Here is a 72,089-nt window from a genome sequence, read left to right on the forward strand (position 1 = left end):
AGATGAATGATGCATTTGATTTTGAATTGAGAGTTTACAGGAGGCAGCCTGAGAGGCGACATTTCCTCTACTGTGTTTTCAGCTCTGAAATTCAAAAACAGAAATAATTACATCCTTTTACCCTTTAAAAAGATTACTGTGAAAAAAAAATGACAAATAAACATCTTTACCTAGTAACAAATACACCCTGATTTCAACACAAACAAAAGTAGCAATACACAGAACATTCTTGTTATTTTAAAATAAAAGCACAAATAATATCTTTACATCAGAAAAGTTCAAATTATACAGAAAGAGAGTGAAAAGTAAAAATCACCTTTCCCACTTCTCTCATAACGCCAGTTCCATGTCTTCCTCCAGAGGCACCTACTTAGTGCCTTTAAATTTCGTATGCTTTATTCTTCCAGGTTTGTTCTATGCAATGACTATGTGTTTGCGTTGTGTTAGTTTTCAACCCACAGAATTCATTTTTGAGAGAACAAATATGCTATAACAGACTCTATCAAGGGACTTACTTGTTAGTCATATGCTTTCTTTTTTGTTTAGTTCACATTTAGAAGCTTTCTCCTCTAGGACCAAGACTGAGCCACCAACTGCTTCTCTCCTTTGATGTGAGCCAACTACATCAGAAGAAGAGCTTCTGAAATATGGACTATCTTTCCCACAAAGCAGTTTTAGATTGCTTTGATTTTAAGCATTTTCATTCCATAAATACTTATTTTTATGTTTCAACTATTTCCCGTAGTCTTCAATTAAGGGGAAAAAAATGATGATGGAAGGTAAAGCTCTGATGTTGACAGTCATCAATAACTTTCTGGTAACAAGGATTGTGGGAGTTTCCCAGCTGGCCCAGTGGTAAAGAACCCATCTGCCAAGGCAGGAAACGAGGGTCCAGTCCCTGGGTTGGGAAGATCCCCTAGAGAAGGAAACGGCAACCCACTCCAGTGTTCCTGTCTGGAAGTCTCATGGACGAGGAGCCTGGTCAGACTACAGTCCGTGGGGTTGCAAAGAGTCAGATGTGACTTAGCGACTAAACAGCCACAGCAACAACGATTGTGAGAGCAGGATGAGCCCTTACTGCCTCAAAGTCATAACACTTGTCTCAAGCTTGGATAAACAGACAGATAGACAGAGAGGCACGAGACAAATAGAAAGACTTGAGAATGCAGAGAGAATTTTCTCCATAGAGATCTCTTGCACTTGAGTGTTCTTGAATAATGTAGGTTCTCAGATTCTTGAGTCAACAGTGGAAAAGCTAATTACTCTCCACAGAGATATTTCTGGGGTCAAAATTGCCAGGCTTCTTGAATGTCAGGCATTGATAGTGGATTCTTTACCATTCAGCCAACAGAGAAGCCCTAAGTAAAACTTACCTTGAATCTTATAAAATTTCACAAATGTATGCAAAATGCCACTCAAAACATATATAATTAAATATCAAAATAAAGTTAATATATGCAAACTGCCTCTGTATGCTGAAAGAAACATATTTCCTCTATAATGGAAAAGCTAAAATGTGTTTGTTCACTAATGGCAAAAACTGTACTAATACAGATAACATTAACTGTAATTACTTTCATCATATCACAGAATTTAGTAACTACTCATTATAGTCACTGAATTGTATTTTTATCTGGCAAACAAAGATGTATCAACCATAACCAAGCCTATTAAATATGCTATCAAAATAAAATATAATTGGAGGATGAATACAATGTCTAAAGGCATTTCCAAGGCATGCAAGAAAAGGTGATTCTCTTTTGACTCAATAACTCCAGACAGACTCCTTCATTAGTAACAGAATAGGGTTAGGACATCTTTGCATCTGGCGTCAACAGAAAACATGTCTCCATTTGTGAGAAAACTCCATGGAGTCGATTATGCTTTAGCCTCTGGCAATAATCTAGTTGAGACAGAAAACTTCTATTTCACTTCATAAGAAAAATACACTTGGCCCCGTGCTTCTTCAACACTTAGGATATGTCCCTTTGAGGATGTGACTGCGTCAGGAAGACAGTAGACAATAGTAGCAGGGACGGACTGCATCTCACAAAGGTGGCCCAGATGATGTCTGCTGAGTCACACATTCCCCTCACAAGGCAACTCCCTCCATTAAAAAAGGGAAATCTGTGCTCCCTCCCCTTGAAGCTGGCTGGACTTCTATGAGCCCAGTGCAGTGGAAGCGACCTTGCATGGCTTCTGGGCTCCAGAATAAAAGACTCCTTTGTGTCCCCTGGCTATCGAGCCCTGGGCCTCTTTGCATGCAAGCTAACTTCCGTGAAGCAGACATGCGGTGAGGAGACCCAAATCGCCCACACGCAAGAACAGACGGGGAAATGCAGAGACCTCTTGAAGAGAGGCGTCCAGTCAGCTCTCAGCTACTCCAGGCCCCCACACTCTCAGCTACGGCCCCTCCAACCAGAACCAATCACAGAAGCCCTACCTGGATTCCTGGCCCACAGAGACTGTGAGAGAGAATAAGATGGTGGTTCTGACCCTGAAGGTGAAGGTAAGGTTCTTGCCTCGTGGGAAAACTATTCTGAGACGAAGCGATAGCTAAGAAACAGATTTGTTTAGAGAGAAACACACTCCATAGGCCGAGTGTGGGCATCCCAGAAGGCGAGAGGCCCTGAAATATGATGTGGTTAGTTTTCATGGGCTGGGTAATTTCATAGGCTAATGATGAGGAGAATAATTACAATTATTTTGGGGAAGGGGTGGAGATGTCGAGAAACTGGGCCATCGCCCAGTTGGTGGCCTTTTCCCGCTACCCTCAGAACTCTCATGCTGCCTGTGGGTGTGCCGTGTAGGTACTGATGTATTACAGGGCGCGTGTGATGAGGCTCAAGTTCTCCCAGAGGTTGCATCTTCCACCACCTTGGACCTTCCTTTACACGCATGCCCTGCCTCTTTCCCTCCTGTCTCAGTTTTGTTCTCTTTTACTGTTTCCCAGGGTCTTTTTACATAACAATGAACAACCAGAATAATAGCTGATATACACTGAGCCGGAACTGTGTGCCAGGCAGTGTTTCTAAAAAATTACATGTATTAATTCATTTGATTATTTTGAAAACTCTGAGATACGTATTCTATTTCAAAATACTAAGCAAAGAGTGATTTTGTAACTTCCTTAAGATCACAGTAGTATGCAGCAAATATAGGGCTTAACCCTGAGAGTTTAGCTCCTGACCTAACGCTTCTATTTTAGTATTTTATTTTATTATAGACATAAAGTATATGTAACATCAATAACATAATTGAACAAAAACATCAACCACTGTCAAAAATATATACACATATCAATCACAATTATATTATTGGATGAATAAAATATTCAAAGCTTTTTAAGATAACACTCAAAACTTCAGAGAAATATCTGTTTGAAGCTGTTCATCTAGACTCTTTGGAAAGCAAGCCTTTTGGAAAGCACTTCCTGAAAACATGTTTTCATTTTCTTCTGCTTTATTATCATGAACTTGAACTTTCTTCGAGGGTCATTCTAAGAAAACGTGATATGAAAATTGTTTCCACATAACTTATAAAGAAGCAATGTCATAGTCAGGCCTCTCCACCATTCCTGTGAGTAAAGACCTGTGAAAATTTCATATAAGGTTGTTGTACCTTTTTGAGGTACTTTTCTGACATGAACTTAATTATCTGGTTTCTCTTACTTTACGATTTGAATTATTAACTTTAATAAGCAGGTAGGATCCAAAAATAAAATATAAGAATACCTGTACTTATCTTGGGAATTCATATAAGAAAAAAAAACCACTGAGAAGTGTTTGTCATGTTGAGGACAAAAGAGAGTTTAACATACCGATTATTCATAACAAATTCTAAAGAATATGCATCAGGATCCAAATCTTCAGTTTCTCGTTGCTACAGGCTTGGTGGTAAATCTCACCCTGTGGCCAGAAGAGTGACCTGGAGGAGGCCGCGTCCGAGTCCTCTTCAGTGGCTTTTCCTCCAGCAGGCCTCCCTCTGCCTTTTGTGGAGCTCCAGGCAAGAGCATAAACAGAAGCCTGAGTACCACATGTATAAACATGTAAAAGCTATAACCTATACTGCACCCACAGACTGGCTTGCATTTCCATCCAAGGGCCCTAGAGCCACTTATGAGATGTCACCATGGGGACCCAGAGGCTAAAGGAGCTGCCCTCAGCATCAGAAGCCAGGCAGAGCAAGATGGCTATTTGCCTATTGATCACACTTGTTCACCAAACTTAAGGAAATTCCCTTTTGTTAGGCAATATATGTTGGGTTTATGCATGCTTCATTTTGGAAGTCACTGCAGACTCTAGAAAAAAAAAAAGGTACAAATGAACTTATTTACAAAACAGAAATAGAGTCATAGATGTAGAAAACAAACACAGTTCCTAGCAGGGAAAGGGGGGGAGGGGAAAGCTGGGAGATTGGGATTGATACATACATACTACCATGTATAAAACAGGTAACTAACAAGGCCGTACTGTGCAGCACAGAGAACTCTACTCAACACTCTGTAATGATCTATATGGGAGAACAATCAAAACAGGGTGGATACAGATATAACTGAATCACTTTGCTGTACACCTGAAATTAACACAGCATTGTAAACAACTACATTCCAATAAAAGTTTTTAAAGAAAAGAAAAAACATACAGATGACTAACAAACACATGAAAAGATGCTCTCTCATTATCAGAGAAATGCGAATCAAAACCACAATGAGGTACCACCTCACGCCAGGCCGAATGGATGCCATCAAAAAGTCTACAAACAATAAATGCTGGAGAGGGTGTGGAGAAAAGAGAACCCTCTTACACTGTTGGTGGGAATGCAAACTAGTACAGCCACTATGGAGTACAGTGTGAAGATTCCTTAAAAAACTGGAAATAGAACTGCCATACGACCCAGCAATCCCACTGCTGGGCATACACACCAAGGAAACCAGAATTGAAAGAGACACATATACCCCAACGTTCATCACAGCACTGTTTATAATAGCCAGGAGACATGGAAGCAACCTAGATGTTCGCAGCAGATGAATGGATAAGAAAGTTGTAGTACATATACACAATGGAATATTACTAAGCTATTAAAAAGAGTGCATTTGAATCAGTTCTAATGAGGTGGATGAAACTGGAGCCTATTATACAGAGTGAAGTAAGTCAGAAAGAAAAACACCAGCACAGTATATTAACACATATATATGGAATTTAGAAAGATAGTAATGACCCTATATGTGAGACAGCAAAAGAGACACAGATGTATAGAACAGAATTTTGGACTCTGTGGGAGAAGGTGAGGGTGGGATGATTTGAGAGAATAACATTGAAACATGTATATTATATGTGAAACAGATCTCCAGTCCAGGTTTGATGCATGAGACAGGGTGCTCAGGGCTGATGCACTGGGATGACCCAAAGGGATGGGGAGGGAGGAGGGAGGGGGGTTCAGGGTGGGGGACACACGTACGCCTGTGGCTGATTTATGTCAATGTATGGCGAAAACCACCACAATATTGTAAAGTAATTAGCCTCCAATTAAAATAAATAAATTTAAATTAAATAAAATAAAATGAATTAATTAATTTTAAAAAGAACAATGCTGTGTGTTCCCTGGTAGCATACAGATGGATTCATCTTCTGGATTTGACTTCTCACTGAACTGAGTGCCTGGGGAGGCAAAAACGTTCCCCCTAACACCCCATACAGCTCAACTCCAGCTACACCATCAGAAGGCTCTGCAGCCTAAGGAATTACTCAAAAATAGAGTCTGACTTAAAATGGTGACTTTTCCAGGAGCAAAATTTCAGGGATATTCTTTTATTTTTTAATTTTCTTTTAATGTTCTCTCAATGGTTTCAGAAGATGAACTGCAAGAGGTATCATGTATTTAAGACTTCAATTACCAAACAAACACAGTCAGAGATGATATCAAACCTCTGCGGTTCTCAATCACATAGCTTACAAAGAAGCACAAAACAGTTGTCGCGTACTGCATAATTTGGCATCCTTGCCATCAAAGGCAGTTTTAAACACAAGATTCAAATGCCCACTGACAGCAGGACTCTTGCTGGGTATTAATCTGCCAGGATGGACCTGGAAAAACAGCAATGTTGCTCAATTAGAAGCACAAACTTCAATAATGAGAAATAAAATCATGGTGGCGTGAACAGGACACAGGTGGGTAATTGACAAGCTTGCATAATGTGGGAAAAAATCATAGGTTAGAGGAAAAGTCATAGCAATAACATGAAGCTCTGGGCTTGCCCAGCTGCTTTGGGCTCACCCAAAAGAGATCAAAACCCTCTCAGGCATTATCTCCTTCACCCCTACCGCCCCTCCTGCTGCAGGGCAGGGGCAGGGGCAGAGCAGATACACGTCAGGGTGGTTTCCGGGCCCTCAGCACCCTGTGCGGCTGCCTTCTCTGAACTTCTCTTTTCTGTAACAAAGGGTGAGATGAGGTTCCTAATCACAGATGGAGATCTAACGCAGAATCAGTTCTTCAGCCAATTTGTCCCTTTCCCCAACTTGTCACACTACACAGAAAACTAAAACATCTCCATCTATAGGTACATTATTAATGGGCTGTAACTGTGTCTCTGAAAGAGAGTTCAAAGACATCAAAAACATCTGTAATGACTAATTAAAGGCGTGCTTAACTACATGAGATTATTTCAGAAGGCAGGTTGGCTCTGGGATTCATTTGCTGCTCAACATCCCAGATGTGTCAGATCCTGGATTTTTCAGCCAGTCTCCTCCAACCTCCTACTGGAAAGATCATATACATGCTCTAGTGCGTGTATGAGTAGATTCATGAAAAACAAGGGAAATTTTAAAAAAAATCTTTTGCTGCCATGCATACTAACTTTTCTGAAAGTCAGATTACCATAATCTTATTTCACATCTCTTTATTCATTGTATTTCAGGAAAAAGTAAACCTCTATGAAATATAACTACGTTTCAAATGCTACTCATTCATATGATATCAATCAAAATTGTCAAACTACTGCTCATCTTCCTTGAGGGAGGAAAAAATGGCACTGGCTCAGAACGCTGTTTCCATGATCTACAAACCTTTATATATGCTAATAATCTTACTCTGTTAGAAGATTCTATTGCGTGACTGTTTCTTTGATGATCCATCCAAGAATTATACCTGCCATGTCAAATTGTCTTGGAAAATAAAATGTCAAAACCACATCTGCATTAAAATTTTAAATCGGTGACATCACTTTCAGAATATAATTAGTTAGGAAGAAGTACAACCATTTTTTTTAATTGCTGGGAAACACACACCTTGATTCTGGAAAATACAGCTAAAGAAGAATTACATGCAAATTCTCAGTTTGTATCGGCAAGGAGCCACTGCCTTGAATTTTTATATGAAATAAAATAATCAGTATTCATAATTGAGTGAGCTATAACAACGCCCAAATTTTCAGAAGAAATATCATTGTTAGAAGTGTGTCCCTTACAAGAAAGTTCAAGAGTCACTTAGGGACTAAGTTCAAGTACTTGCTGATTTGAATAATTTGGCCCTATGTACCGATTTTGCATTTCCATTGAAATTCAACTGCTTGTGTGAAAGACTGAGTTAAGGCTGCCATGTGTGGCTGCCAGGATCTGCTACTAGCTACTGACAATCTTGCTACTCTAAGAGTGGCCCTAGGCATCAGCTCAGATTCACTAGAAACATGGACTCGTAGGTCCCACTAAACTAAGGCCTCAGTCTACTGAGTCAGAATCTGCATTTTAACATGATCTAAAGAAGACTGTTTCGCACATAAAAACTGGGGAAGCACTGAGTTAAAACACTCTCAGAAAACTAAAACACAAAATGAAAGAAACTGTCTCAACAAAACTAAAGGTAGCATATTTGGTCCAATCCATCTTTTATCCACCATATCATCAACACTATACCTCTCCCCCATTTTCAAAATATGCCTTGGTTTGTTGCATGCGTGCTAAGTCACTTCAGTCATGTCTAACTCTGCAACGCTATGGACTGTAGCCTGCTAGGTTCCTCTGTCCATGGGATTCTCCAGGATTGCCAGGCCCTTCTCCACAGGATCTTCCTGATGTAAGGATAGAATCCACGTCTCTTATGTCACCTGCACTGGCAGGCAGGTTCTTTACCACTAGGGCCACCCCCACAAGAAGCCCACCTTGGGCTTGAAAGGTTGTTGTTGAATCACGTGAAGACACCGGGATTCTTGGCCCCCAGAAGAATTCAATCCGGGGCCAGAGACGAGGCTTGATCACTCAGAGCTTTTGTGTAATAAAGTTTTATTAAAGTATAAAGGAGATAGAGAAAGCTTCTGACATAGGCATCAGAAGGGGGCAGAAAGAATACCCGCATGCTAGTGTTAACAATGAAGTTATATAATCCAAAGAATGTCTGGAGGTTGTAAAGACCTCATCAGACCTACTCCCATAATTTACATTTTAAGATAACACTGTCCTCAGGCAAGATACATCTTTGTAAAGACCAGGTATACTCCCATAATTAACATTTTAAGATAACAGAAGGTTTAATCCAAAGACTGTCCTTAGGCAGGATACATTATTGTTATATAATCCTAAGGAATGTGGAGAAAGAAAAAAAGTTTGTCCTTTCTTCCTCCTTGAGAATGCCAGACCCCTCTCTCCTTGGGGACCCCTAGACTCCCTATCAACCTGCCTAGGAAATGACTCTCTCAGGCTATTAGATAAATTAAAAAAAGAAAAAAATACAGCCAAAAGGTCTATTGTTGGTCTCTTGGATTTTCAGCAATGATATTTTCTGCCTCAATATCTGAGAAGGAAGACTTTATGTCACCCCAGGGATGAAAGGAAACAAGAGAAGAGCTTCGGGGTCCCAAGAGGAATCTACAGTTTTGCTTTGTTTCAGAGGCTGTCTAATTTTTGCTCTTCTTGATTCTAATTAATCAGTTCACCATTCTCCCTTGTGACATATGGGTGTCATCAATGGAAACAAAGTACATTTGAACTTTTTCTGCTTCTGTAATATTTTATTGCCCTCATGTCATATCACTATGAAAATGTCACTGAACTCTTCTAAATATTAAATTCTAAGCAGAAGCTATAAATAAAGGCAGTGCCATTTCTCTGGATGTGAACAAATTCGTAGAGAAATTTGATAGACTACTCCTACTGACATTGAAACATGGAGTCAATAACAAACTGGAAATTTCCACGACAGTAAGAAGAGGCCTCAAAGGTACCCCAAACCACCCACGCAGAATTGTGCCTTCTAAAACCTCAGATCATGGGATGTTAAATGTTGAGCTTTCTCACCAAAGGTCTTTTGGAATCAAACTCTATTTCCAGGGAATGTTTAGTGTTAACAGTCAACATTTTGAAATATTTGGAATATGGCTCAGGTCATGCAGGTTACAGTGAACTCACAAAAGGCTAACCACTAGCCCTATTTTTCCCATGGGTGCCAGATATCATTAGCAGTTTTCAGGGGAGCAGTTTCCAGAATTCCACAGGTCCTTTATTTCAGCCTGAAAAACTCCAATATAACCTCTATAATTTTGTTTTGGTCATACACTGCATCTTAACTAATGCACCCCAAAAGTCAACATAACTTTTAAAAAACCCACCAAGTTTATGATCCTTACAGATTCTATGAGTCTGGTGGATTCAGACAGGGTGGAGCAGGCACGGGATGTCTCTGGGCTCTGGTGTTTGGGGCCTCAGCTGAGAACTGCACAGCTGGGAGTGACTCAAGTGGATGGGGGGTGGGATCCCAGAGCCGGGACCAGGATTGCTGGCGGAGACCGTGAACCAGCATCTCTACAGCGACCCCTGCAGGTGGCCTGGGCCTCCACACAGCGTGGTGGCCTCAGGGTAGTTGAACTTCTTACCCCTTCGTGGTCACAGCCTCTAAAGCAAGTGTCCCAGAGCAGATGGCGGAAGCTGCATGGGCTTTATGACTCTGCCTCAGCAGTCGCCTAGGGTCTCTTCCACCATATTTTGATGGCAAAGCTATCACAAGCCTGCTCAAACTCAAGGGAAGAGGACACAGACCCTAACCTCAGTGAAAATACTGTCAAAGAACCTGAGGCAATATGTTAAAACTGCCACCTTTCCAATCAGTTTAAGGGCAGTATTTCCACTTGGGAAACGGTTCCAAAGTTACATGAAAAAATCAAAGGAGAAAAAAAAGCACTGATCAAATCCAACCCTGCTGTTTTGCAGATGAAGAAAGTGGTCTTAGCTGAAGGAAAATCATACACAACATATTTCTTTTCCTCTCATCTTTTGAACTGGGTGGCATGCATTTCTCTCAAATTTAATCTCAATATGCTTAACACTTTAAGGAAGAGGACTTCCCTTGTTAATGATGAGAATAACTCATTCTATATACCACCTGGAAGCTCCACAAAAGGTATAAAGTCACACCACCTTTAACAATATTTACCTACCAAGGTCACTGTGCATGCCCTGAAAGGTTAATCTTCGGAATAAAATAGTTTATCTCTGTCCATTTAAAATGTTCTTTACCCAGACATAGTAAGACAGGTTCTCTCCACACCCTGTGTCTGTTAGAGTCCCCAGTCACTCTTACAGAGTGAGATAGACTTGAAATGTATTCAACCAGGTAGAGAGAGCATGGAAACGATGGGAGTCTAGAAACCATACAGGAAGCCAGTGACGTTTCTCAAAGTCAAAGGAGAAAAGGAGTTTCTTCCGTAAGAGAGAGAGGGATTTCACTGCTATAAAGAACCATAATAAAAATGACATGGGAGGGAACTTCCTGGTGGTCCAGGGGTTAAGAATCCACACTCCCTGGTTGGGGAGCTAGATCCCACGTGCCTCAACTGAGAGTTTGCAGCTAAGACTCAGGACAACCGAATAAATAAATAAATAATATTTTTTTAAAATACATGGGAAAGTAGTAAATCGTTCCAAGACTGACAGAATACAGTAAAAAGAACTAAAATAAAAAGTGGAAGCATTAACTGAGAAGATGGGGGAGGGGCTATAGGGGCTGGATGCTCCTACTCTTCTCCCAGTCCTGGGGGGCACACAGGGTAGAGTGGGGGCAGCTGCACCAGTCAGGGAGCCTGTGAAATAGGGTGTTCCTCGTTTATCACAAACATAGACGTCTTAACCACTGGACCACCTTTCATAGTGTGTGTGTGTGTGTGTGTGTGTGTGTGTAAGAGGTAATAAGTTATTTACTTATTTTTAAATGAATGTCTTAGAAAATGTCTTTTTAAAATTACACTATTCCATCAGTTGTTAAAATAATACCAGCATTTCATGGTCCGTTATCTCTGATTAGGCTTCAGGCCCCATCATCAGAAGCTATGATAGGCAGAATAAGAATATTCCAGGAGACATTTATTCCAAGAGAAAATTTTCCAATTAAAAAATCAAGAAACTTTGATGAAACTAGAATTGAAGTGAGGTAGCTAATGAACCATAATTAAACTAGTTTCCATAGAAATCAAAGCAAAAAAACAGACTTTAATTTTCAAAATTTTCTTCTAAAGGCTCAAACAACACAGAATCTGAGTCCATAAAGGCTGAATTCATTACATAGTCATTGATCAGGTCCATTAAAGACAAACCAAGATTTTTTTTCACAGAAAAAGAAAAACCACACATTAGTTTCATAGCTTTGCTTTACATACTTTCTTGAAGTCTCCCTTGCCTAGAATAATCGATCTACAATGAGTAAAGAAAGCGAGTTAATCATCAAGGGTACAGCACGGGGCGGGAGGGGGGGGTGGCCATCTGTTCCACGGCAACACCTGCTGATAGCAGGCTGACGTGTTGAATGGTGAAAAGCAGCAGAAGGAATGTCTTGATGATAAACAATTAGGTCAAATGATTAAATCAACCACTTATTTAAATCCCAAGTGAACCAGCTTTAAAAATGAAAATCCTTTGAGGGCCAGCATACTGAAATAAGAACTAGGAAATGGCAACCCACTCCAGTACTCTTCCCTGGAGAATCCCATGGGCAGAAGAACCTAGGGTTCTTACATAGGATTGCAAAGACTCAGACGCAACCGAAGAGACTTAGCACACACGCATACTGAAATAATCTTGTCAAATTGTTCACTCGTTAGCCATCACATTTTTTAATAACCATCTTGTAAAACTTTATAACAAATGAATCATTTTTTCCTGGTACAAATCTCGCATCGTGCTCTGCTACACACAGGGTCTCCACTGCGGTCAGAGCCACTGGGGTCAAAGATATGAACTGGATCCCAAGGGGGACAACATGCCACAGAGCCTGCCTCATGGCTCAGAGGAAGACTAGACTATTAAGTCCACGAGCTTGGAGGGTAAATTGTTACTTTTTAAATTTGTGTTTATTGTTTTTGCCAATATGTGAAGGGAAAAATGGAAGTAAAACCTTAATAATCAAAGGCTAGGACTTGACTCCATTCTCTGCTTGTGACTTTTCCAGTCACATGGGTATTCCAATCCCCACAACAGTCGACTACACTCAATACCCATCACCATCCATCTGAAGGAGCTAGGAACATGGGTTGATGGCAAGTAACTGGCTCTTCTGAGGATTCCAGGCCACAGCTATGTCAGCTCAGCTTCTGATCCCAAATTCTTAATGACCTTCAACTCACTCATGACTGCAAGACAAATACTTTTTTTGCAAGAAAGACAAAAACTTTCTTATTTTACACTCACTTCTGGAACCTTGACTCTTTCAGTCCTTCCGGTCACCAGCCTTTCATCCCTTCCCTTTCATTTGTAGTCTGTGTTGGTCTCAAGATTAACCAACTGAACTAATCCCTAATCAGCATGCTTTGTCCTCCTGCCCCAATACCTTCTAGAACCTGACCGGGTAAGGTTCCAACACCTGCATGATGCTAAATTCCCATTCCACAGCCTCCAGTGGAACGGAAGAACCAGCAGCCAGTCCTGTCACACATCCTCAGTCGGTTTCTTTCCTACCCTCTAACGGTTCTTCCATTCCACTGGAGGTTGTGGAATGGGAATTTAGCAAGGTGCTCTTTGACATGAGATCATGAATGTCTATTCCACCACTGCCTCCACTGGAGTTGGGGGTGTTTAGCATCGTGGCTGCAGCCACCATCTGCAGTGATTTTGGAGCCCAAGAAAATAAAATCTGTCACTGTTTCCATTTTCCCCATCAATTTGCCATGAAGTGATGGGACCAGATGCTATAGTCTTAGTTTTTTGAATGTTGAGGTTTAAGCCAGCTTTTTCACTCTCCTCTTTCACCTTCATCAAGAAGCTCTTTAGTTCCTCTTCACTTTCTGCCATTACGGTGGTATCACCTGTATATGTGAGGTTGTAGAGTGAGTAACTCCAAATCCTCCCTCCAAAAGGCAATGATTAAACTGGATGAAACTGTCAAAACCCCAAAATTTCAGGACTCTAGAAACAGTAGAAAGGCATAAAATAAACTGGGATATATCTACACAAGACTAGACTGTGTAGTGGTAGTGGTGGTTTATTCAACATGTGTGTGAAGGCAGTTCAGGTCGGGATTTCACCGTGGTGTTGTATCCTGGGCTTGCTATGATCCCAAGCTTGCCACTCACCCCATCTCTGCCTTTGTGGTTAGCTATGTTCTGGGTTGGTGTAAGCCATGAAAACCAGATTCTGAGCCAGCAGGGCTAAGAGCTAACTTGATAGTCATCAGAACATGGAGGAATTCCCACATGCCTGGGCGTTGTCAGAAACAGTAGCAATTTTAGTGACAAATTAGAAAGGCCAATGTCAGTTAGGCTGAGGTTGTGGCAGTCAGACTAGGCATAAATTTAGCAGGAATGAGACAGCCAGAGGAGGCCTTAATAGGCCCCCATGTAGCCCTGGGTCCCAAAGGCAGTGTGCATGTGCAAAGCTGCACATGTTCTTAGCAGAGACTAGAAAAGGCAGCTCTCTATTTGTCCCTGGATGGATGTGAGGCTTGTGCTAGCAGAAGGTAGAAGCCAGGAAAAACTGTCAGATGAGCTGTCTGAAATTTACATGTGTCTCCCAACTCACACACAGATCCGTGAACATGGGGAGATGCTTAATATAACATATTAAGGTATAATATCTTATATATATATATGATACATAATATATATATGAAATATATATGTGAGATATCATAGCTCAAGGTAGATGAGAGCAACCTCTAATTTTTTAGTTATCACTAAACAATTCTGACATGGGAGCATCCCCTATGAAATTAGGCTTGAAAATAAAAGTAATAATGAAAAAGAAAGCCTTAGAAGAGACATCAGAGGTCACAAACTGTGGGGAAGGATAGACTTCACAGAATTAGTCCAAACAAATCATTAACAACAAACAGAACAATATCAAAGAAGAATCACATTCACACTTTCTATGATTCATATTAGGAGCTTCCCAGGTTGCTCAGTGGTAAAGAATCCACCTGCCCATGCATTGAATGTGGGTTCAATCCCTGGGTCAGGAAGATATCCTGGAGTAGGAAATGGAAACCCACTCCAGTATTCTTGCCTGGAAATTCCCATGGACAGAGGAGCCTGACGGGCTATATATTCCATGGGATTGCAAAGAGTCAGGCATGATTGAGCAACTGAACATGAGCATACATATTTCTTAAAATGTCCAGTTTTCAAAAAAAACAATACTATACAAAGAAACACAGAAATGTTACCTGTACACAAGGAAAAAAGCAGTTTTAAAAAATTGTCTACTAAGGGACCTAGATGTCCCATTTAGCACAAAAAGACAGTTATCACAAATGGATTCAAGAAACAAATGAAAATCACTTCTATAAATTAAAGAGAAATATGATAAAATGGCTCATCAAATAGAGACTACCAATAAATAAATAAATACTGTTTATAAAAAAGGAAATTCTGGAGTTCAAAAGTATAATAATAATAAATGGCACTTCCAGTTCTCATTACAACATGTGAAGAGATTAGAAGTTGTAAGTCCCATCTTCATAATGAGAAGAAAGTTGAAAAACTAAAAATCAACAACTGTCCTTAGATTCATCAAAGAATTGAGGTCACAAAGAAAACTACTGCCCTGAAAAGTGTGTCAGTCGTGTCTGAGTCTTTGTGACCCCATGGACTGTAGCCCAGCAGGCTCCTCCATCCGTGGAATTTTCTAGGCAAGAGTGCTGGAGTGGGTTTCCATTTCCTTCTCCAGGGGACTGCCCTGAAAACTGGAGGGAAATAACACGGAGAATCACAGCTTATCAAGAGCAGAAGGTTCTGGAGCCAGAAACTGGTGGGAACACAAAAACTGTAACCGACACATTTCTGGAGGATGAGTGTTGACTAGCTGTAGACTTAAAACTCCTGAGGACCCAGTCTTCAGGAAGCCTCTATACATTCATAAGTTTTACCTCCAAGAACCCCACCAAATTCCCACTTGTGAAAACCAGGAAGAAAGCGCCCATATGCTTTGCAGAAGATGAAAGAAACAAAGGAACCGTCTGAAATACAACTCTCCAAAACAAAGACCTGATTTTAAGGAAAACGACTTCACTGGAATATGATCTCTAGAAGGGCAGTGAGCTGACTCTGCTCCCCATAGCCAATTTCTCCTGGAGGTCATAGTCCAGGAATTCTGATCCACTTTTTAAATAGAGAGTAAATCATGAGAGTATGGAATGTTTGCCTTCTCCAGTATGTTACTACCACATTAACAGGGATGGAGAATAATAACAATAAATTACAACTGAGTTAACTTCAAGAAACAGACTATGTAAGAAGGAGTTTCTAGGGAAACTCAAGAACAACAGAGGAGACAAAAACAAGGATACCAGAGTAAATAGAAGCATCTTACACTATTGCTGCTGTTCTTCAGTTGCTAAGTCATGTCCAGCTCTTTGCAACCCCATGGACTGTAGCTCACCAGGCTGTTCTGTCCAAGGGATTTCCCACACAAGAATACTAGAATGGGTTGCCATTTCCTTCTCCAGAGGATCTTCCCAGATGATTGAACTCATATCTCCTACAACAGCAGGCAGATTGTTTTCCACTGAGCCACAGGGAAGCCTGCCTCTTACACTATAGTTACAACAAACAAACACAGCCTAACTGCTAGTCATATAAATACAGAACATCATCCAAAGACCTATTCACCTCGTTTTCTAATACATAATGTTTGAATTTCAATAAAAAATTGCAAGGCATATTAAAAGGCAAGGAAAAATCAGACTGAAGACACACACCAAGCATCAGGAAACTAACTCAGCTAGCACAGAGAAATTTTAATTATTAGACCAAGAATTTAAAATAACTACAATTAAAATGTTAAGGACTCTAATGGAAAAAGTGGACAATATCTAAGAAAAGATAGGTAATGTAACCAGAAAGATAAAAATTCTAAGAAAGAATCCAAAGAAAATGCTAGAAAATGAAAACTGCCTGGTAAATGAAGACTGTCTTTCATGGACTCCTCAAAGGTTGAACATGAATGAAACACAGCTGAGGAAAGAATCAGTGACTTTGAAAGTAAGTTTGTAGAAACTTCTAAAACTGAAATTCCAAAAAAGAAAGAAAAAACAAGACAAGCAAAAGCATAATGAAACAAAATACCCAAGGACAATTAGACAATTAGAAAAACTGTACTTAATGTGTAATGGAAACACCAGATGGACAAGAAAGACAGAATTTAAATGAGAACTGAGAACTTTCTAAAATAAATGACAGACATAAAACCACAGATTTCAGAAGCTCAAAGAATATCCAGCAGGACAAATACTGGAGGAAAAAATAAAACTATACCTATGCATATCATGTCAAAAAGCAGAAAACAAAAAAGAAAATTTTGGAAGAAGTAGATGCCAAAGGGAAAAGAACACATTATCAACAGAAGAAAAAAGATATGAATTACATTGAATGGCTTTTCAGAAACTATGCTAGCAAAGAGAGCGAACTGAAATATTTAACATATTGGAAGAAATAAAATCACAAACTTACAATTCTGTATCTAGCCAAAGTATCATTCAAAAGTGAAGAAGAATTAAAGACTTCCTCAGACAAACAAAAATGGAGGGAATTTATCTCCAGTAGACCTGCGTCTGGAGAAAGCAATGGCACCCCACTCCAGTACTCTTGCCTGGAAAATCCCATGGAGGGAGGAGCCTGGTAGGCTGCAGTCCATGGGGTCGCTAAGAGTCAGATACACTGAGCGACTTCACGTTCACTTTTCACTTTCATGCACTGGAGGAGGAAATGGCACCCCACTCCAGTACTCTTGCCTGGAGAATCCCAGGGATGGGGGAGCCTGGTGGGCTGCAGTCCATGGGGTCGCTAAGAGTCAGATACGACTGAGCGACTTCACGTTCACTTTTCACTTTCATGCATTGGAGGAGGAAATGGCAACCCACTCCAGTGTTCTTGCCTGGAGAATCCCAGGGACGGGGGAGCCTGGTGGGCTGCCGCCTATGGGGTCGCACAGAGTCGGACACGACTGAAGCAATGCAGCAGCAGCAGCAGCAGCAGACCTGCATCACAAAAAAGTTAAAGGAAATTCTTCAGAGAAAATAAACATCACATAAGCTGGAAACCTGGATCTTTATAAAGAGAGGAGAGCATTAGAGAAGAAATAGATGAATTAAACATTTTATTAATATTTTATTTATTCTTAATTTATCTAATATATGTGTTCAAAATAGCAGCAGCAATTAAGTGGTTAAAGCTTATAGATTAGCTACATGAATGAGCACAACCTAAGAAACAGAATGGAGAAATAAGGAATACTTTGTTATGAGGTACCAGACTACCCACAGAGTTGTATGTGTTATTTAAAAGTGAACTTTACATTAGTTGTAAATGTATGTTTCAAACTCTAGATCAACTACTAAAAATATTTTAAAAAGTGAAATTGGTAAGAAAGAAGAAAACAGTGGAATCACATAAATACGCTAAACCAGAGAAAGCAAGATAAAGAAGAGTAGATAACAAGCAAAGTGGAATAAACAGAAAACAGCTACAAATAAACACACCAATTTAAAGGCAAACAGTGTATTTAGAGCAGAAAAAAAAAAAACCCCACACACAAAGATACATTGTCTACAAAAAATTCACTTTAAATATCAAGCAAGATAGATTAAAAGAAATGGAAAAAGATATATCATACTAATACTGATCAAAAGAACGCCAGAGTAAAAATATTGTTTCAGAAAAAATCAGACTTCAAAAAAGGGAAAATTATAAGTGATAAAGAGGATATTACATAATCATAAAGAAGTCAGTTCTACAAGAAGACACAGTAATCCTTAATGTGCATATACTCAACAACAGAGCATAAAATATGTGAAACAAAATTATACAGAACAAAAGCAGAAAGAATTAAGTCCACTATTACTGTTGAGACTTCAACATATCTTAATCAGTAATTGACAGAACTAGCAGACAGAAAGTCAGTAAAAATATCATTGAACTGAACAGCATCATCAATCAACTTGACTTAATTGACATTTGTAGAATATTTCATCCAACAACAGCAGAATACATATTCTTCTCAAGCTCACACAAGACATTCATCAAGACAGATGACATTCCAGGCCATAAAACAAACTTGATTTTTTAAAAAGAAGAATCATAAAAAAAATGTCCACAAGTAATTGAACTAGAAATTAGTAACAGAAAGATAACTGGAAAATCTCAAAATATTTAGAGATTAAACAACATATATGAAACAAATACATAAGTCAAAGAAGATTCGATTTTTAAATATAGTTTAAACTAAATGAAAATATAGGTAAAACTTATCCAAAATGTGTATGGCTCTGAAAAAGCAGACCTAGAAGTAAATTATAGCAATGAATGCATATATTAGATAAGAAGAAAGATATAAAATAACAATCTAAGCTGCCACCATCTAGAGAAATAATAGTGACCCAAACTCAAACCACATAGATGAGTTAAAAAGCAGAGAAATGAATGGAATGGAAAACCAGAACACAGAAGAGAAAATGGATGATACCAAACACTTGTTCTTTGAAAAGATGAATGAAACTGATAATTTTAGTCAGGCAAACTAAAAAATAAAGAGAAAAGATATAACTCAGTAGTATCAGAAATGAAAGACAGACCATCATTCCTGGCCCCACAAACATTAAAAGCATAGTGAAAAAATACTCTGAACAACTCTATGCTCAGAAATGTGATGACAGACAAAATAAACCATTTTCTTAGAAGACACACCTGCTAAACCCACACATGTAGATATAATCTGAGGAGGCCTGTATTTAGTAAAGAAATTTAACTAATAATTAAAAACCTTCCAGAAAAAGAAAGCACCAGGTCCTTATGGTGAATTCTGCTGCTGCTTAGTCGCTTAAGTCGTGTCTGACTCTGTGCGACCCCAGAGACGGCAGCCCACCAGGCTCCCCCGTCCCTGGGATTCTCCAGGCAAGAACACTGGAGTGGGTTGCCATTTCCTTCTCCAGTGCCTGAAAGTGAAAAGTGAAAGTGAAGTTGCTCAGGTTGTGTACTTGAAAGTTATACAGTCTGACCCCATGGACTGCAGTCTACCAGGCTCCTCCGTCCATGGGATTTTCCAGGCAAGAGTATTGGAGTGGGGTGCCATTGCCTTCTCCCAGGTGAATTCTAGCAAACATTTAAAGAAGAAATCATGCCAACTCTCCACAATCTCTTCCCTAAAACAGAGACAAAGTGTACACGTCTTAACTCACTCTATGAGGACATCATTACCTTCAAAGCAAAATCAGATAAAGACACTGCAAGAAAGAAAATTACACCAATACCTCTCACGAACACAGATGCAAAAATTCTCAACAAAATATTAGCAAATCAAGGGGCTTCCCTGGTGGTCCAGGTGATAAGAATCCACCTGCCAATTCAGGGGACACAGGTTCAATCCCTGGTCCGAGAGGATCCCTCATGCCATGGGGCAACCAAGCTCACGTGCCACAACTTACAAGCCAGCGTTTTAGAGCCCACGAACCACAGCTGCTGGGGCCCAGGCACCTAGAACCCCATGCCCCTCAATGAGAGAAGCCACCGCAGTGAGGAGCCTGCACACCACAGCTAGAGAGTAGCCCCTACTTGCCATAGCTAGAGACAGTCCTAGCGCAGGAATGGAGAACCAACACCGCCAAAATAAATTAAATAAATCTTTCAAAAAAGAAAAAAATATTAGCAAATCAAATTCAACAAAAAGAATTAAACACCACAACTAGGTGAGATTTATCCCAGGTATGCAAGACTGACTCAACATTTGAAAATTAATTAATATATTTTATTGGGTCAACAGAATGAAGAAGAAAAAATACATGATGATATCAACAGATGCGTAAAAAAACATTTAACAAAATCTAATATTCATTCATGATAATAACTGTTAGAAAACTATAAATAAAAGGGAACTTCATTAATTTTATAAAGAATACCTACAAAAACATATAGCTAAAATCATATTTATGTAAAAATAGAAAAAATAAATGCTTTCCTCCAAACATCAGGAATAAGGCAAAGATGTTTCCACCATTGCCTTTCAACATCATATTGGAAGTTTTAGCTAATGCAATAAGATAAGAAAAAGAAATAAAAAATATATACATTGGGAAGAAAGAAACAAATCTGTCTCCTCTGTTCCTGGATGACATGATCATCTTTGTATAAGATGTGAAAGAACAGATAAGCTCTTGGAACTAATAAATGATTATAGCACCTTTTTAGTATACAAGGTTAATATACAGATTCAATGATGTTTTTGTATACTAGCAATAAACAAGTTAACTTTTAAAAACACAATACCAGGACTTCCCTCATAGTCCAGTGGTTAAGAATGTCCCTAACAATGCTGGGGAGATGGGTTTGGTCCCTGGTCTGAGAAGGTGCCTCATGTCACAGAGTAGCTAAGCCTGCATGCTACAAAGACCAAGTCCATGCTCTAGAGCCCGTGTGCCGCAACTACTGAGCCCAAGTACCACAGCTAATGACACCTGAGGACCTAGCACCCAGGCCCCACCGTAAGAGAGGCCACCACAGCGAGAAGCTTGGGCACCACAGTGAAGAGCAGCCGCCATTCGCTGCAGCTAGAGAAAGCCTGCACGTGGTAACAAAGGCTCAGCACAAGCAAAAATTTAAAAGTTAACTAACCAAATAAATTTAGAAAAGGATCATGCTGGACTTCTGGATCAGTCCTAGAGTGGTGAGCCAATCTTTTAAAATAAATAAATAAAAGAAAAAATAAAACCACAATACCATTTACCTTAGCACTCCCAAGAATGAAATACTTAGGTATAAATCTAATAAAATATGTACAACATCTATAGGAGGGACTATAAAACTCTGGTGAATGAAATCAAAGAACCAAAAAATGAAGAGATAATTCATCCTCACAGGTAAAACTCAAGATGTCAGTTCTTCCCAACTTGATCTGTATATTCAATGCAATACCAACCAAAATCCTAGGAAGTATTCTGTGGATAATGCCAAACTGATTCTAAAGTTTGTATGGAGGTGCAAAAGACCCAGAATAGCCAACAAAATACTGAAATACAACATTGGAGAATGAACACTACCCGACTTTAAGACTTACTGTAATCCTACAGTAATCAAGAGTATTGGAAAAAGAAAAGACAAATGGATGTATTAGAACAGACAGCTCAGAAACAGATTCACATAAATAAAGTCAGCTGATCTTTGACAAAGGAGCAAATAAAGGCAGCACAATAGAGAATACATAGTCTTTTCAACAAATGATGCCAGAACAACCTGATACCCACCTGCAAAAAATACAGGGATCTAGGCACAGATTTTACACCTCCCACAAAAATAAGCTCAAAATGGATGATAGACTTAAGTGTAAGATTCAAAACTATAAAACTTCTAGAGAACGCAGGAGAAAATCTAGGTGGCTTTAGGTTTTACATTTACTTCTTAGGTGCAGCAACAAGGCATAATCTGTGAAAGAAAATATTAATAAGTTGGGTTTCAATAATATTAAAAACTGCTCTGTGAAAAACACCTAAAATAATGAAAGACAAGTAACAGATTGGGTAAAAATATTTCCAAAATATATGTCTTATAAGGACTTGTATCCAAAATATAAAGAACTGTTAAATTCAATCCTTTATTCTGTTAATACGGTATATTTTATTTGAATATACATTTCTTCAAAAATGGTATATGAATGGCTCAGAAACAGATGAAAAATGCTCATCATTAGTTACTTGGGAAATGCAAATTGAAACTACAGTAAGTTATCACTTTTACCCAACATAAGGACCATAATCAAAGGCCAACAAGTCTTAGCATGGCTGTAGAAAAACTAGAACACTCATATATTATTGATGGGAATATAAAACTGTACAGTCCTTTTGAAAGTAGTTTGAAAGTTTCTTTAGAAGTAAGCCTAAATTTATCATATTACCTAGGAATTCTACCCAGCTACCTGCCCAGGAGAAATGGAGATATATATCTATATATTTTATATTCTATGTTCACAGACACATTATTTAGAATAATCTACAATTAGAAATGTTCTGAATAATCCATGAACTAGAAAATGGTTAAACACAACGTGATACATCCATACAGTGGGACACCATTCATTAATAACAAAGCTCTGATAAATGTCACAATACGGGCAGCTAAAAAAAATATGCAAAGGAAAAAATGTAAATACCAGACACAAAAGACTATATATATTATATCCAGAAAAAGGCAAATCAAAAGCAAATTAGTGGTTACCTGGGGCCAGGATTAGAATGATAACTAAAAACTGGATTCTGGCAATGTTTGCACAATTCGACTCTAAAAACTTACTAAGAATTATTGAATCGTACACTTAAAATGGGTGAAGTTTATAGTACATAAATTATACTTCAGTAACACTCTTGCTTCTCTGGTGACTCAAACTGAAAAGAATGTGCTTGCAATGCAGAAGACCCGGGTTCGATCCCGAGGTCTTGGAAGATCCCCTGGAGGAAGGCATGGCTACCCACTCAAATATTCTTGTCTGGAAAATTCCATGGACGGAGGAGCCCGGCAGACTACAGTCCATGTCGTCACAAAGAGTCAGACATGACCAAGCAACTCACACTCACTTACTTAACACTTGCAGAAAAAGAACACAAATGGTAATATGTGACCTGCCTCACCATCACAGGCACACGTAGGACGCAACCACGTTCATTCATCTCTTGGTTTCTTTCCTCCAAATACAGGGCTTTGAATCCCTTCAGTTATAAGTCTCCACCTCTACTCACCACACATCTCCTTCTACCCTATTTGAGATATATCACTTCATTTTTTTGAAAAAATGTGCTTTTCAAACAATATAGCACATGTATAGGAAAGCAATAAGGTCAAAATGAATTAAAATGTGTTAGTCCCTCACTTGATAATGTTCAAAGAATGACTGCAGAGGAATTTAAAGCCTTCTTGTGGAAAGTATTAGCAGTCCAGAAGATGACAGAAGACAAGTAAGAGGAAAAACTGTTTGGAAATCTGGGACTGGGGGAAAAAAAAAAACTACCAAATAATGGTGAATGTTCATTTTCTAAAAAGGCAAATTCATCTAATTAAAAGTTTTGAGATAAATGTAGACACACTTTAAAAGCTATAAGGATACAGATTTCAGCACAGTCTTAATGAGCCAAATGATTTGGTCTAATACACCATATGCTTTATAGGAATTCTTGTTTTTTAAAGAAGCTTTAAGCAAATTCTTAGAAATATTGCCTTTAAATTAAAAAAAAAAGAATGAGTTAAGGAGAGAGCACAGCATAGCTGCTGGCATTTGGCAGACCTGGATTTGAATCGTTGACCTTGATGAATTTCTTAATCTCATTGAGGTTTGGTTCTCTATTCTTTAAAATGAATTTTAAAACATCCTCAGTGTTTTTTTTTTTTAACTATAAAACTGGATTAAGTGTGTACAGAATTTACCACAGTATCTAAAACAAAGGAAATGCTTAATAAATGCTAACTGCTATTATTTGCTGGCTGGTTTAGTCGCTAAGTCACGTCTGATTCCTGCGATCCCATGGACTGTAGCCCACCAGGCTCCTCTGTCCGTGGGATTCTCCAGGCAAGAATACTGGAGTGGGTTGCCATTTCCTTCTCCAAACTACTATCACTAGTTTTACTTTCATTTATAACATTATTACTGGAATTGTCCCCTATAACACATGATCACTTACAATCTGTAGTGGACATCTCTTATTTGTGGTCACCTAGTATTATGCCATCTGATCCTATCACTTCATGGCAAATAGATGGGGAAACAGTGGAAACAGTGAGAGACTTTATTTGGGGGGCTTCAAAATCACTGCAGATGGTGACTGCAGCCATGAAATAAAAAGACGCTTGCTCCTTGGAAGAAAAGCTATGACCAACCTAAACAGTATATTAAAAAGCAGCAACATTACTTTACTAACAAAGGTCCGTCTAGTCAAACCTGTGGTGTTTCCAGTAGTCATGTATGGATGTGAGAGTTGGACCATAAAGAAAGCTGAGCACTGAAAAATTTATGCTTTTGAACTGTGGTGTTGGATCTCCTTGGACTGCAAGGAGATCCAACCAGTTCATCCTAAAGGAAATCAGTCCTGAATATTCATTGGAAAGACTGATGCTGATGCTGAAACTCCAATACTTTGGCCAACTGATGCAAAGAACTGACTCATTGGGAAAGACCCTGATGCTGGTAAAGATTGAAGGCAGGAGGAGAAGGGGACGACAGATGATGATATGGTTGGATGGCATTACCAACTTGATAGACATGAGTTTGAGTAGGCTCTAGGATCTGGTGATGGACAGGGAGGCGTAGCGTGCTGCAGTCCATTGGGTCACAAAGCGTCAGACATGACTGTGCAACTGAATTGAATGGCTGGAATCCACCATGAGGTTAGGGACTTGGCTCTCTTTTCTAACCTGGCATTTACACATCCCAATGGAAGACTTAGACTGCGTTGCTTTGTCTCCAAGATGGAAGACTATTACTAGACAGTCTAAGCCAAGTCAGTGCAGAGGTACTTGGTCTGACACAACCCACCTTTCGTTTAGTATCTAACCTTTTTCTAAGTAGGACTGGATGGGGGAGCTGTATTCATTTTCAACAATGTGCCGTGAGAGGTAGCAAGTTTCATATGAAAGAACAGACGAGGAGCATGAAGCGATAGGGATTCGGAGGCACTTGGAACTGCACCGCCTCCTTCCTGGTCTCCAAGTGTGGCACTCTTGCAGGACAATGTAAAATTCTGGGCCCGCAGCCATCTATTCTGCGGTCTGCTTCCTACTGTTCGACACTTTTCCAATGACCCTGGCCAGAACCTTGTGTTCTCCTCATCCACTGGTATAAACATACATTGTTAGAGATCATTCCTTTTGAGAATGTACCAATGGACTGTAATATTTTAAAGCAGACATTTTCAATTTCCACAGAACATTCAATCCACATATAGTATTCTTCAAAAGAATTCCATATTTGATTAACTCCAAACATAAAATGCTAAAGTCTAAAGAGAGTGTCTTGAAAAAGAGCAGGTCATAACCTACCATGGCTGACTACTGAAGTGAGAGATGACTTCTGAAGACCTAAACCTGTGAGTGCAATATGAGAAGGCGATCATTATTCTGGGACAGAGTGAAAAAAAAGAGCATCGGCCGTCTTGTGGAAACAAAAGCCCTAAATACTACAGTACACTGTGCCAACTCCTGCCAAGCAGCTTTTGGAGATTGGCTGAAACATACTACTGAGAAGCAGAATACGTTTCTAGCAGCTAAAAGAGAAAAGAATAGAGAGCCAATCAAAACCTTTTTGCCTGGCATATGTGCACTCTGGATACACAATGCTTCAGCACTTGGTTGACATACCTAGCAAGACTTAACTTCCACAAGATTCATCCAAGGGAGAGGAAGAAAGCATTGCCTACTTATTAGGACAAGACTAACTGTTAAAACATGGGAGAAGGCAATGGCACCCCACTCCAGTACTCTTGCCTGGAAAATCCCATGAACGGAGGAGCCTGGTAGGCTGCGGTCCATGGGGTCGCTAAGAGTCAGATACGACTGAGCGACTTCACTTTCACTTTTCACTTTCCTGCATTGGGGAAGGAAATGGCAACCCACTCCAGTGTTCTTGCCTGGAGAATCCCAGGGGCGGGGGAGCCTGGTGGGCTGCCGTCTATGGGGTCGCACAGAGTCGGACACGACTGAAGCGACTTAGCAGCAGCAGTAGCTGCTGTTAAAACACAAAAAAGTAACAAATAAAACGCAGCAGTTGTTATTCATTTCTCACTTGTAGTACGTTCAAATGAGAGAATTGTGATAGGGGAAACTTCTGGTTATTGAAGTGCACCATAAAACCCTGGTGAGAATCCCCAGACCACAGCCCCTTGGAGCCATTTCACTGTACTGATTTCGCCCTGCAAAGCCACTGAGGCCTGAGCAAGCTCTTGTCAACTCATGAAGTGGTAAGTCCTGTCATTGTAATTTTATTTTGATTACAACAACAATATTCTGATATATAGCAGTAATTTTTTAAATAATAATTCCGTAAAAGCACTCCATCTCAAAAGACGTCAAGAGTCACTGTGGATGAAGCATAATAATCCAAATATCTCACAAATGGTCCAACATGGGCACTCAGCACCATTCGGATGCGAAATAATTAAACAGGAGGCCAGCCACAATACTGAACCATTCACACCTGATGACATCAACCTGCTCTCTGTTCACACCATGGGGAGAGCGTAGAAATCCTCCAGGTGCCTGTGACCTCGGGCTATGGGAGCACGTCTGAAATCTGAGGATGGTTTCTGAGCTGAGGGAGGGAACCAGTCATACAGCCAGGCTCAATTGCAAGCACTGTGCAGCTCCTCAAAGCCAAAAGCTCCACCAGCCCCCAGCACCTGAAGCATTTGAATGAGAAGGTCGCTGAAACTGGACGCTCCTCGTTCAGGGAATATCTATTCCTCAAGAACCTCTGTGGATTTTTAAGAGGAAAGTAATGACATGGCAGTTCTTTTTTTTAATTGAAGGATAATTGCTTTGCAATGCTGTATTAACTTCTGCCGTACAATGCAAATCAGTCATAATTATATATATGAGCTCCCTCTTGAGCCTCCTTCCCCACTCCCATCCCACCCCTCTAGATCATCACAGAGACACAGGCTGGGGTCCCCATGTTAAATAGCAGCTTCCCACTAGTTATCTATTCTACACATGATGAATGAATAAAGATTTGGTGCATAAATACAACAGAATATTACTCAGTCATAAAAAGGAACACAGTTGAGTCAGCTGTAGGGCAGTGGATGAACCTAGAGCCTGTTATACAGAGGGAAGTAAGTCAGAAAGAGAACAACAAATATTACCACGAGTTTTCTTGCTGAGCTGGAAAAAAAAAATTTAAAAAGAAAGAGCTTAAGAACAGGCCAGAGCTTCCTGCATTGCTCAGTAGGTAAAGCATCTGCCTGTAGTGTGGGAGACGTGGGGTCAACCTGGGTCGGGAAGATCCCCTGGAGAAGGGAATGGCAACCCACTCCAGTCTTCTTGCCTGGAGAATCCCATGGACAGAGGAGCCTGGCGGGCTACAGTCCAGGGGATCGCAAGAGTCGGACACAACTTAGTGCTATCTTTCTTCTTTCTTTAAGAACAGGCCAGGAAAGAACAAGAACAAAACACTGAAGAAGAAAGAAAGATTCACAGAAAACATTCTGAGTAGAAACCTTCACTTCAACCTTACTGGTCCATGCCAGCTTCATGCCAACTTCAAAGTTAAAGAGGGGTTGATGATGTTGTTTTCACAAATTGTGCAAAAGGTGTAAATGATCAGAAGACAGAAGATTTGGAAATTATACGATGTGATCAGAATTTCACAAAAAGTTCATGGAGAAATATACAAAATAGTACAGTTTTATGTGCATAATTAAAGGCTGAAAATGTAAATGATCAGCCCTTTATTTGGGGCTGTTTGTTTTTCTCTTTCCCTCCCGTCTGAATTGTTATAGGCTTTTCTAAAGTCAAGTTCCATAATATCTTTTGCTTCATTGGTTCCTTAATAAGGTCTTGGGAATTGGTTTAACTCAGCTTCCATCTCCGAATATTTTCAGTCATATATTTTCTTTTGAATATGGGAAAAGGAGTCTGCTTGTAAAAAATATTTTTCATAGTCAAAAAGCAGCAAAGAAAAGGGACCCTCTTCTAGGGAGCATAAGTCTGTAAATATGACTGGGGTCAGGACTGACTTTGTACCAGGGATATAGGAAAACAGACCCCTACACAGGCCCACCTTGTTTAGCAGATGGCAACCAGGACCACGGGAAGTCAAAACCAGGAAAAGTATCTGAGCATCCCAGTGAAACGTTTCAGTCCTTTTTCCATGATGGGACTTCTCTGAGATAACAAAAATAGGAAGAGCAAACAAGGGATGGTCATACATCCACACCTCAAGCCCTAAGTTGTGCTGCCCTGGAGTGGTGGAGAGTCAGTGCTCCACTCAGATCCTCTCACATCTATGTTATGCCATTTTTGTGTACTCTACAGCAGAAGTGGGGTATTTTTGATAAGTAGGAGCTGTATCTCTTTGCAGGAGAAGGATGGCCCTCAGGTCACGGGAACCGCTTGGCCTGTAGACACAGAGAAGGGCTTTGGTGCCCATGTTCACCTGCACTAGACTTAAGCCAGTGACAGATATGGGTGAGAGCTACTCCCTCGCCCACCTCCTTTGCCTGGGTTTGTGGATCTCATACCCCAGCATTCCGCCAAAGGACTGAGGCAAAGCTCTCCTCTGTGATCCAAGACCACTTCTTTAGCTTCTTCCGCTTTCTGCCCCAAGCCCTATTCCTTTTCTAGCTTCCCTCAAACACTTCTTATAATAAAAAAACTGGCACACAGAATCTCATCTTGGGATCTGTTTGTGGGGAACTGACCTAAGAAACTTGGCATTCAAAAGGCACCCTGACCATAGGTGGGTAGCTCACATTTGCAGACTCAGCAGAAGTCTCAGGGATTCACGGCTGCTTTGAGGAGGGATCAGTGGCTACTGCTATTTTGTTCCTTTAGAAGCGTATTGAAAACTACTTAGAATTTGTTTTGTAAAAAAAAGAAAAAAATACAGATAAATTATATGTCCATGTTTAAGTCAAAGAATAGTTCTCTTTTGGTCTAGATTCCTGTATCCAATATTCTTCCCCTGAAGTATCCAGTAAATAAGTAATCTTCCATCTGAAGACAAAACCAAGATAAGTGTATCCCCTTTAGTTTCTAATGAATAGAACTGGGAAGCTGCATAAGAGAAATAAAAGATTCAAGAAGGCCTTCAAGCAAGTCCATTTAATTAGCTGGGCTAATAGAGGGAAGGAAGGCCATATATAACACAAACCAACAGATTATCCGCAAGTAATTTGTATTTGCTTTAGTTAAGCAGGTTTATTTTCCTATTTGTCTTTGCTCTAGGCAAATATTGAAGTGAGATTTACTTTCCTGAGCTGGAACCAGGAAGAGCACGGCTAGAAAAACACGACAGAGTAAAGGTCTGAGAACAGCGGTTTGCTGCAGTGAGTACAGAAAGTAGGCCTGCTCCACATGGATGAGCAGGAACCGAATCCAGATGATTTAACACTAGAGATAAAGACACTTCCCATTAGATTAGAATCTGGTTAGGATTTCTCCACAACTCCAGGAGCAGAGCAATGACTGAGTGACTGTAGCTACCCAGTAAGTCCCCAGTCAGCAACTGCTAAGAACAGGAATGGGAATCTCCAGAGAGTAGCTTCAGTTTTCACTTCATAAGAAAAAAATCTTTAAGATAGCACTAGACTACTCAATCACCAACTCAATGGACATGAGTATAAGTAAACTCCAGGAGATGATGAAGGACAGGGAAGCCTGGTGGGCTGCAGCCCATGGGGTCACAAAGAGTCAGACACGACTTAGCGTCTGAACAATAATTAGGCTACAAATGAAAATCAGACTTCTCTATTTCTTGGGTGTAAAGTGAGCAGCAACTTTTAAAAGGTTAATGAGAAAATATTTTGTGTGACTGACTATAGTCAAGTGACTTTATTTATTTAGATGACATTTTGGCTTATGAGGGAACACTGAAATCGAAATTAGTTTCTCTGTATTGGATATTGTTAAGGCTGTCATTTTTAAACTCAATTACAAGAGTGGAAAACAGTTTCTGCAAATAATTGATTTAGCATGCTTAATTAGTAATAAAAGAGCTTTTGGATGAAAGTAAGCTACCAGAAGGACAGAGTTGACTTGCATCTGGTTGATTTTGGAGAAATTTAGAAACCCATATATTGCTGTCTTTAGTTAGGAAATAAACTCAAGACAAACTTTGAAAAGCTAAAAATCTTCAGAGAAAAAAGGCAGAGGAAGAATTTAAGGGATAAGAATTATTGACTAAATACATCACTTTCTAGTTACAATAATATTAATAATATAGGCACCTGTGAATTTAACTTATCATCTTTATTGGATAGGGCACTCCAGTGAGTATTAAAGAGGATATGTTTGCATTTCATTACTGATGAAATTATTTTTACAATACTTACTTCTTTGTGGGAAGTCTAATACCCTTGACCTTGGAACAAAGAAACCATCCCATAGGAGGGCACAATCGCACAAAATTATACACAGTATCACCCAGGGAGATTTTTCAACTTCTGCCTCCTGAACCCCAGATCCTAGGCTTCAGCATCATCTGCATCTGGGTGGAATTGTTGCCTCCGTGGCCTACCGTGACTGAGAGGGGTGTGTATACTTCTTTGGTAGCTTGAATGGATAGAAAGTTGAGAAACAGAAAAACTGAATACATGAGAAGTGTTAGTCCTTAGAACATCCCTGGCAGTCTAGCAGTTAGGACTTCATACATCTACTGCAGGGGGTGCAGGTTCAATCCCTGGTCAGGGAACTAAGATCCCACATGCCACACAGCTTGGCCAAAAAAAAAAAAAAAGTGTTGGTCTTCAAGATTGTTTTATTCTGGAATTCAATTCAAGCATTTGAGCACCTACTGTGCACTTAACACTCTTCAGGGTGCTACAACACAGGTGCTGAACAAGAGAAGAGGTGCCTGCTCTCCTGAAAAGCTTCACAGCCCATTTTTTATTATATTTTTATTTATCAAAGTCATATGTGCTGCTTATGTGTACCAGACATTGATCTATAAAATAATACTTCCTTTAATCCTTATAACAACTTTATCAGTAGATGTTATGAATATTTCCATTTTATAGATGAGGGAGCTAAATCACAGCTAGTGGGGGGTTGAGCCAAGATGAACTATAACCATTTTTACTCTGAATCTGTGCTTTTAACCACTATGTTATATTTCTTCTAGTGGAAGAAGCACCAATAAATAAGTTAATAAGCCAACATGCTATTTATATGAGCTGTGAAGGAAAATAAAAATCTGCTCTATCTCAGTAAGGGCTTGACCAGAGAAGCAGAACCAGTGGGAGATACATATGCTACCATCACGTCTGAGGCTGGAGCCTGAAGTCACACAGCAGGCAGGCAGGAAGGGGAGATGAAGAGCAGGCTGGAATCCTACAAGGACAGAGGGAAACACATGTCTCTTCTCGTGGTCTCTGACCTTGATGACAAGAGAGCCCTGTGAAAGCCAGGACCCTCCGAGGCTGAGTCACGTGTATCTGGCCCAGATGATGCTTCACACCAAGGCGGGGAGTCAGGAATCAGCACAACAAGATGAATAGACCACATGCAAAATGGCTACAGCCTCCTCTCCAGGCTCCAGCTGTAGAGGGAGAATTTACCTAACAGTCCTCCTCAATGAGAAACATGCAACAAAGGGAATTTCAGGACACATGGTTCAATCTGGCCAAATTGGTACATCCTAAAGCCACTGCCTATGTTTGGAAATGGAAGCGTGAGGAACTTCTCTGGCAGTCTGGTGGTTAGGACTCTGCACTTCCAACGCATGGCCCATGGGTTTGATCCCTGGTTGGGTAACTAAAATCTCACATGTGTTGCAGCCAAAAAAAATGAAATGGAAGAGTGAGATGGAGCTGGCGAAATACAATAGTAAATTGATTCCTCGACCTTAAAGAATCCAGAACTGAGCGAGGGAAACAGACACTGAAGAAGGAATAAATGTGATGAATGTTAAAACAAGGGTCATAAGATCTGCTGGGAAGATTGCTACCAGAAGAATTAGAAGGTCAGTAGGGAACTCACTGAAGAAATAACCTTTAAAACTAGAACCCAAGAAATGATTTGGAATTACATGTTTAGGATAGAGTTTGGGAGGAAAACATGGGGAAATTTTAAGTATGAGAGCTGTGCAGAGGCCAGGAAAGAACAAAAGCATGGCTGGAAGTACAGACTGAAAGGAAGATTAGACATGAGAAGTATGTTGGTGCCACATTAAACAAACATATAGTACATAGTCTCCTTTCCCTCATTATCATTAGGTTGCCTGATCACTATGAGGTCTTTAAAGGTAGGAACACTGTCCCCCAACTCTGAATCACCAGACCTTTAGCATCAAGATATATGACATGTATTCAGAAAATGTTAAATGACTAAGTCAATCACTCAGTGGTTCCTGCCCTCAGACATATCTGTGCAGCATGCTCTGGAATGATTTATTTTGGTTTGATTGAAATACTATCAGTGCAATTTACTTTGTTCTACCTCTGCCCAAGAAGTTTATATTACAGGTCAATAAAAACTTTTGAATCATGAGAATATATTTGCAAATCATCTATCTAATGAGGCGTTAATATCCAGAATATATAAAGAACTTCTACAACAAGACAAGATGGCAGAGTAGAAGGACGTGTGCTCATCTCCTCCTGCAAGAGCACCAAAACTGCAACTAGCTGCTGAACAACCATCATTCTGGGAGGACACTGGAACCCACCAAAAAAATACCCCACATCCAAAGACAAAGAAGCTGCAGTGAAATGATAGGAAGGGCATAATCATGATAAACTCAAATCCCATACCTGCCAGGTGGGCGACCCACAGACTGGAGAACAATACTCCCACTGCTGTGAAGGTTCTGAACCCCACATCAGGCTTCCCAGCCTGGGGATCTGACACTGGGACTGGGAATCCCCAGGGAATCTGGCCTTGAGGGCCAGTGGGATTTGATTATAGGACTTCCACAGGACTGGGGGAAACAGAGACTCCAGTCTTGGAGGGCACAAACAAAATTTTGTGCACACCAAGACTCAGAGGAGAGGAGCAGTGACCCCGCGGAGACTGAACCAAAACCACCCGCTAGTGTTGGAGGGCCTCCTGTGGAGGCGTGGGTCAGCAGGGGCTCACCAGGGATGGGGGCACTGGAAGGTCCCCCTTGGTGTAGACCCTCTTGGAGTTTGCTATTAACCCTACCACAGAGCCCCTAGACCCCAGGATTGGGTCTTGGGTCACCTCAGGCCAAAAAACTACCAGGGAGGAAGGGTATCCATCAGGAGATAACATCCCACCCATCAGGAGATAATTGGATTAAAGCTTTACTGAGCAAGGCCCTGCCCACCAGACTAAGACCCAGCTTCTCTCATAAAAAAGCTTACACAAGCCTCTTAGCCTCCTCCATCAGAGGGCAGACAGAAGAAGAAAGCAAGAAGCATAATCTCACAGCAGCTAAAACAAAAACCATATTACAAAAGTTAGATAGGATGAAAAAGCAGAAAGTCATGTCCCAGATGAAGGCACAAGATAAAACCCTAGAAAAACAACTAAATAAAGTGGAGATAAGTAACCTTCCAGAAAAAAAGGATTCAGAATAATGATAGCAAAGATGATCCAGGATCTCAGGAAAAGAATGCAAGCAAAGATTGAGAAGATATAAGAAATGTTTACCAAAGACCTAGAAGAACTAAAGAACAAACAGAAATGAATAATACACTAGAAGAAATCAACAATATAATAACTGAGGCAGAAGAATGGATAAATGACCTGGAGGATAGATTGGTGGAGATCACTGCCATGGAGAAGAATACAAAAAAAAAAGAATGAAAAGAAATGAAGACATGCTGAGACCTCTGGGACAACATTAAATGCACCAGTATTCACATTATAGGGGTCCCAGAAGGAGAAGAGAGAGAGAAAGGACCTGAGAAAATATCTGAAGAGACAATAGCTGAAAACTTCCCTAATATGGAAAAGGAAACAGTCAACCAAGTCCAGGAAGCACAGAAAGTCCCAGGCAGGATAAACCCCAAAAGGAACACACCAAGACACACAGTAACCAAACAGACAAAAATTAAAGACAACAAGGGAAAAATTAAAAGCAACAAGGGAAAAACAAAAAATAACATACAAGGGAAATCAGGCTATCAGCTGATTTCTCAACAGAAACTCTACAAGCCAGATATATTTAAAGTGATGAAAGGGAAGAACCTGCAACCAAGAATACTCTACTCAGGAAGACTCTCCTTCAGATATGAGGGAGAAATCAAAAGCTTTCCAGACAAGCAAAAGTTAAGAGAATTCAGCACCACCAAATGAGCTTTACAATAAATGCTAAAGGAACTTCTCTAGGCAGGAAACACAAGAGAAGGAAAAGACCTACAGAAAATAAACCCAAAACAACTAAGAAAACTGTAACAGGATCATACATATTAATAATTACCTTAAATGTAAATGCATTAAATGCACCAATCAAAAGACAGGCTGGCTGGGTGGATGAAAACATGTGCATGTCCACACTTCCACTTACCACACCACTCTGCTTGACTTCCCCCTCACCAAGCTGAATGTAATTATTTTCTATTATTAAGTTAATCATGTTACCATTATGCCTTGCAATTGTCATTATCTGTTATTTTTTGTCTGGCTATTGATTTTGAAAACTGATAAACGTCTATTACTATTGTGATTATGTAACTATTACTCACTTAATACGTTTGTATCATGATTGGTCAACAGAAAAATAATAGAACTCTATATCACAAAAACTAGGATCTAATAGAAAAACGTGATCACTTTTTAAAATACAGATGCACATCAGAATTATCTTGAAATTTTTTGAAAAATACAAATGCTCAGGTATTGCTTTTTTCCTCCAGAGCTCCAGATATGTGTCTAGTGAGCAGTTGTGTTTAAAAACAACTGGACTATATGATGATCTTCTACTTGTATCTAGTTTGTTTCACTTTTTCTGTTTCATACTCAGTACTCCCATTTCACTTATGTTCTCCAATTTCTCCATCTCTTCTCTTTTCTTCTTCTTTTTTTTTTTGATGTTCCTTCTTAAGCCTTTATCAAGTGTAGTAGAAAAGTTTTTAGATACATAAATATGTATAACATATATTTTAGAAAACTTATGAATTTTGCCTAACCAAAAAAATTATGACATTTGATTCCACATGTTTGACTTAGCATGAATAGAATGCTAGATTTCTAGTTAAAAAATAGGTATGCAACAAAGGTTTACTGTTAGCACAGGGAACTGTAGTTGATATCTTGTAATAATCTATAATACAAATAATTTCAAAAATAATATATGTGTATTTGTATAACTGAATCACTTTGCTCTATACCTGAAACATTGTAAGTCAACTATACTTCAATAAAAAATATACAGAGATGTTTAAAAAAAGAACTTCTACAATTCAACAACAAAAACTTAATCTGATTTAGAAATGGGCAGAAGACTTAAATATATATTTTTTAAAGAAAATAACATATGGTAAGTACATAAAAAGATGCTGAACATCATTAATCATTGGCAAAATGCAAATCAAAACTACCATGAGACACCACTCCATTAGGATGGCTTTTATTAAACACAGAGAGAGATAAAATAAGTCCTGGCAAGAGTGGAGAAACTGGAGCTCATGTAGTACTGACAGAAACATGAAATAGTGCAACTTCTGTGGAAAATATAATGACAAATCTTTAAAAAATTAATCACAGAGTTACCATATGACCCAGTAATTCCATTTTTGGACATAATTTCCAGAACCTAAAAGCAGTCTCAAAGAAATGTTTGTACATCCATGTTCATTAGCAGTGTTATTTATAGTAGACAAAAGTGGAAACAATCCACATTTCTATTGCAGAAGGAATGGGTGAAAAGAATGGAGTACACATACAAGGGAATTTGAAACGGAGAATGAAATTTTGAGACACTCCACAACATGAAAGAAGCTTGAAAACATTAAAGCTAGGTGCAATACAGCAGACCCTAAAGGACACACAGGGTTTCCCAGGTGGCTCAGACGATAAAGAATCTGCCTGCAACATGGGAGATGCAGATTCCATCCCTGGGTCGGGAAGATACCCTGGAGAAGGGAAAGGCAACCCACTCCAGTATGGGGTCACAAAGAGTCAGACACAACTGAGAAACTAACACCCTCACTTCCCACTTTCAAAGGGCAAATATTGTGCAATTCCACTTATACAAAATAATTAGAGTAGTCAAATTCATAGAGACAGAAAGTAGAATGGTGGCTGCCAGGGGCTAGGAGAAATGGGGACGAGCAGGCACAGTTCAATGGATGCCAGGCTTCAGTGCGGGAAGACAAAGATCATGGGATCACGGTGATGGTGGTTGCACGACAGTATAAATGGACTTAATGCCCTAGAAAGGCACACATAAAAATGGCTAAAATGCCATGTGTATTCTACCACAATTGTTAAATATTTTAAAGATCTGTGTCCTCAAGGGCATTTGCTTCAAAACACTTAAACATCATTAGACCGTACTGTTTTCAGTAATAATATCTTTAATGTGCAGAAAGAAAAATAACTCAGTTTTCTTCTAAGCTACACTATCATTCAGGAGAGGTAAAATAAACATGATATTTTGTTGAGCTGTCAACAAAAGATTGCACCAGATAGAGTTAAACAGACAAGGAAAACTTCATTCAAGACTATTGCAATATGGACAACAGAAGGGAAGTTCCTTTAAAAACTAAAAGTAGAGCTACCATCTGACCCAGGGATCCTAGTCCTGGGCATGTACCTGGAAAAGACAATAACTCTAATTCTAAAAGATACATGCACCCCAATGTTCATAGCAGTATTATTTACAATAGCCAAAACACGGAAGCAACCTAAGCGCCCACTGACAGACAAAGGACGTGTGGTACATACATCTAATGGAATAGTACTCAGCCATAAAAAGAATGAAATAATGCCATTTTCAGCAACATGCATAGATCTAGAGATTCTCACTAAGTGAAGGAAGTCAGACAAAGAGAAATATCATATAATATCACTTATATGTGGAATCTAAAAAATGATACAAATGAACTTATTTACAAAACACAAACAGACTCATAGAGAGCAAAGTTATAGTTACTAAAGGGAAAATGTGGAGGGTGGATGGGTAAATCAGGTGCTTGGGACTGACAGACACACACTACTTTATATAAAACAGATAACCAGCAAGGATCTACTGTGTAGCACAGGGAACTGTATTCAATACCTTGTAACAAGCTATATAGAAAAAAATCTGAAAAAGGACACATATGTGTGTATAACTGAATCACTGCCGCACACCTGACACTCACACACACTGTAAATCAACCGTACTTCAATTCAACAAAAGACTCCTGCCCTGGAGGAGAAAGACTGAACTCAACGCCACGGAAACAAAGGCAAGAGGGGTTTACGTTCAGTGGAGAAGTGCTGGGTGAGGCCAGCGGGGAGACTGCCACGGGCCAGTGACGGGTCAGTCGCTTCTGCTCACTGTTTATGGAAGCCAGGCTCCTGACCTCCCGCAGAGCCTGTGAGACTGGGTCCCTGTCTTTCTTGCTGATGACATCTCGAGGGGGATGGCTCCCATTCCGGGGCTGTAAAACCAGAGAGAGGATGGTAGAAGATCTACATCTCAAAAGAGCAGAGGAGGAATTTGAAATGACAACTTTTCTAAAGGAAATGCTCTTTAAAATCAGAGGTGGAGGGGCCTAGAGCCAGGGGGAAGTCTGTCCAAAGTTTAGTCAAGTTGACATATCAGATCAGATCAGATCAGATCAGTCGCTCAGTCGTGTCCGACTCTTTGCAACCCCATGAATCGCAGCACACCAGGCCTCCCTGTCCATCACAAACTCCCGGAGTTCACTCAGACTCACGTCCATCAAGTCAGTGATGCCATCCAGCCATCTCATCCTCTGTCGTCCCCTTCTCCTGCCCCCAATCCCTCCCAGCATCAGAGTCTTTTCCAATGAGTCAACTCTTCACATGAGGTGGCCAAAGTACTGGAGTTTCAGCTTTAGCATCATTCCTTCCAAAGAAATCCCAGGGCTGACCTTCAGAATGGACTGGTTGGATCTCCTTGCAGTCCAATGGACTCTCAAGAGTCTTCTCCAACACCACAATTCAAAAGCATCGATTCTTCGGCGCTCAGCCTTCTTCACAGTCCAACTCTCACATCCATACATGACCACAGGAAAAACCATAGCCTTGACTAGACGGACCTTTGTTGGCAAAGTAATGTCTCTGCTTTTGAATATGCTATCTAGGTTGGTCTAACTTTCCTTCCAAGGAGTAAGTGTCTTTTAATTTCATGGCTGCAGTCACCATCTGTAGTGATTTTGGAGCCCAGAAAAATAAAGTCTGACACTGTTTCCACTGTTTCCCCATCTATTTCCCATGAAGTGGTGGGACCAGATGCCATGATCTTCGTTTTCTGAATGTTGAGCTTTAAGCCAACTTTTTCACTCTCCACTTTCACTTTCATCAAGAGGCTTTTGAGTTCCTCTTCACTTTCTGCCATAAGGGTGGTGTCATCTGCATATCTGAGGTTATTGATATTTCTCCCGGCAATTTTGATTTCAGCTTGTGTTTCTTCCAGTCCAGCGTTTCTCATGATGTACTCTGCATATAAGTTAAATAAGCAGGGTGACAATATACAGCCTTGACGTACTCCTTTTCCTATCTGGAACCAGTCTGTTGTTCCATGTCCAGTTCTGACTGTTGCTTCCTGACCTGCATACAAATTTCTCAAGAGGCAGATCAGGTGGTCTGGTATTCCCATCTCTTGAAGAATTTTCCACAGTTTATTGTGATCCACACAGTCAAAGGCTTTGGCATAGTCAATAAAGCAGAAATAGATGTTTTTCTGGAACTCTCTTGCTTTTTCCATGATCCAGCGAATGTTGGCAATTTGATCTCTGGTTCCTCTGCCTTTTCTAAAACCAGCTTGAACATCTGGAAGTTCATGGTTCATGTACTGCTGAAGCCTGGCTTGGAGAATTTTGAGCATTACTTTACTCGAGTGTGAGATGAGTGCAATTGTGCGGTAGTTTGAGCATTCTATGGCATTGCCTTTCTTTGGGATTGGAATGAAAACTGATCTTTTCCAGTCCTGTGGCCACTGCTGACTTTTCCAAATTTGCTGGCATATTGCGTGCAGCACTTTCACAGCATCATCTTTCAGGATTTGAAATAGCTCAACTGGAATTCCATCACCTCCACTAGCTTTGTTCGTAGTGATGCTTTCTAAGGCCCACTTGACTTCACATTCCAGGATGTCTGGCTCTAGGTCAGTGATCACACCATCGTGATTATCTGGGTCGTGAAGATCTTTTTTGTACAGTTCTTCTAAAATAGACAGTAGAACCTACTGTATAGCACAGGGGACTCTGCTCAATACTCTGCAATAACCTATATGGGAAAAGAATATGAAAAAGAGTGGATATATGTATGTGTGTAACTGATTCACTCTGTGGTTATACCTGGGACTAACGTGATACTGTAAATCAACTACACTCCAATAAAAATTTAAAAAAACAAACAAGGTTCTAGTATGTAGCAAAAACTATCAGAGGTAAAGAACCCACCTGCAGTGCGGGAGACACAGGTTTGATCCCTGAGTCAGGAAGACGCCCTAGAGAAGGGAATGGCAACCCTCTCCAGCATCCTTGCCTGGAGAACCCCATGGTCAGAGGAGCCTGGCGGGCTACAGTCCATGGGGTCACAGAGTCAGACACGACTGAGCGATAAGCACACACGATAAACCACAGCAGAAAAGAATGTAAAAAAAGAATGCGTGTGTGTATGTGTGTATATATATACACAAATGTGTAACTAAATCACTTTGCTACACACCTCAAACTAACACAATTTGTATATGCTGCAATAAGAAAACTTTTTAAACTTTAGTGGCCCTGAGAGGCTGGCTTAGTTACAGTAAAGAGAAAAGACTTGCCATTTTTTACTCTCAATGAAAAAGCTATTGAGCTTGTATTTTAGCAAGAATGTAATTGCACCAGGGAGGACTGGGAAACAAGAAACAAAAATGCTGAATAAAGAAATTGGCAAACAGAGTAGTAAGTTAAAACTAGCATTGAGTATAAACAGGGCTTATAATAAAAATGAAAATTTGGGAGAATTTACAAATGAAATGGAACTAAAATAAATGACCATAATAATGGGCAAGAAACTGGAAGGAGGATGTTACAGTTGGAACATGCTAAGATCTATGGTAGGCTATGGAAGTATTGATATATTTTAGAATTAGGTACTTAAAAGGGTTACTACTGACATACAAGCAGGAAAATAAACTATTTCCAATCTTTAGTAAGAAAGGGGATAAAATAGAGCTCAAAGCAGAAGCCTGCAACCAAACATGCCAACAAAAATGAACAGACAAAACTAACAAGCTCTAAGGATCTGGAAAAAGGCAATCTGTAGCTGCTCCGTCACTCAGTCGTATTCTACTGTAGCCCACCAGGCTCTTCTGTCCATGGGTTTCTCCAGGCGAGAATACTGGAATGGTTGCCGTTTCCTTCTCCAGGGGATCTTCCTGACTCAGAGATCTCCTGCTCTGCAGGCAGATTCTCTGCCACTGAGCAGCCAGGGAAACCCAAAACAGAAACCTGTCCCTACCTTCCTGTTAGACCTGAACACTGTTGGGGAGAGAAGGGGGACATGTGGCCCTCCAACCACTCTGTCAGCAAAGTCCATGTTTGGGCAAAATCATCTAACACAGAGCTTATTTTACAACAAAGTGCTGAATGTCTCGTGCAATCTATTAAATGCTGAACTGAAAGTGGAAACCAGAATGTTGTGTGGGTTTAGTATGGTTGCAAGTGCATTGTTGTTAAATGTTAAATTTCTCTCATGCGCTTCTTTACATCATTAGGTTTTGTACGTGTTTACCCCCTTGATTGCCCGGCTGACCAGAAGCTGAGGCCACTGCCCACCACTGTGAGAGAGAATCATACCACGTACCATTAGCCAAGAGAAAAGAAAATTAAAAGTATGATTCAAAATTGGAAACATGATTTCTACTGAATGCATATACCTTCCACATCACCTTGAAGTCAAAAGGTCATTATGTCGAACCACCAAAAACCGCGGCCTTGTGGATTCAGAATACTTAACACAAAACCAAAAATACAGAAAGTGAACATGGGAACAATGTGACTAAAACTTCACTTTACATGTAAGTGGGCAAAGAAACATTCTAAACCAACTAAGAAGTTCCACTTGAGCCACGGATATAGAACACTGGGAAGAACATTGCCCCAAACCACAAAACAAAACAATTGTAGTTGTTATAGTGGAGAAGAACGGGTGGGGAAAGTGGACCGAGGAATTGTCTTGGGTGTAAATCTATGATATAAAAAAAAAATATGCCTCAGAAAAGTAATTTCAAAACAAGAATGATGCTCCTGTTTCAACAATCAGGAAAGTCTAAATAAACTTCAAAATCGTTTAACTTTTAGATATTCTTGAATATCTCTAAGAACTAAAGTTGCCAGGAAACCAAATACCCAGTGTTGGACTTAGGGTAATGACTGCAACATGCACACAAGCCCAGCTCAACACCTTATTTTGGAGGAAAAAGAAATGTAGTGCAGAGAGTATATATCAAACATCATATTAAATGGCATACCTCTAAAGTACTCCCTTGCGAGATTGGGAACAATGTTTGACATTTTTCAATCCTAGTCAGCAAAGTTAGGCAAAGAAAAATATTAAAATATGTAAAAAGATAAAGGAAAAAGCATAACTATTATTTACATATAATATATTTATGTCCTTGGAACATCCAAAAAGATCCACAGATGAGAGAATTTATCAAGAAGGAAGAAGTATCTACAAACAAAAATCTACTGTATTCTTATAAATCAACCTAGAATTTAAATTTGCGAAAAATGATTTAATATGCCATTTGCAATCATTAATCAATTTTTTTAAATGTTAAATGCCTAAGAATAACCTTAACAGAATATTTTTTCAAAGAAAATAAAACTTTACTGGGAGACAGTAAAGAAAAAACTAGACAAAAGCAGAACAAATGCAAAGGTTTCAATTATCTCTAAATTGATCTAGAAATTCAAGAGATTCCTCATCAAATTCCAGTTTGTTTTTTGTGGAACCAAACCAGCTGACTCTAAAATGTATAGTGTGAAAGTGAAAGTCACTCAGTCATGTCCAACTCTTTGCAACCCCATGGACTGTAGCCAGCCAGGCTCCTCTGTCCACAGGATTCTCCAGGCAAGAATAGTGGAGAGTGTAGCCGTTCCCTTCTCCAGGGGATCTTCCCAACCCCGAGCCCCAGTCTCCCACATTGCAGGCAGAATCTTTACTGTCTAAGCCACCAGTTTATGGGAGTAAAAAGGGTCAAGACTAATCAGTACACTTTTTTTTTAATTTAATTTTATTTAACTTTACAATATTGTATTGGTTTTGCCATATATCAAAATGAATCCGCCACAGGTATACACGTGTTCCCCATCCTGAAACCTCCTCCCTCCTCCCTCCCCATACCATCCCTCTGGGTTGTCCCAGTGCACCAGCCCCAAGCATCCAGTATCGTGCATCAGACCTGGACTGGCGACTCATTTCATATATGATATTATACATGTTTCAATGCCATTCTCCCAAATCATCCCACCCTCTTTTTAAAAAGCTAAACAAGATATGAGATCTTGTTCTTCAGATATCAAGGCTTGTTCCACAGTAATTAAGCCTGTGAGTACCATATAGTGATAATCAACAGACCAGCGGAACACAACGACCCACTGCAAAGTAGACCTATACTTAATGTGAGCTCTTGTAATATTGCAAGGGTGGCTCTGGAGATTGTTAGGAAAAGAATCATCTTTTCAATAAACATGAAAAACTTAATTAAAACCCTTTAAGAAGACATTGTGGAAAAATACCATCCTTTCTTTTGGATAAAGAATGGTTTATTAACCAAGATGCAAAGAGCACTAACTATAAAGGATAATATACATTTATTTACATTGAAACTAACAACTTCTGGGGCTTCCCAGGTGGCGCCAGTGGTAAAGAACCTGCCTGCCAATGCAGGAGATATAAGAGATCCTGGTTCAATCCCTGGGTAGGGAAGATTCCCCTGGAGGAGGGCACAGCAACCCACTCTGGTATTCTTGCCTGGAGAATCGCTTGGACAGAGGAGCCTGGCGGGCTATGATCCACAGGGTTGCAAAGAGTGGGACACAAGTGAAGCGACTTAGCATGCGTGCACGCAACGGCTTCTGGCCACGCAAAGACACCATGAAAGGAGTAAAAAGTCAAACACGCAGCATGAAAATGTTTGTAACGCATATAGCTGGAGAATTTACTCTTAGACTACATGAAGGCTTTCTAAAGTTAATAGGAAAAGGCAGAAAACTGAATTTTAAAATAAGCAAAACACTAGAATAGTCATTTTATACAAATACAAGGGAAACACAAGTGACCAATACCACTTATTTAGATGGTGCTTTACCTAATTAGTAATAAAAAAAAGACAAACTTAAGAAAAACAGGGTACCATTGTGCTCCTGTGCACTCAGTTGTGTCCAACCCTCTGTGACCCCGTGAACTGTAGCCCGCCAGGCTCCTTTGTCCATGGGGTTTCTCAGGCAAGAATGCTGGACTGGGTTGCCGTTTCCTTCTCCAAGGGATCTTACTCACCCAGGGATCAAATCTGGGTCTCCTGCCTTGGCAGGCGGATTCTTTACCACTGAATCACCTGGGAAGCCCAATAAACTGGGCAGGGCCTCAGTATCTGTGGGCTTCCCTTGTAGCTCAGCTGGTAAAGAATCCGCCTGCAATGCAGGAGACCCCAGTTTGATTCCTGGGCCTGGAAGATCAACTAGAGAAGGGATAGGCCACCCACTCCAGTATTCTTGGGCTTCCCTGGTGGGTTCAGCTGGTAAAGAATCTGCCTGCAATGTGGGAGACCTGTGATCAATCCCTGGGTTGGGAAGATCCCCTGGAGAAGGGAAAGGCTACCCACTACAGTATTCTGGCCTCGAGAATTCCATGGACTATGGGGTTAGTCCATGGGGCTACAAAGAGCTGGACACAACTGAGCAACTTTCACTTTCACTTTTCGTTATCTGTGGGTTAAAAACCCAAATCAGATTTGATAAAATGCTTATGCCTAAATTTGATGATCCCCAGAAAAGTAAGTAAAGGATACAGATTTAAAATGCATTATTGAGTGGAAATAGAAAGAAGGAAATTTTTTCAAGAGTCATTCTTTCCAGTCAGCACTGGTGTTACAGCATTTCGTTGATGGAATATAAAGCAAAGATGGTACATAACAGCAGATGGGACATTTCCATTTATCATGGACAGATTCACCAGTTTATTGTGCTGTTTCATAGGAAAAGAAATGTCTATCATAGCAGTCAACTCTGAAGAAAATCCTCAAGACACAGAATCAAAGGTCGACTGGGCAGCCCAGGCTCCTGCTTTTAGATAGGTGTGGTCTTCATGATTCCTTTTATCCATGAGACGGATTCCATCTGTGGCTTGTCCAAGATGCCTCAGGTAATGGGAAGCATCGTATCTTCAAGAGAAATGGAAGTTTAATGGTTACCTTGTTACCTGTTGATGTGTCCTGAGCAGATGATTGAACCCCATAAAATTTGCTGCATCAAGGACTTCTGTCTGAAGAGCACAAATGAATCGATCTACGAAACAGAAGCAGACTCACAGACAGTGAGCACACCATTGCTGCCATGAGGAAGGTGGGCGGGAGAAGATGGGTTGGGAGCTTGAGGTTGGTAGGTGCAAACCCTTACATCTGCGATGCATAGACAACAAGGTCCTAATGCACAGCCCAGGAAACTGTATTCAGTAGCCTGTGATAAGCCACAGTGGGAAAGAATATGAAAAAGGAATGTATATATGTGTACAACTGAGTCACATTGCTGTACAGCAGAGACTGGCACAAAACTGTAAATCAACTGTGTGTGTGTGCGTGCGCGAGCTCAGGTGTATCCAACTCTTTGCGACCACATGGACTGCAGCCCACCAGTTATACTTCAATCAAAAAACAAAAAGAGACTTTTGTCTGCAACAAAAAAATTATCAAGAATTAAATCAACTCTTGCCTTCAGGCATATCTATACAGCTTGCTTCCTGTGAATCTGTTAACAGGTAGAAAAGCAAAATTGAATGCCAAGGACAGATAACTGATTATATGGACCCTCACACATCCATCATGGTCAACAGTTCTTTTTGGACAGTGTGTTAAAAGTGAATCCTTATAAAGTCAGCATTGCTCTACCTCGTGTGTTTAAAAAAAAAAAAAGAAATGCTGATAATAAAATAACTAAATATCCAATTTTCATAACAAAATAACTTAATATCCAATTTTTATTGTTTCTTTGAGGAAATTCCACAGATGAATCACACTTAAAATATTTGCAAGCACTAGAAGAGTTAGAAAAAAGACTAGCGACTAAGCTTCATTGCCCTTTGTGAACTCCTAGTAATGAATAAATTTCTTTGAGTAAAACTGCAGACAAGAACCAAAGACCTCAATACCTGGACAGTCTCAGTCAGGGAGTGTTCTGCTTTATTAAGTGCCTGATGGTGTCAGGTTTGAATATAAACCCCTCCATATCCTGGCTTATTATATATACCCCTTCTGAGTGAAAATATATTTGAAGTCACCACTTGAATATCAATTACTATTGTGTTATTTCACAGGCATAAAACTATCCCAGTCCTCTCCTGGAATATAGTTTATAGCAACTAAACCTCTGATCTCAGGTTTTTGGTTTGTTTTTTTTTTTTAAACTATTTGCTCTTCCAGTTAAAAATCACATGTAAAAATGATTGCCACTGAGAGGGCTCCAGTTAGTTAAACTTTTTCTATACTCTGTTCACTCTGTTAAAAATGACTTTGAAATCAAAAGACAGTACATCTCCCCCTAAAATATGGGGAGTTGCTTTTCACCAGGTATTTATGCCCACATCCTTATCTGTCACAATAACATTATGAAATCGATAAAGCAAGCTGCTCATTCTTTGCCCCCTGGACTTTTATCCCAGCCTCCAAAGGGGTCGCCTTTTTCTTTTTTCTAATTAATGTATTTATTATATTTTTTGGCTGTGAGGGTTTTCAGAGCTGTGTGCGGGCTTCCTTGGTTACGGTGAGTGGGGGCTTCTCTTGTCTCTGCTCACTGGAGTGGCCTCTGCATTTCCAGCTCCCAGGCTGAGTTGCCGTGCGGCATGTGGAATCTTCCCAGACCAGAGATGGAACCTATGTCCCCTGCATTAGCAGGTGGACTCAACCTCTGGACCATCAGGAAGTCCCAACAAGTCCTTTTTTCGAGTCACTTCTCAAATCAGCAGCCAGAGGATGTATTTTTTTTTAACTTTACAATATTGTATTGGTTTTGCCATATATCATGAGCCAGCTGGTGCTTGCTTCTGCCCAAATCCCTGTCACAGCTCCACCCACTCCCATCTTCCCTGCTCTCACTTCCCCTCCTGCTATTTCCCCTGCTTACCTGCCTACCGCCTCCCTGGTCTGCACACTGTCCTTCAAACGCACCAGGCCATTCCTGCTTTGGCCCCTCTGAACTGAACCGTCGCTGGACGCTCCTGCCTCCAATGTCCACACGGCTTCCTTCCTCAGCTACTTAGACTCTGTTTGATTCTCATCTTTGCAAGGAGACCCACCCTGACCACCTGATCCTGCTCATACTCCACGTCTCTTCCCTTGATTCCCTTTGCTTGTTTTTAACCACAATACTTAAGACTTGTTCTCAAATCTCCCACCCTCTGCCCACAGATGAAAACTCAAGATGGTGTCATTTTTAGCATCAATAAACCCCAAGTGCCTCAAACAGTTCCTGAAGCACATTAAGCTCTCAATAAAAATCTGCTAGATAACAATGTGAATGGAAACATACATGTGAGGTGCTCAATTGCATTAATTCTTTATCGTGGAGGTTATTTCTCTGTTTCGCTTTCTTAGCTAATTGGCTTAGAACAGCACTATTAGGATCTGGGCTTCCCTGGTGGCCCACTGGTGAAGAATCCACCTGCAACGCAGGAGACCCAGGTTCAGTCCCTGGGTCAGGAAGATCCCCTGAAGAAGGAAGTGACAACCCACTCCAGCATTCTTGCTGGAGAATCCCATGCACAAAGGAGCAAGGCGGGCTGCAGTCCATGGGGTCGCAGAGAGTGGGACACGACTTAGTATGATGCAGGCATTATGATCTAGAAGTTTCCTTATTTGGGATTATTGATAACACCCGATGTGGTCTGTAAAATCTAAACAATTTAGGATTTTCAATGTGTGTAGTACTGACTATAGTCATGGCCCCTGATCTGGATAATATTAGGAAAAAGTCTCTCTCTATCCTAGGCTGTAATGTAAGAAGGACTGAGTGAAATGCAAATTGGGAGGAGATTTAGGGATTTCATTACATCTAGGAGTCAGGGGCTTTCCAGGTGTCCCAGTGGTAAAGAATCCGCCTGCAATTCAGGAGACCCTGATCCCACCCCTGGGCTGGGAAGATCCCCTGGAGAAGGAAATGGCTACCTACTCCAGTATTCTTGCCTGGAGAATCCCATGGACAGAGGAGCCTGGTGGGCTACAGTCCATGGGGTCACAAAGAGTCAGATAGGACTGAGCGACTCACACTTTCACTTACTTTAACTTCAGAGACAGGAAATTGCCTGATGCCCAAAATACATTGCTCATCTCACGCCAAGAAAACAAGAGACACTTCTGGCTTCTCCTGTGTTAATACAGAGTCTCAGGATCACATCAGCGGGAGGGGAGCCCCTGGGAGCCAGAATAAAAGCATTAAGGAACTTGGTTCAATTATATCCACTGCCATTCAAAATTGACAATGTACTCCCCTTATTATAAAGCCCCAAACAAAAACAGAGCAAAGTAAAAGAAAAGAAGGAAATACAGGCTCAGGTTCCTATAAAAGCCTCAGGACATCCTACATTTATAGCTTTCCCAACCCGTCTCCTGGAATCATTTACACAGAATTTTACAGTGGGTTCCCTGTATTGAATTTTTCTCCTTGAAGCTTATAAAGAAAAGTGATCATTTGGCTGATGGAAAGTGATTCAATCAGCTTTCTTGCTGAAATAGTGCTTATAATCAAAAGGATGCCTTTTAGCTTCTAGAAAATACTGTAAAATGGATTTTCATGCTGGCAATAGTAATCCTTCAAAATACACTGTCCCAAAAGAATTGACTGTATTTTAGTACCGACATCTTGATTTAAGCAGACACATCATTTTCGAAACCTTATTTTCAAAGGAATCAGTAGGAATAAAACCACTTAAGCATTTACTTGATTTAGCCAACTACATAGACATCTACTCCTGAACTTCAGCTTGTCTTATTTGAGGTACAGCCTTTCAAATTTCATTTGTGCAAAATATTGTCTGATCTTAAAATTTAGCTAATGGGCTTCCTAGTATCTCAGTGATAAAGAATCAACCTGCAATGCAGGAGGCACAGGTTCGATCTCTGAGAAGGGAGGATAGATCCCCTTGAGAAGGAAGCAGCAACTTACTCCAGTGTTCTTGCCTGGAGAATTCCACAGACAGAGGAGCCTGTTGGGCTACAGTCCATGGGATCACAAAGAGCTGGACATGACTTAGCAACTAAACAGCAACAAAATGTAATCCATACTTAGAAAATGTGTCTATCAGAAAAATATAACTCATCTGACTGACTCAATCAGTTTACTCCATATTCTTTAAGCAAAGAATATTTTCAAGTTCTTTCACAAAATAGTATCTTTAAGAAATGCTGCAATATACTTTGTTGACATAAAATCAACTTTCCGTAATAGGAGAAGCATGTTGATTTTTACATTAGGCAGAAGTGCATTCAAATTCTGGTTCTATCATTTACCGTCATGTAATACTAGGTATATTACATACTTAGATGAGTCTTAGTTTTTATCATCTATAATATGGGAATAATACTGACTTACCTCAAAGGGCTCTTTATGGTGATTGTAAAGTATATGTAAACCATCTTACACATAGAACATGTTAAAATAAATGAGGGGTATTCATATTCTGGAAAGACATCATTCTGATATGCTAAAATACCTTAGTGGCCTAGAAGAGATGAAAAGGGTTACAATTTCTTCAGAAGTTATTCTTGTTTGATCTTTCTTCTCTCATTACTATCAGCCCTCTGTAGACTGCTGTCTCTGATATGGTCATAAAAATGCCTTCCTAATACTCATCCTCATCTTTACCATTATAATTCCAGTTCACCTGGTGAATTAGCCTCCAGATGAATCTGCCTAGTAAATATATGCATTTGATAATAAAATGTTTCCCATCTCACACCCAGTTATACACCAAATTAAACTGAGACTTCTGAACCTGATATTTAAGGCTCTTCTCAGCTTTGCACAAACTAATTTTCCTGTCTGATCTGATCTCCTCACAATTCACCTCAGTTCAGTTCAGTCACTCAGTCATGTCCAACTCTTTGCAACCCCATGGACTGTAGCATGCCAGGCCTCCCTGTCCATCACCAACTCCTGGAGTTTACTCAAACTCATGTCCATTGAGTCAGTGATGTCATCCAGCAATCCCATCCTCTGTCATCCCCTTCTCCTACAACCTTCAATCTTTCCCAGCATCAGAGTCTTTTCAAATGAGTCAGTTCTTTGCATCAGGTGACCAAAGTACTGGAGTTTCAGCTTCAGCATCAGTCCTTCCAATGAATATTCAGGACTGATTTCCTTTAGGATGGACTGGTTGGATCTCTGTGCAGTCCAAGGGACTCTCAAGAGTGTCCTCCAACACCGCAGTTCAAAAACATCAATTCTTCCATGCTCAGCTTTCTTTATAGTCCAGCTCTCACATCCATACATGACTACTGGAAAAGCATAGCTTTGATTAGATGGACCTTTGTTGGCAAAGCAATGCCTCTGCTTTTTAAAGGCTGTCTAGGTTAGTCATAAGTTTCCTTCCAAGGAGCAAGTGTCTTTTAATTTCATGGCTGCAGTCACCATCTGCAGTGATTTCGCAGCCCAAGAAAATAAAGTCTCTCACTGTTTCCATGGTTTCCCCATCTATCTGCCATGAAGTGATGGGACCGGATGCCATGATCTTAGTTTTCTGAATGTTGAGTTTTAAGCCAACTTTTTCACTCTCTTCTTTTATTTTCATCAAGAGGCTTTTTAGTTCTTCTTCACTTTCTGCCTTATAAGGGTGGTGTCATCTACATATCTGAGGTTACTGATATTTCTCCCAGCAATTCATCTACACATATCTTACAGTTCAGTCAGTCAGACCTACTCACTGTTCCAACCGTATTGGGAGGGGTTATAAACAAGGGAACACAAAAGCAAGAGAGGAGAGCTATCCTGGGTGCCCGGCTTAAAGGGCAGGTGTCTAAATTTGGTAACTACTTAGCACTAATTCTCTCTCCAGAAAGAAATTCCATTTTCTCTACAGTCTGATTTCCTTTTTGTTTTAGGGAACTGTGTAGTTCCATGATGACCAGGCTTCTATTAGGTGGTCTGAGCTGAGATGCTAAGAACTGAAGTGATCCTGGAAGTACAGGAAGCAGAAAGGACACAGGAATCTAAGTGAGAGCCTCTGGCCCAGGGTAAGAGGTGCAGCTATATCCACCTGTTGGTGGAAAGGTTCTGTACATCAGAAAGTGCCAGAACCCTCCTGGGGGAAATGAAGTCCTTAACGGGAGCCAAGGGCAAACATTTCCAGATGGTGGTCCAGGTGACAGCAGCAGGCTTTCACCCCTTATCTTTCATAATCCGCTCTTGATTACCCTTATTATGAAATGTGAGTTTTATTGTGTAATTTACACTAAAGTCTAATGCAAAGAACATGGGGTGCTCCACCATCAAAACCTTGGTATGTTCTCTGAGCAGCATCATTTGCTGCCATGGTGACGGCAGCACCTTTAAAAATCTCAGAACCCTGAAAACACGGATCAGCCTTTTGATTCTTCGTGTTCCTTGAGGAGCCAGAGAAGGTTCTGGCTGTTGAGGGGCTCGGTGTTGTACTAAAGAACACTCAGTCTGAGCCTTCCCGCCTCTGCCAGCCTGTCAAGTCGCGTCTTCTCCCTATGACGTGTCCTGTTAAAACTGTCCCAGCTTTGATCAAGCTCAGTGGTACATCCACCGTGAAGCAGCTCACCTTTCCTCTCCTTGTCCCCAGCAGAAAGTTTCCTCCTTCAGTTCTCCATGTATGTGATAGCACAATCTTGTATCTATTTTTTCTCATGTTGTGGCCCATTTTATCCTTAGAGCAAAAAAGAGGGGTTGATTTGGGTTTGGATTTATAATTTTATTACTCTTCTGCAGTTTCTCATATAGGGCCTTCTATACTGAAAGTATTCTCTAAACTGGCTACAGAAATGATTCAAAACCAAGTGTGGGTCAACACCCTAAGTCGTGTCTTGGGATTAAGGGAGATAACTCAAAGTGAGTCTTGAAGGCTGAGGCAGGGACAATGAACAAAGGGAAGGAAATGATATGGTGGGAAAATATTCTTGTATTCTTGAGACAGAAAGAGTTCCACGTGCTAAGGCAGGGAGCTCAGCAACAGCACGGCTTGGCCAGGAGAATACAGTAAATTCAGAAGGACTGGAGGGCAGAAGTGCCTGCTCACCAAGGGGTCAGTGTAATGCCCAGAGAGAACTTGTGAAGAAAGCATCTCAGGTAAGGAGACGCTGGGCCTATCCTCTGCCTCATATCCCTTTATGAGCTAAAATTATTTCAATAAAGCAATCTACTGAAAATAACTCCCAGTGTGACTACAGACACTGTGTTTCTTGCTTGTTTCTATTATCCTTCAAATAAAAACAAACTTGCGAGGAAACCGCACTCGTCAGGTGGGACTCAAGCCCAGCTGCACTTCAGATCTGGAACGTGAACCCAGCACCCCTGCCTTAGGAGGGGACTGAACCCAGCATCTTCTAACTGAAACCTCCCGCCTGGCCTCGGGACTACTGAAGCTCGGGTTCTTCCATCTTGTCTCAAGCACAGGCAACGAGGGAGTTTACCGGCACAGGGCAGACGTCGTGAGAAGCACAGGAGGGCATGCAAGGGAGCGTGGCCCTGAGGACAGGGCTGCATCTTTACAGTCAAAGGAGAGGCAGGAGGGGAGACGTCAGCTTCCTTACTCTGGGTAACGGCAATGCTCACATCGTTAGTTCCTCCTCCGGCCCTCTGCGGTCTACCTCGGACTGTCTCGGCGAGACATAAGTCATTCGTATGTTAGCAGAAGGGTGTTTCATGGCAACGGCCTCTTTCCCCTAGGTTCCTACTCCTTTTACCTATATTCCCATCTGGGCTAGAGGCAGGAATGCGGTTGTCAGGGTCTGCTATCTTATAGCCCTCCCAAGGCTGAATGCTGCTCTTGGATCCATTTTTCTAGGCCCAAGGAAGCGTGTTTAGTTTCAAAATGTTCTGGTTATTGTTTAGAAGCCTGATGTTCTAGGCATGCTCTGCTTGGTGTCCAGCTTATGGTGATCTCCTGAGGTGAGTCTCTCCATCTATCTACATCTCTCTCTCTCTCTCTCTCTCTCTCTCTATATATATATATATATATATATATATACATATATATATGAAATAAAATCTCTCTCTCTCTAGAAATCCCACTGGGATTTCTAGTTAGGTAACTATTATTCTACCCCCATCAATAACACTTCCAAACAACTAGCCAGAAACCTGGAAGATTTCTTGAATAGCTGTACCAGCCTTCTCCAATAAGCAAATGTGTCTGGACTTCCAAATGTATTTATAAGTCAGTTGTCTCGAACTCAGAAAACAGACACCATGGAAAAGGTGGCAGTTAGTCTCCAAGGCTGCCTCGTGGTCCTCACGGTGCATGGTCCTCAGGCTCTGGGCTCAGTAACCCACTCCCTACTCTACGTTATCTCCCATCTTTCTTTCCCTTTCTAGTTCAGCTTTCACTGAAGTCCCATGTGTATTTGTCCAGTGCATCATTTTATACAAGTAATATTTGGAAGCACTTCCTTCTAGAGCTCAATCTTCTTAGTATATGCAGTGCACACGAAGACTAGTAAACATATGTAACTACATAAAAATACATCTTTTTCCACATTTATAAACTACTGGCACAATAAGGTCAAAGTTCCTGAAGGGCGGGACTCATAGATGCCAGTGGGATGTAACCAGCAGTGGCTGGAAGGTTACAGCTGTGTTCACACCGGCCTCATCTCCCTCACAACACTGAGCTCTAAGCTCCTCTCTTGAAGCAGGGCTCAGCTTTCGTTCATCACACGACACTTTGCTGCTCAATAACAACTAACATTTAGTGAGCCATGTGCTCTACTCATCTTTTCCCATGCATTTTCCAACCCCAGTAAGGTGAATCGTATCAACGTCATCTTCAAGTTACAGTTGGGAAGGTGAACTAAACTTCCCACAGCCATCTAGCTAATGAGTGAAAGATCCAGAGCTCAAAGCCAAACCCATTGATTCCAAACAGCATGACTTTTTCATTCTATGTTGTACTTGACACTTCTCACCTGCTGTGATAATCTGCATGTTCAATGACTTTTTGAATAAAGAAAACCAGTTGATACACATCAGATAAAATTCTTTGTTGTGTGTTGAGGTCCTTTAACAAACCAGAACCTGGTGGTCTGGAGTCGATGATAAGAAAGTAAAGGAGAGAAAGAGGCTGATATTCCTTGGTTTACGCAGAAAGCCAATAAAGCCCCTGGCACGGGGCTTGCTCTGTTCACGGAGGCCTCAGGCGCCCTCTCGATGGGGTGAAGGCACAGAGCACCTTATCGAGAGGGTCTTAGAAGCCCGGGCAGGAAAGTGAACTCAGAGAGCCTCTGCGCTCCAGGACATCAGCCTGAAAAAGAGAGGCAGGGAGAGAGAGAGACAGAGAGAAAGAAAGAAAGACAAAGAAAGACACGGGTACCAGAGCTCTGATGGAGCAAAGGTGTTTTAATCAACATGGTGTGGGCATATATACCATCTTACAAAGTAGTTATTCTCAGCAAAGATAAAGATTAAAATTCCAGACTTACAAAACATAGGCAATCCATATTAAAGAGAGAGAGTTGTAAACAATCACTTTTACCATATGTTTCACAAGAAGGAAGAGGGTACTTATCACCATATAGAAACACTAATGAAGGAATTAGGATTCCTCAGCCCCCGGGAGAGGCTTGCCTCTCCTCTTAATTCCTGAATATTCAGGAATTAATAAGGAACAGAGAATTCCTGACAGATCCAAAACAGCACACAGGAAGCCGCCTGTTAAATGCTTCCTGGCAGTTGTGTATGTCACTAGAGGGGTCACGGAATTCTAAAAGTCACCCCAAGCCACATGGCAGCCAGATATTATCCCTCACCCTAGTTGTTTAAAGGAAATTGACTTTTGCATCTTGTTGTTAAATTATTTCACTCTAGGTAATTCTTAACATTAAAAAAAAAAAAAACTTTGCAAAGAGGCAGCTCTTGCCAAATTGATCTATAGACTCAATTCCAGTGAAAATCCCAACAAGTTGCTTTGTGTCTATCAACACACCGATTCTAAAATTTATCTGGAGAGGCAAAAGACCCAGGATAGCCAGCACAATACTGAAAGAGAAGAACAAAGTTATAGTTTGTTCAAACTACCTGACTTCAAGACTTATTTTAAAGCTTTGTTTCTTTCACTAATACTATAAAAGAAGTGTGGTATTGTTGAAAAATTGACAAATATTAATGAAACAGAATGAAGAGCCCAGAAACAGAGGCCACATAAATATGGGCAACTGATGGTTGACCAAAAAAAAAGGCAGTACAGTACAGCAAAGGTAATCTTTCTAACAAATGGTGCTATAATAAATGGACATCCTTACACACACACACACACACAAGGAAAAACTTTATACACAGACCTTAAACCCTATATGAAAATTAACTCCTAATGAATCATAACTTAAATGTAAACTGCAAGATTATTAAAATTCTAGAAGCTAAAAGGGGAGAAAAATCTAGGTGACCTTGGGTATGGTGATGTCTTTTTAGATACAATACCAAAGGCATAATCTATGAAATAAATAATTGGTGAACTGGACTTTGTTAAAATTAGAAACTTCTGTTCTGCAAAAGACAATGTCAAAAGAATGAGCATGCAAGCCATAGATTGGGAGAAAGTATTTGCAGAAAACACAAGTGATAAAGGACTGTTATCCAAAATAGCATAGAATTCTTAAGACTTAGGAACAAGAAAAAAAATTTTAATGAGTAAAAGATATTAGTGGGCACCTTACTAAATAAGATATATGGATGAAAAAAAAAGCACACGAAAACATGCTTCACATCATACATCATTGAGAAAATGCAAGTTAAAACTACACAGTGAAGCTTCACTACACATCTTTTAGACCAGCTAAATCCAATACTGGCAACGCCAACTGCTGGTGAAGACATGGAGCAATACGAGCTCTGATTCACTGTTGGTAGAAACTCAAAATAGTATGATCACTTTGGAAAATAGTTTGGTAGTCTCTTACAAAACTAAACATATTCTTACCATAGAATCAAGTAGTCACACTCCTTGGTTTTTACTCAAATGAACTGAAAAAATATGTCCACATAAAAACCTACAAACAGATGTTCAGAGTAGTTCTATTCACAATTGCCAAACTTGAAGCAACCAAGACAGTCTTCAGTAGGCGGATGGATAAATAAACTGTAGTCCATTGGGCTTCCCTGATGGCTCAGCTGGTAAAGAATCTGCCTGCAGTATGGGAGACCTGGGTTTGATCCCTGGATTGGGAAGATCCCCTGGAGAAGGGAAAGGCTACCCACACCAGTATTCTGGCCTGGAGAATTCCATGGACTGCATAGTTCATGGGGTCACAAAGAGTCAGACATGACTGAGTAACTTTCAAAAATCCAGGTAATGGAACACTACTCAGTGGTGAAAAGAAACAAGCTATCAAACCATGAAAAGTCATGGAGGAACCTTAAGTGCACAACACTAAGTGAAAGAATCCAATCTGATCATGCTACACACTGCATGATTCTAACTGTGTAGCATTTTGAAAAAGATAAACTATAGAGGCCGCAAAAATATCTGTGGCCGCCAAGGGTTGGGCAGGGGAAGCACGAGCAGGCAGAGCACAGAGGGTCTGTCAGGCGGTGAAAATACACTGCCTGATGCCATAGCGGTGGATGCGTGTCCTCACACGTGTATCAAAACCCACAGACTGCAAACAGCAAGAGTGAGGCCTCACGCAGACTATGGACTCTGGGTCACACTGACGCGTCCACGTAGGTTTATCATTTCTGACAAACGTGCCTTCCGGTGCTCTCAGGAGAGGCGGGTGTGCGGGGCAGGGGCACATGGGAACTCTGCACTTTCTGCTCAGTGTTGCTATAAGCCTGCAACATCTCCAAAAAATAAAGTCTTTTAAAATATATTAATAGAAGACTTAGGTTAATAGATACTGTTGGGTGGTAAGATGTGATATCATAAAGGTGTACTGCCCCCAATATAGATTCATCATTTTCACACAACTGCAATCTAACTGCAATGAGATGCTAAGATGGTTCTTTGAACCTAGACAAAAATGACTTGAACTTGATCTTGAAGAGTAAAGTGTAAACCTGAGGTCTTAATCAAAGAGTCAAAGGCCAAAGGAAATGACCAATTTCACAGGAAGGAATGCTGGGGGAAGACCCTCAGAAAGTGTCTGGATGACAGTAAGCACTCAATCAACGTCAGTTCTTCTTACCATTACTGGACGTAAACAGAATTTTACTACTCTCAATGTGGTTCTCGTCAAGGTAGAAAGAGAGAATTAAAATGATCTGAGGTGAGATATCTGGGAGTAACATTCTGGTAGCAAAGGAAAGGAAGGATAAGGTTTTCTTACCAGAGAGACTGTTTTAAAACAAAAGAAATACAAACATACTTGTGAGCTGTGAGTTTGTGGATAGAGGGGAGTGATGGCAGGTGAGAATCAGAGGGGATTCCTGGGCCCTTTCCTTGAGTAGATAACAGGAGTGGGGGATAAACAGCCAGACATACAAGGAAGATCGGTCCTGCCTTCAGAGGGGCAGCCTACACGGGACAGACACCGGTGGGAGGTACACGGCCACACACGGAAGCTCGGCATCTGTGGGGCGGAGGCCCCGCAAACTGCATTCTAACAAGCTCCCTAGGTGGCTTTTGCTCTTGCAGGGTTTAAATCACGGGTCTGTCCAACCCATGCATTAGACACATAGGAAAACTGAGGCCCAAGAAACAAAAAATTGCCCACTGTCAACCCGCCCTTTTACAGCATAAACAGAACGAGTTTGCAGCACCCTCTCTGCTTCCGTCATACAAAATGAATCAATAAAGTAAAAGCAAGTTTCACATAGAACCAGGAAAGGCTATTCCACAACTACTTAGGCATTTGGATGTAACAAAAACAATCCAAAGCAAATTTTACAGCTTTTTCAGTTCACTATAAAATGTGACACTAAGTTAATGGTATTAAAATCTGAACTGAAGAAGCATTTCTTGGCTTGGACTCTCAAACTCCAAGAACATGAATATGAAAAGTTCCCTACATTATATACAAATAATTCCATTTAAGAGTTCCATTTAACATGACATACCTCTCTACCAAAAAAAAAAAAATTCTGCTATGCCATTTATTAAAACTTGCTAACTGGTTTAGGATACAACTGTATATTAATTTATTAAAATATTTTTCCCGAGATGTAGATTAAATTAGTGGCTTTCACTGTCTTACCAGTTCCAAGTCAAGCTCACTCAGAATTAAGCCTTCAACACGGATTCAACACATGCATGCTTAACAACACATTTTCAGTGAAGAATCTTCTTAAATGTGGGGCATGTAAAGTCCTTTCATACTGATATTTTTCTAGTTATAAATTTGGGGTATATTCTTCCACACACCACCACCTTCTCCAAAGGATCACAGAGGAAGATGAACAATGTTAATGTCGAGAGAAAAAAGTAGAAAGGCACATACAGTAAAGCCCAAGTAGCTGAGGACACTTAGTATAAGGGATCTGGGAACCAGGCTATGCATTCACTGGGCTAAAATTGCAGTCTGTAGATATGAAAGTTGATCCTTGTGTACGTATGTGTGTTTATGTGTATTTTGGTAAGCGATAAAACAGCCAAATATTATACAATGGAAAGCTATCCTCCCCTATTAAAAAAAAATCATAAAAACCACCCGGTTGTGCTAGGATCAATTACTAGCATAATTCACATTTCATGCCAAGTGGTAAATATATAAAGATTTTTAACAGGAAATTCTTTTCTGTTTTCAACCCTACGCTATATGCAAAACCAAGTCCTGAGCTATGCGAATTCATTTCGTAACTGAAAGTGTGTTTAAAAGAATTACTGATGGTCCTGTTAGCAAAATTAAGATGAGTCAAGCTGGTCAGGAGTCTAGATTAGAATCCAAGAAGCATTCAGGGGAAAAAAAGGAGTAGCAGAAGTCATGAACAAGCAGAAAACATTCGGCAGGACAGCAGAAAGCTGAAGCAGAGACATCCAGCGGAGTTGCACTTTTTCCCCAGAGCCCCCGTCAAAGTGTTAAAGACCTGCTCTCAGCAGAGGAGGCGGGGCTTTGCCCAGAAGGAATGCAAATCTCACCCCTGGGGGGAGCTGAGGCCTAAGAATAATACAAGGATACAAAGCAGCAGCCCAGAACAGACCTTGATGTAACCAACCCCTGGGATGAGGCTGAAGCTCGCCTCCAGCTGAGGCCTTGCCCCCTCTTTCCCTCCTTCCCGTTCCCCAGGGAGCCCTCCTTCAAGACTCACCTGCACAAGAATTCCCACCTCTGACTCTGCTGCTGGGGCATCCAGTCTAAGATGCCACCTGAGTTCTAGACCCAGTGCCAGGCCCTGGGAATGGTGAACAACAGAAGCCCAGCTCTTCCACCTGGAACTTCTGGATTTGGTAGGCAATGAGAGACAGAGATAGAAGATGAGATGGTTGGATGGCATCACCGACTTGATGGACATGAGTTTGAGTAAACTCCGGGAGTTGGTGATGGACAGGGAGGCCTGGTGTGCTGCAGTCCATAGGGTCACAAAGAGTCAGACACAACTGAACGACTGAACGGAACGGAGAGACAGTACTATAAAACAATCAGAAAAAGGATTTTATTATACTTTCCATTACTTCAGTGAAGGAAAATGACACACTTCAATGAGAGGTATTAGGAAAACTACAAAATTCAGAGTCAGCCACAAGATTCCAGGTGGATGACTAAACAGTACATAGTTACCCTTGAGGGCTTCCCTGGTGGCTCAGATGGTAAAGAACTTGCCTGCAGTGCAGGAGACCCACGTTCAATCCCTGGGTCAGGCATATTCCCTGGAGAAAGGCATGACGACCCATTCCAGTATTCCTGCCTGGAGAATTTCATGGACAGAGGAACCTGGCAGGCGACAGTGTATGGGGTCACAAAGAGTCAGAAACAACTGAGCAGCTTCTTCCACTGTTTCTTTCAGCAACCACTGAAGATGTTATATAATGACAATCAAGGAACAAAGGAGCACATTTTGTTCTTTCTTCAGTTTAGGTACCATTTACTGAAGACAATCCCAGCTTCCGAACTTGAATTCAGGGTGTCACTGCTCTTCTTTCAGAATACAGACTTTCTCCTTTTCTTTTATTCCCAATAAATACAGTTTCAATGAGAGACTCAGACAATTTCTGCCCAATGTGCTACACACATGTAGAATACAAGAAATAAATAAAAGGGAAGAGAGAAAACGTACACACACCCTGAGAAAATGTATAGTATTAAAATCACATGTTTTCAGTAATGTCTACAATTCGGTGATATTACTAAGTCTAAGCTCATACTGCCCATATGGCAAATAAATCAGAAACGAGTTGCTAGGGCAAGAAATATACATCTTATTCAGAAAGCCGGTCGACCAAGAATATGGTGAACTACTTACTGTCCCTAAGAAACATCTCCCCCAAGTTAAAATTCAGGCTTCTTTTATATTGAAAGGTGTGACTCAGTTCAGTTCATTTCAGTCGCTCAGTCGTGTCTGACTCTTTGTGACCCCATGAATCGCAGCATGCCAGGCCTCCCTGTCCATCACCAACTCCCAGAGTTCACTCAGACTCACGTCCATCAAGTCAGTGATGCCATCCAGCCATCTCATCCTCTGTCGTCCCCTTCTCCTCCTGCCCCCAATCCCTCCCAGCATCAGAGTCTTTTCCAATGAGTCAACTTTTTGCATGAGGTGGCCAAAGTACTGGAGTTTGAGCTTTAGCATCATTCCTTCCAAAGAAATCCCAGGGCTGATCTCCTTCAGAATGGACTGGTTGGATCTCCTTGCAGTCCAAGGGACTCTCAAGAGTCTTCTCCAGCACCACAGTTCAAAAGCATCAATTCTTCAGCGCTCAGCCTTCTTCACAGTCCAACTCTCACATCCATACATGACCACAGGAAAAACCATAGCCTTGACTAGACGAACCTTTGTTGGCAAAGTAATGTCTCTGCTTTTGAATATGCTATCTAGGTTGGTCATAACTTTCCTCTCAAGGAGTAAGCATGACTAGTTATTATCAATATCAACAGAATCCTTTGTTCCTGCAGCTATCCATGTAGGTCAGGTGACAATGTTCCTGTAAACCTCCAACAAATGTTATTCTCTATCTTGAAAATTTTTATCTCTACATGAATGGAAAACTGTTATACTTTTAAAGATCAGAGCCTTGAAAATGGGCTCTTCTGTATATTTCAGACTATAGGCAATACTCTTAACGTGTAGCAAAAGCAACAGAATTCAAATGCTGAAGTAAAGGGAATAGATTTAACTGGAGTGATATTTGTTCTTCCCTATTAGAGGGCCTCTCATATAACTTCCGCACTTCCCTTTCACAAGAGAGTTTAAGGAATTAAGAACACTTCTCCAAAACTAAAACCTAAAGGACACAGGGCTGTATAGGGCACTGAGGAAGCTAGAGGTCCCTGGCTAAGAGGGTAAGTAACCATGATGATTAAATAAAAGCATTCTCCTAATACTTAGAAATTCTTTATTATTTATTTTTAAAACTTTTTAGTTTGTATTGGAGTATAGTTGATGAACAATGTTCTGATAATTTCAGGGGAATAGCACAGGGACTCAGCCATACACAGACATGGATCCCTTCCCCCCAAACCTCCCTTCCCAGCAGGCTGCCACATGACGTTGAGCAGAGTTCCACGCACTGTACAGTAGGTCCTTGTTGGTTATCCACTTTAGACACAGCAGTGCGCACATGTTCATCCCAAACTCTCTGGTTATGCCTTCCCCTTGGCAACTCTAAGTTTGTTCTCTAAGTCTGTGACTCTGTTTCTGCTTTGTAAGTATAACTTCATTTGTATCATTTCTTTTAGATTCCACATACAGGGGATGTCACAGGATATTTCTCCCTCTCTGTCTGGCTTACCTGCCTCAGTACCACACTCTCTAGGTCATCCATGAAGCCATTGCACCTATGGCCAATTAATCTATGACAAATCCTTTTTTATTAGGTGAGAAAAACAGCTTGGCTGCTCCTCTAAAATCAGACCTTAGTACATGTGAGCCTGAAGAGTTTAATTTTAAGGTTAAAATTAATTTTACAGGGTAAAATTAAACACAGATACATGTGGGCATGGCTACAACGAAAGGGCTGCAATTAAATTGATTGGTTTCTAGTGTCCTCAAGCCACAGGCGTTCTCTCCAATGTACATAAGTGACACAGTTTACTGTCTACATATCTGAGACTTCCTATTTTGAAAATGTTCTGCATGTGGAAAATTTCTCAGAAACAGCACTGGACTCATGCCCAAGAGGAAGATTTCAAGCTACCACTTGTATTTATCAAGGCAGGCCACTCTAAGAGTAGAAGTGTTCAAAGTTTTTAAAACACAGGTATATTTTCAACTGTGTATACTGCAGTGGCCACAGGACTGGAAAAGGTCAGTTTTCATCCCAATCCCAACGAAAGGCAGCGCCAAAGAATGTTCAAACTACCACACAGTTGCACTCATCCCACATGCTAGCAAAGTAATGCTCAAAATTCTTCAAGTGAGGCTTCAACAGTACATGAACTGTGAACTTCCAGATGTTCAAGCTGGATTTCGTAAAGGCAGAGGAACCAGAGATCAAATTGCCAACATCCACTGGATCATCAAAAAAGCAAGAGAGTTCCAGAAAAACATCTACTTCTACTTTATTGACTATGCCAAAGCCTTTGACAGTGTGGATCACAATAAACTCTGGAAAATTCTTCAAGAGATAGGAATACCAGACCACCTGATCTGCTTCCTGAGAAATCTGTATCCAGGTCAAGAAGCAACAGTGAGAAATGAACATGGAACCACAGAATCGTTCCAAATTGGGAAAGTACGCCAAGGCTGTCTATTATCACTCTGCGTATTTAACTTCTATGCAGAGTACATCATGAGAAACGCCAGGCTGGATGAAGCGCCACCTGGAATCAAGACTGCCAGGAGAAATATCAATAACCTCAGATTTGCAGATGACACCATCCTTATGGCAGAAAGCAAAGAAATAAGAGCCTCTTGATGAAAGTGAAAGAAGAGAGTGAAAAAGTTGGCTTAAAATTCAACATTCAAAAAACAAATATCATAACATCTGGTCCCATCACGTCATGGCAGATAGATGGGGAAACAATGGAAACAGTGAGAGACTTTGTTTTCTTGGGCTCCAAAATCACTGCAGATGGTGACTGCAGCCATAAAATTAAAAAACTCTTGCTCCTTGGAAGAAAAGCTATGACCAACCTAGACAGCTCAGCATTTGTTGGCAACTTTGTCGCCAAAAAAGGTCTGTCTAGTCAAGGCTATGGTTTTCCCAGTGGTCAGGTATGAATGTGAGAGTTGGACTATAAAGAAAGCTGAGTGCTGAAGAATTGATGCTTTTGAACTGTGGTGTTGGAGAAGACTCTTGAGAGTCCCTTGGACTGCAAGGAGATACAACCAGTCCATCCTAGAGGAGATCAGTCCTGGGTGTTCTTTGGAAGGACTGATGCTGAAGCTGAAACTCCAATCCTTTGGCCACCTGATGTGAAGAGCTGACTCATTGGAAAAGACTCTGATGCTTGGAGGGATTGGGGGCAGGGGGAGAAAGGGACAACAGAGAATGAAATGGCCGGATGGCATCACCAACTCAATGGACATGAGTTTGGGTGGACTCCGGGAGTTGGTGATGGACAGGGAGGACTGGCGTGCTGCAGTCCATGGGGTCACAAAGAGTCGGACACAACTGAGTGACTGAAGTGAACCTAGACAGCATAAGGTCTGTCTAGTCAAGGCTATGGTTTTTCCAGTAGTCAAGTATGGATGTGAGAGTTGGACTATAAAGAAAGCTGAGTACCAAAGAATTAACACTTTTGAACTGTGGTGTTGAAGAAGACTCTTGAGCATCCCTTGGACTGCATCAAACTAGTCAATCTTAAACAAAATCAGTCCTGAATATTCACTGGAAGGACTGATGCTGAAGCTGAAACTCCAATACTTTGACCACCTGATGCAAAGAGCTGACTCATTGGAAAAGACCCTGATGCTGGAAAAGACCGAAGGCAGGAGAAGAAGGGGACAACAGAGGATGAGATGGCTGGATGGCATCACCAACTAGATGGACATGAGTTTGAGTAAAGTCTGGTAGTTGGTGATGGACAGAGAAGCCTGGCATGCTGCAGTCCATGGGGTCGCTAAGAGTTCAGACATGACTGGGAGACTGAACTAAACTGATAATTTGCAAAACAGAAAGAGACACTGATGTAGAGAACAAACATATGGACACCAAGAGGGAAAAGGGAGAGGGGGGTGAATTTGGGAAACCAGGATTGACACACACTGCTCTGCATAAGAGATAACTAGTGAGAACCTACCGTATAGCTCAGGGAACTCTACTCCGTGCTCTGTGGGGACCTGAATGGGAATGAAATCAGAAAAGAGGGGATCTATGTAAACGTGTGGCTGACTCACTCTGCTGTACAGTAGAAACTAACACTGTAAAGCAACTATACTCCAATAAAAAACAAATTTGAAAAGTTAAGAAAAGAAAATTATATAGCATGCTTAAAAAACCACGGAAGTAGGCCTGCTTGCATCTGGTTCTGCAAATTAACGTTGCTGGACCTTCATTTTTGTTCACCGTGCCTGGTCAGCCCAGTGTGAGCAGTACTTTCAAGAAGAGCTTGAAGATGAGGCGAAATGACCTGCAGAGTGACGACAGGAGCAACACACACCACGGGGTCTGGAGGCCAGCGGGCCCGGGACCAAGCCCCGATTCTCCGAGTCACCAGCTGCATGACCTTGAGCAAACCGCTTCTCTGTGCCTCAGTTTCCCCATTCGTAAGCAGGCTAGTCACAGGTTGGTGACAATGACTAAACGTGACCTTGAAGGCGTAGCTCTTGGCACACTGCTCACTGCCTAAGAGGCGCCCACCACCTCCTGTAATTAACAAACACTTACTGAGTGCCTACTGTATGTCAAGCACTGACCACATCTGCACTTCTGACATCAATCAGGCAGTGGTACAGTCTACAGGAATGATAGCTGTGGGCTTCCCAGGTGGCACTAGCGGTAAAGAATCCACCTGCTGATACAGGAGACTCGGGTTCAATCCCTGGGTCAGGAAGATCCCTTGGAGGAGGAAATGGCTCCCCGCTCCAGTATTCTTGCCTGTAAAATCCCATGGACAGACAAGCCTGGTGGGCTGCAGTCCATGGGGTCACAAAGAGTTGGACAGGACTGAGTGACTGAGCATGTACTCACTGAAAAACTAGGGTGATTTGTTCTTCAACGTTTCCCCTCAAATACTCTTAAAAGTCAAATAGTATTGTAACTTAGATTTAACCAACTCACTTCTGAGGATGAGACTGAGCTGAATTTTATCCCCTGTTCTACAGCCACAGAGAGCCTCCTAAGCTAATTAATGCTATAAACAAGATGGGAGGGGAATTTTGCCTGCATCAGAGCACAGTTATTTCCAAGTGCTTTCACCTATAATTTTCCAAAAAGCATTGTAATTGCAAAGTAAGTAGAAGCCAGAGTTGCTAAGGCGTACTCTGTAGTCATCCCTGCTCACCACCGTCCACTCATCAGCGTGGTCCTGAAGCTGGCACAAGCCAATCGGCCTCATCCTAGGTATCCTGCTCATGTGCAATGGGACAAAATGCCATAAAAGATTACAGACCGCGCTGATTCAAAACTCGGGGGGGAAGGCAGTAAGTAGGTGAGGCCTCTGGAGTTCACGGACATGAATTCAAGGGCAGCTTGAGTTGGTTTGGTTCTCCACAACCTTAGTCAGCTCATTTCATTTCCTGAGTCTGGAATTCATCCCCTGAAAATGTGGACGGTGACAGGACCTAACAGTAGAGTTATTACCAGGCTTAAAGAGAAAAATCTATGAAAATCATCTTCCATAAGGTAGACCCACAATAAATGCTTAAGAAAATCTAGCTGCTGCCACTTATTATCATGATCTTCATCATGCTGATCACCAAATATGATCAGTGAGAACACAGAGGGTAAGAAAAAAGCCACACTTTGACAGACAGGGAACAAGAGGAGCCTGTAGATTCCCAAAAGGAGATAGAGTGGACAAAGAAAGAAATATCCACATTCAATCTCACTTTTAAAAATTGCACTAACATTTGAAATCTCAGATTTTCCATAAAGATATTAAAAAATCCTTAAGAAGAATTACACTATCCCCTTATGTCAGCAACCCACATTTTTAAATAAATTAATGAAATACGAAAAAGAATTATTTATACCTTGGTTGCCAAAAGGCAGATTTTTATTCTACTTATTTATCTGGTCAAGAGAGGCAGAGGGAAAAGAGCTGTATTTCTCCAAGTCAGGTTTATTGATTCTGCTCTGAGTGCATTATCAAGCCAAGATAGTAGTCACCAACTGTTTCAGACTCGCTGAGTTGGGGAGCAAATCGAGACCCAAGGGATTTCATTTTCACCTGAGAATATCAACTTTCAAAGTCAAGGTAATTTTGTTAAGCTTTCATACTGTATTCCCCTTCAACTAAATCTGAGATATCAGGGTATTAACTTATCAGTGGAAAAAAATTTGAGGTGCTTTTCTCAATTTTTGAAATTATCTATTTGCTAAAGCCTGTAGCTTAGCTTCAAGGTTTTTCTCTTAATCTTTCCAGATCAGGAATATCTCCAAATTCATTTTGAGATGACAAAATTCTGCAATTAAATTTAACATAATCATATATGATTCCTTTAACATAGTCATTTTATCTTTTTAAGCTGAAAAGATGTTCGCATTCCTGAACCAAATTTCCAAAGAGCCACCGCAGAGCATCTCATTCTGCTCATGTTGCTTGAAGCCACGGTTGGATATGAGGGTTGTCACTGAGGGTTCCTCAGTGACAAAGTCACTTTTTCCTCTGGGAGAAAGCTCATTCTATTTGTTCTTCCTCAATAACTCTCCCAAGTGGACTGGCCCTTCTCCTTCAGACGGCAGTGCTAACACTTGAAAAATATCATTTCATGTTGTTCTTTCTAAAATGATTTGGAACCTAGGCAGCTTCACTCCTGTGCTTGACAAATAATCATTCTTGATTGAAAAATAGGACAAAGTGGAAAACACTTCCCATCAAATGGATTTCAAATGCGAGGCTGCTGCACTGTGATATACAGTCATAGAATAACAGCCCTTTTGAGAAAAGGCACTTCAAAACACCCCACATAAGTGAGCGACAATACCTAGCCCCCATCTATCATCTCCCCCCGAAAATCTGGAGAGCAGCAACACTTCAAAAGCAAGAAACCAGGTCTCTAGACTTCACAGTCCAAAGACAACAGCACCTAATTAACTGTGGGCGTGCTCTCCTGATGAAACACGCGCACCACACAGTCATGGCTGCAATGAGGCTAACATGTGCCCCAAGGAAAAGCTCAGAGTCTCCAACACCAGCAGTTAGGAAGGCAGGATTAAAGATGATTAATAGGAGGAATTTAACATAAACAGGAGGAAACCTGGAGGAGGGGAAGAACCTTCCTCCACACTCATTTTAAAAAAATGAAAAAACATTCCTACATGTCTATCATGTTTTAAAAAAGAGAGTCCAGTTCTTTGAATAAGTGACAACAATCCCGTAAATAATCAAAACAATGTGTTGCCATTCAAACAAATTAGAAAGGAAAGGCACGGCTCTCACGTCTATAAATATTGTTGTTGTTGTTCAGTTGGTAAGTCGTGTCCTACTCTTTGTGACCTTACAGACTGCAGTGTGCCAGGCTCCTCTGGCCTCCACTATCTTCCCAACTCTGCTCAAATTCATGTCTACTGAGCTGGTGATGCCATCCAACCATCTCACCCTCTGTAGCTCCCTTCATCTCCTGCCCTGAATCTTTCCCAGCATCAGGGTCTTTTTCAGTGAGTCAGCTCTAAGCATCAGGTGGCCCAAGTATTGGAGCTTCAGCATCAGCCCTTTCAATCAATATTCAGGGTTCATCTCCTTTAGGATTTCCTGGTTGGATCTCCTTGCAGTCCAAGTGACTCTCAAGAGTCTTCTCCAACATCACTGTTCAAAAAAGCATAAATTCTTTGTCACTCAGCTTTCTTTATGGTCCAACTCTCACATCCACACATGACTACTGGAAAAACCATACCTTTGACTAGATGGACCTTTGTCTGCAAAGCAATGTCTCTGCTTTTTAATACACTGTAGGGTATGTGTGTGTGGGTATTTCCAGATTCCATGTAACTCATATATGGAATTATTGGGGATTGTTGTTTAGTCGCTAATTCATGGCCAACTCTTTTGCAACCCTGTGGACTGTAGCCCACCAGGCTCCTCCGTCCATGAGATTTCCAAAGCAAGAATACTGGAATGGGTTGCCATTTCCTTCTCTAGGGGATCTTCCCAACCCAGGGATCAAACGTATGTCCCCTGCATCAGCAGACAGACTCTTTACCACTGAGCCATCAGGGAAGCCTATAACTCATTTAAGGGTCCTCAAGTAGCTGCTGAAAATCTATGTCTTTGTAAACTCTTCAGATAGCTCCAGTTTGAGACATCTGGTCTAGAGAACACGACAAAAGATTGACTCTTCCCTACTGTACTGACTCATTCTGACTCTGCATCACACATCTGGAGACACTGGCTCACCTCATTAGTAGTGACCAAATACGTCACTCAGTATGGGTCTTGGCGAAAAGAAACTCTCAGTCCTATGGAATTATACTACACTCATAGGATCAGGACAACTCTCAATAAATGTCCTTTTCTAAGAAAATATTGACAGTGTGCTATGGAGTGTCCTTGTCTGATTGTAATCCACCGGTTCTGTGCTTTACATTTGTCGTCCCACACAATCCTGGAAGCTTGCAAGAGCACAGTAACATGTTAAGGCAAAAAAGGGCTTAAAAATCATAAAAACCACGTTCTGCGGCGAAAGACGAGTGGCGAGGAGGAAGAGACACAGATTTCACAGTCACGAGAAGCAAGCTCAACACCTTCTACCTGCAACAATCAGAGACAGAAAGGAAAACCAAAGCACATTTACTATCACTTACTACGTGCCAGACCCTCATCTTATAACATCGTGTGCGTTCACCCTTGATTCTAGCCCAGTACTGTTAACTCCACTGTCTTTCTCAGATTGAGAAAAGAAAAAGGTGTCCATGAGAGGCCTGAATAAGATGCTTTACAAATGCCAGCCACTAATAAGCACTCAGCTCATCCCCTGCACACAACCAGCTCTCCAGACAGCCCGGGGCCTGCCATTGCCCACGGGGAGCAAACTGTGAAACAGCCAGCTGTGCTTGTCCCAGAGGCATTTCTTATATCCACAGACACGATCCGGGAATTGGGATTGTTTTATTTGCAACATTCAGACAGTCTCTTGTAGTCCTGGGAGACCACTTCTGGCAGCAAAGTTGGCAGGAAAAGAGATTTTTCAAAAGAAAAGAATCTGTCTAAATACCCTGGAGAACAGTGAAAAGAGAATGGAGAAGCGTTCTGCTCCTCATGGATCAGAACGACTTTCCATTCAAATCCTCAACGGCATGTGGAAAGGAGAGACAGTTTTCAGAATAACTTGATCCAAAAAACGATCTTTCATTATATTTCTTGTTCAACTCACTTTATCCCGAAATACATGCTTTCCACTTTTTGAAACATACCCATGAATTTTCAGTAATTTCCTTATCTGACTTGTATTTTTTTTTTTTTTTTGAACTTCATTGGGCAAATATCTCAGGTTAAATACCTGAGATTTCTAGAAGTCAGAAAAATCAATAACTTCAAAGAATCCATATCTAAAACATCTTCATATCAGATAAAAGCAATATTCAGATGTCTGTATGTTCTACAGATGTCAGCATATCAAAACGGCTCCCCAACATAATATATTACGCACTTGAATGAAATTTTTGAAATGTGCTTAGTCACTCAGTTGTGTCTGACTCTTTGTGACCCCAAGGACTGTAGCCCCCCAGCCTCCTCTGTCCATGGAATTCTCCAGGCAAGAATACTGGAGTGAGTAGCCTTTTCCTTCTCCAGGGATCTTCCAGACCCAGAGGCTGAACCTGGATGTCTTGCACTGCATTAGGATTCTTTAAGGTCTGAGCCACCAGGGAAGCCCAATTTAAAATATAGTTCCATTAATATTTCCTGAATTAAGTTAAGCACAAACGTCAGTTGGAGAGAGCACTTTCATAGCTCAGAAGCAGTAACAAAGATACAAAGCGGAGAGTGAACGAGGCACACAGCCCCAGGTTATAGGCACAGCACGTTGAGTGGCCTGAGGATCATTTTGTAACCTCCATGAACCACACTCATGACCAGGTATCTTGAGGTTCAAAGGGCTTCTGGTTTGCTCAGCTGTTGGCATTTGGTTCTGAGAGATTTACGAGGAGAAAGCAAAGGATAACAATTTCACTCTGGTATTATACAATCAATAGCATCATCCTCTAGAGCAGTGCTGTCCAAGAAAGTCACATACAAGTCACATAGGCTATTTATTTTAAATTTCCTGGTAGCCACAGGAAAAGAAGTTAAATATATGAAATTAGCCTTAATGATATGGGATTAGGATTGACATATACACACTACTTTATACAAAACAGGTGACTAATAAGAACCTATTGTACAGCACCAGGAACTCTATTCAACCCTCTGTGATGACCTATATGGAGAAAAAGATCTTTAAAAGAGTAGATATATGTATAACTGAGTCACTCTGCTGTACAGCAGAAACTAACACAGCATGTAAATCAACTATATTCCAATAAAAATTAACTTTAAAATGATTTGTTACATTTAATCCAACATATATAAAACTATTTCAATATGAAACCAACATAAAAATAGTTATTACTGAGATATTTGACATTTTTGTGCTAAACGAATGAAATCTCAGGACATCTCAGTTTGCACTAGGCATATTTCAAGTGCTTAAGAGTACATTTTGGGATGAACATATATACACTATCATACATAAAACAGATAATCAGTAAGGTCCTACAGTAAAGCATAGGGAAAAAGAATATATGTGATTATATAAACATATACACATATGTATATGCAAATCACTTTGCTGTACACCTGAAAGTAATCCAATTGTAAATCATTATACATCATTGACTCGATGGACGTGAGTTTGAGTGAACTCTGGGAGTTGGTGATGGACAGGGAGGCCTGGTGTGCTGGGATTCATGGGGTCGCAAAGAGTCGGACACGACTGAGCAACTGAACTGAACTGAACTGAACTGATACTTTAATAAATTAATAAAAATTCATAGGTGGATCTTTAAGACCAAACAGGAAAACAATAGCACACGTGGCTATTGGCTACCGTGATGAACAGCGCTGGCAGAACATCTCCACCTCACTAAGTTCCACTGGGCCGTAATGATTTGGAGTACTGGAAACTTTAAAATGCAGAGTCAGGCCACCAGGCAGCATTTGCTCTTCCTATGTGCCCAGTCTCTGGGGCTAATGAAAATTTCAGTTTAGGGAATCCCAAACTTTTCCATCAACAGACTCACAGAGGAGAAATACATGAAGGGCTTGAAACTGATGACCCCTACAAGGTAGGTCCCCGTCAGCTCTCACCACTTCTTTAGCAACTGTTATAAGAATCTGTATAAACAGTATTGTTGTTGTTGTTTAGTCGCTAAATGGTGTCTGACTCTTTTGTGACCCCTTGGACTGCAGCCCGCCAGCATTCTCTGACCATGGGATTTTCCAACTCCGTCCATGCGAATTCTGGAGTGGGTTGCCTTTTCCTCCTCCAGGAGATCTTCCTGACCAGGGATCAAACCTGTGTTTCCTCAATCTCCTGCTTTGGCAGGTAGATTCTTTACTACTGAACCACCATGGCTTCCTGTGAACAGTATTACTGACCTTAAAAGAAACAGCTTGTTTCAAAATAAGCACTTACAAGGAACTGTGTTTCAATATTATCTCCACTGTACATTAAAAGAGACACTGGAACAGTTGGTTTGAACTTGGATTTTTCTTTCTGTTTATCAGTGTTTTCCCCAGCAGGGACAGGCACAGAGCCCAGAAGATGAGCCAGTCTCCCCTGGAGTGTAGCCAGGAGTGGTCCCACACTACACTAGTCCAGCTCAGAAGTTCAAGGGCAAACCCAGCAGCCTTCTTCTTCCCCCTCCTTAAAAGAAGTTGCCAGAAGAAATGACTCCCAAAATGGTTATTACAAAAAGCAAATACATGATTCAACCATTTAATTAAGGCACAAATTTACTGAAGCCATACCCATGCAGATATTTAAATTTGGTGAATTCAGAACTATACATACAGCAAGAAAGAGGAATCTCTATAGAAAGAGAGCCAGCTCTCCCCTGACCATTCTGTTCAGTGAGCATATGGCCTCAGGGCAAGCAACTGGTCCCATTTTCCTCCCCATTGGAGCATCTTTTTGACATGAGTATCTTATAACCTTTTAAATAAAATATTTTTCATGCACATGGC

This window comes from Bubalus kerabau, chromosome 2 (assembly GCF_029407905.1).
Source record: "Bubalus kerabau isolate K-KA32 ecotype Philippines breed swamp buffalo chromosome 2, PCC_UOA_SB_1v2, whole genome shotgun sequence".
NCBI lineage: Eukaryota > Metazoa > Chordata > Mammalia > Artiodactyla > Bovidae > Bubalus > Bubalus kerabau.